The following is a 72,089-nucleotide window of genomic DNA, read 5'->3' on the forward strand; positions in this document are numbered from 1 at the left end:
TTCCTTCTACTCCCCCTGTAGAAGGAACTATAAGGGAGAATGTTTTAAACAGACACCAGAAATATGCAAGGTTTGAGAGACTCTTGTATCTCTTATCCCTTGTGGAAAACATTAAGAAAACATTATGGAAAACATTTTCCAATCTTAAAAGACATGGTGGTCAAAAACACAACACTTTGGGCTCATTACGAGTTGGGCGGAATTTTGTCTTGGGAGGATAGCTCATGGGCTACGTGCTCGCCTTGGAAACAAGACAGCACGGAGCACCACAGGTTTGATCCCCAGATCCACGCTTACAAACCTCTGGGTATTAAGCACATTATAAATAACATATCGTATCATACCACCTAACAGAATTGCCGTTACCACCACTTGGTCTGGCAGAATTAACGCCGGATTACAAGTAGCGGTGGCAGAGTTAATCCACATTTTTTGAGAGTTCATTGGACTCTAAGGGGAATTTTTGGCGGAATTTCCAATTTTTAGCAGAAAGTTGGAGGATTTACCTAAAGCATAATGCTGGAGGTAAATCCCACACTCCAGGGCCATACTCCTAGTATGACAGAGTGGGAAAAGTGCCAGTAATCCATTACCACCAATTTTTTCCTGCACCGTCATACTCATAATGGGCAGCTTTGATGTTAATGACAGCTCCAATGGGTCATAACCAGTGAAGACTTGCAACCTCTTCCAGGCAGTGGTCCAGTAGACTCCCAATACATCACCTGCTGCTCACAAGACACATCTGGCTTAAACAGCGTGTTTATCAATGATCACTGTTAGACAGTACACCATATGCCGAGCGGCTGCAATGTACTTACTGTGGCTACTGTTTCATGTCACATAGCATTCGGTGCACATGTCAGCAGCACAAGCAAGCATACAAAATGTTCTAGTGAAAGGAGTAACCTTGATCTAAAGGGCTTAAGAAAATGCATGCCTGAAAAAATGGAGATTGGTGATGAAGACAGGTGGATTCAATATGTTTTTTATTAGGGCAATAACACCAAAGCCAATTTTAAAAATACATACTACCACAGTCTAAACTTAATTCCAGACTTCATGCTTCAAAGAAGATGGCTTCCCCCTATTGAAGATCAGTGAGGCACCAAGCATCAAGGGCTTTGATCCAAGTGTCCCCTCTGTGTCCAGTGCCATTCCTTCCCTATTAACAGGCATTAAGGCAACCTTGCTTTACCAATGCTGCAAAGACAGAGAGGCAACAGGGAACGAAGCAGGGAGTTGGTGTTAGGGAGAATTCTCCAGAATGGCTAATTTCCCTTACCTACTGAGTCTCTCAGCGGCTTTGCTGGATTTCTAGGATTTATTTTGTTCACCTGGTAAGGGTGTGAGCCTTTTTTTCCCACTCTTATATGTGTTTTGCTATGTGTGTTTAACATTTGTGTGTGCATAGACTGTGGAGCCTCACCTACTCCATAGGCATCATCTTTTTACTGTGTGTTACACAACACCTTCAGTGCAGTGACACAGGGTTGTCTTTTTTCAGACTTCCCACTTTAAACTCCATTTGCTGGGGCTGACTACTGTCTCCCAGAACATGTAAAGTTGCCATTGACTTTATTAGTCTTTTTAAATTCACAGAGCCATTACAAACTATCTTACATAGAGTTCTGGAAAGGGTTAACAGTTATCCCTTTTTGTCTGTTTCTCATGGAACATTATTTTGTTCCCTTTTCATTAAGATTTGGCTGGTGGCAGTGATATCTACCCTATTTTTCCTACCGCGGTTGTAATATCCTTGGTATTGTTTTAGGCTATCTTAGTAGCCTCAAACTTAAACCCGCTGGACCATATTTACTCTTTTACGGTTCTGGCTGGGTGTATTCACCATTTCTTTTTGTGAAAGTCTTTCTCGTGTTTTACTCTGCGCGCCAAACCAGGTTTGATTCCTTTGTTCGCTGACCTTTGGCGGGCTTCTGCACAGAAGCCCTGCTTAGGCACCTGAATGTCTGAGGAGGACAGAATGTGAGGGAGGGGTTTGACACTCCCTGCACAGTGTCTCTTTGGAGACCCATGTCGCACTCTGGTATGATTGGCTGTGGTGACTGTCCCGCTGGAACAGCCACCCTGCTGTGTGATTGACAGCCAGGCTGGGTGAATGGGTGAAAACTGCATAAAAAGCAGGTCTCTGGGACTGAGAAGGCAGAGTCGCCACTGAATCGAGAGAACCGAAGAGAAACTGACAGAAGAGGACCTCTACCATGACTGAACCTCCCGGTGAAGCCCTGCTGTGGGTCGGTATCTTCAAACTTCGACGACAGGGAAGATCTGGAAGGAATCTTCTCCCTTTGAGCTGGTGGGATCAACCAGTTTGCCAAACTGCAAGCCAGGCCTCCCTCCTCTGGTTGAATTTGCTGTGCACAGCTACAGGGAACCGGAAAGCCAAGAGAATCGTACCCTGCTTGGGTTTTAAGGAGCGCACCTTTTATTTTGTTGCTTTGCTCTGCTGCTGGTTTCTTCCCTGGGCAGTACAGGACCCTCCAGTCTTCCTACTTCATGTCAGTCCGACAGTCACTTCAGGAACTGTGAGCCTGCAGGACCTGCCAGGAACGTTCGCCTCAGCTACAGCATTCTTCCACCATTTAAGGTACTGTTCACATCCGGTCGCTCGTTCCGTCCGACCGCGGTAAAAGTGTTTGAAATCTTTTGCCAATCCGAGGGCTTGTCCTTCTCTATTCTTAAAAGTAACTTTTCGTCCGACCAACTTCGTTCTGAACTCTTGGCAAAGACTTAACCGCAAACTACTCTGAACTGTGTGATCCTCTGAAAAGACTTTGGTCCATTGACTTTGGCCCTGGCCTCTTGATTTGATTTTCTCACTGTAGTTACTCTTTCTAGATTGCCCTGTTTACTTACTTTTTGGTGCTGCTCAATTTCTGTCTAACTTTGTCTTTTCCTCCCTTTTAAATTACTGGAGTGCCATTTTGCTCACACTTCATTTTGAGCTTAACTTGTCCAGAATCTATCGGGTGCGGTGTAGTGTATTAAGATAGTGATTTTTCTAATGCTTAATAATAGTGAAATGTTTTATAACTGATGTGTAAATAAATGCATATTCTTTTACTCAGAAACCTTGAGTCAGTGTTTGTTTGAACCATAGTAATTGTTGTCCTTTGTGTAACTATTGGTACTGTTCACTTTACTCTTGAGATAAGTCTGGCTGCTCAGCCATCGCTACCATTTTACTGTGTAGTACACGCTTGTACCAAAGGTGAATTTGTACTGTCACTTGTAGTCTTAATTGTGTGTGGTGTTCACAAAGGGTACTGCATATGAATCCGCCTAACAGTTGGGAAGCAGGCTTTCCCTCCTGTAAAGAAGCTTATGTTTTGAGGAATGCATTGATTACAGCATATCTCATCACCTATGCACTGCTGAAAACGATATATACATGGCAACAATGAGATTAAAATGAAATGTTTTAATCACAGAAAACCAATTTACCTGGAACTTTGCTAAAAAGAGGACTTGATGGTAGATGAAAATCTTTCACGATGTCCGAGGTGTAAGATGGAGCAGCCCCCAAGTGGTCTTAATTCATGCAGCTGTCGCTTTCTTGGAAACTCACCCAGGCAAAGGCGCCGACCTTGCCAGCACTACAAGGGCAGTCTTGTTGACAATTATGCTGACCTGGCAGATACAATTTAATCCACTTTCTTCACACTTCCATTTGCATTTTTGTTTAAAATACATGCCCAGGATCCCTTCAAACTGTTAACACATTGAATAAGCGAGGTGAAGTTGGTCAGAATGCCCGATTCATTTGCATTTCACTTTTAGAAATGGGTTCTTTAGCCGTGAGATGCTGATCGCAAAAACTAAAGTGCAGAGGTTGATTAGTATGACTGTAAAACTGAGCCAGAGGACGACCAAAACATGTTTCTTGAAAACTTTGTCTCTTTTAAAATTGAGGCCCCACTTTGCATAGCGCCAACACTACTGTGACCGAGGCATCATGGGAGACAAGGCTTTCTCCATTTTGTTTGTTGTGTTCTTTGTTATGTAGCCTGTAAATGTCTCCCCTACAAAACTCACAAAGTGTTTATTTCCTCCACTTGGACTCAGGTTGTCTACTAGTGCTGGTTCCAGACTAATAAGTGTATTTTCTTCTTTATATATATATGGTTGTATAATGCTTTTTTCAACGTAGTGGTGGGTATTGCTGGTCTATGTTAGGCAGAATCACCTGCAGTACCCTTTGGGAACACTACAGGCAATTAGGACTACAAATGTAAGCACAATTTCACCTTTGGTACAAGCCTGTACTACACAGAAAAGTGGTAGCGATGGCTGAGCAGCCAGACTTATCTCAAGAGTTTAAGTGAGCAGTGGAACAAGTTGCACAAAGGACCAACCAATACAGTGACTCAAGTAAACACTTACTCCAAGATTTCTCAGTAAAAGAATATACATTTATTTACTCAATCTTTTATAAAACATTACACTAGCACAAGCAGCTCAATATCACACACTAATACACCACAAAAATCCAACCGGTAAGTAACTAAACAAGTTTAGCTCAAAAATGAAGTGAGAAAAAAATTGCACTTTAGATACTTAGAAAGGGAGGGAAAAGACAATGTTATAAGAATAGACAGCCCAAATACAATCATAGGCAGGCCAAAGGGTTCAAGTTAAATACAACCAGCAATTCTTCTCAATAGGCCTGGGCCAAAGTCAATGGTTCAGAGTCTTTTGTATAGGATAGCACAGTTCTGGTATGTAACGGTTAAGTCTTTGTCACAGATTTTAAAGGATTTGGCTAGGCGAAAAGTTTGACAAATGTTTAGGGAAGGACAAGCCTTCGTAGTTGAGGAAAGTTTCACACACTTTCTCGATGGCCGAAAAGATTTCCAGACCGCGTTTGCACAGTACCTTTTAAATGAAGAAAGCTGTCGCTGAGGCAGTAGTTCCTGGCAGTTCGAGCAGATCTCGCTGTTCCTGAGCTTCAGTTGTGGGGACAAGAAGGAGGATGTCAGGAGGTTCCTGCACTGCCCAGGGAAGAGGCCAAAAGCTGTAGCAAGATGTCGGTTTAAGGTGTGAGTGCCTTAAAGTCCTCCTGGTTTCCTTCCCTTTGGCTATCTGGTTTTCAATAAGTAACAGAAGGGAAAGCTCTAGTAATGTGGAAGGAAGTAGAGCTCAAACAAAGTGGAAAACAAAGGGGGGCTCCAACCACATAACAATTAGTTGACACTACTATTCAATTCAAGTGTCTACTGTGCTGTATCAGTTACCGTATATTAGTGCTTCAAAAAGTAAGCTAGGTACCCCATAGTAGGGTCGTTTTACTCTGGATTTTGGTCCTTGCACATAACTTGCAACGTCAGTTATATGTTCAAAACAAAGCTGCTTTTATTTAGCAGATCTAGTCCTCTGACTGGGTTTACAACTATCATATTCATCTTTCAACAAATGGACAGAGTATAGATAGTGTAATGCTTGTAACAGTACTTAATCACAGTGCAACGTTTAAATCAATGGTGAGTTAGTACTGTTTGTGAGGTAAATATTACATCATATTAAACCATTATATAAAACCGAAGGCAAAGTAAACAGTGTTGACATATAGAAATGCAGAAGTGCGCGGGCCTCACACATTGGTTCCATACATATTCCCTTCTATTAATTCAACGCGGGGATGTGCTCATACATTTTGTTTTTAGAACAGGGTAGAGGCTAGTCTAATGGTTCTAGGCTAGATAGAGAGCTGGGGCTAGTTGAAGTGGCCAGCTCTGGGGTGGGTTAGCTATTCCAACAGAGGACCAAACCATTGGTCTACGCTAGGCGGAGGTGCCCCCAATGGAGTTCAGGTGGATACATTAGCAAGTCTTATGCCTGAACCACAGGCGTTTCGGCTCCTTGGTGAAAAGCCTTCATTTGGGCATCTGGGTTTGTCTCTCTGGAGGAAAACAAAGTAGGGAGGGAGAGAAAAGAGGGAATGTGAGGCTCAGGCTCTGTCTCTAGACATTGTCATGTGCATTATAAAAAGCCCAGCTGCTGCATAGCGTGAGGGCCAATGCAGGGTAAAGGGTACTCTTTAAAATTCATAACAAATCCATGCTAAATCTTGTTTGTGTAGCTGGAATTTGGCAGGGACTGACCTGTTGGTGATCCTAAGGTTAAGGGCTGTGATTACAGGTGCCCTTCGGTCGTTGTAATGGTGTTCGGGGGCATGGTAATGCCGGTTCCCGGAAAGTTAGTTGTTTCCATCCTCTTGCACGGGACGCCCTAGGTTGGATGGTGGAGCTGGGTGTTAGAGGAGATGTTGGTTAAAATCATGTTGTTCTGAACTAGAGAGCCCAGTTAAAATAGGGCTATGGTGACTACATACCTTAAAGGCTCTGGGGGTGGCACTGCTCTATATTTGGAGGGTAGGTAGATGAGTGCAGGCGCACCTTCAGACTTTAAAGGCCATGTTTTCTGGTATTTTCCAGGGTGTAGGTCTTGCTGGCTGTGTCAGAACAGAAAAGGGGAGGGGGGGAAATTCGGATTTGTTTAGTGCAGAGCCAGGTATATGTGTTCGTCCTGGAATTGCAGCCATATTCAGTGTTTTGCCAGTGCATAGTGCCTGCTTACCTCTATGCAGGTGATTCAAAAAGAGGAGGTGGTCGCAGTTACACATGGAGCGGTGGTGCTTCAGCTCCGATGCTCGCACTCTTCATTCCGGAGTATGCTGTGTAGATGAGCGTACGGCGCATGTGTCAGGGAGCAGTGTTACAATCCCCGCGCATGCGTGTGCTCTCCGCTCAAAGCAGGTTACCATAGTAACCTACTGATGCCGCGACGGCGTATTCCAATGTAGGTGCAGGGATGGATGAAGTGCCTGAGAGTAGCAGAGGGCTCCGGTGCCTGGGATCAACACTGCTCTTGTATAGCCTGGTATTATAAAGGCATAAGGTAGTGGATCCCAAATCCATGGGGTGTGCCCTGAGCTGCTGCAATGTCCAGCTGTGATGGATTGGGAGGTCCATAGGTGGCTGTGCTGCACACCTGTGTATGGGGGCTGAGTTCTGCGTTGCCCTTAGCACATGTTTGAATTAAAAGGGGGGGCTGTTTATTTGAGACCCAAATAGGTGTAGCTGTCAGGTGGGAGCTGGGGGTGGATGGGAGGCACGTAATGGGTGCCAAGACTGGAGGACACTCCACAGTAACCATCTGGGGGGCGCTTTGGTTGCAGGTTTCCTGTCAGGGATTCACAAGGAAAACTAGGGCATAAGGACGTTGCAGTGTGGAGGGGGCTCATAGAGGAAATGGTGTAGACTCCTAGTGATGTCACCTGCTGTGGATAGGTACTGTCATAGGAGTTGGTGGTTAGCAGACTGGCTGGGACTCGTGGAGTGGCAATAGATGGTGCCCTAGCAAGATGGGAGGTGGCCCTATGCCTATGTGAGGCATACTGCCAGGCCAGGTGTTTTGAGATCTGTCCCATTCTATCACAGGGTGTGTACAATGTACTAGGCGAGGGCATCACCTAGGGCACTCCTATGCCTACGGTCAATGTGGGGGTACCGTTTCAGGAGCATAACTAGAATTAGTGGCTATATGATGTATAGTTACTCCCAGGGCACAGTGTCCTCATTTAATCCATGAGTGATGGTTTGGAGCTTAAAGATCCACCATGCTTCTTTTAGGTTCAAAGCATTTCTAGTGTTGGTGTTATTGTCCACTTTATCAATGACCCACCAGGTGAAGTCATCAGGTCCATGGTGAAATTCCAAGAAGTGAGACACCATAGGTGCATTGATGTTCACTAATCCTTTTGTAGACTGGTCTCTGTGTTTGGCCGATATACCTGAGTCCGCAAGGGAATTGTATTAAATAGATAGCATTGCATGTTTTGCAGTTAGAAAAATGCTTCAGGGCCCATTCTTTGTTTCCAATTTTGAAGGATTTGGTTTTCTTTGTAAGTTTGTATGCGATGTATGTCCCACATGGATGATGGCCAGAGATGTCCCTCAGGTTTCACTGGGTCGATTGTGTTGTTTTCTTTACGCGTGCATGAGTTGGGTGTTCCTTTAGATTTTTGGCTCGTTTGAGTGCCATCCTCGGGGTAGGTTCATCCGGAAGACTCAGTTGTATCAATGGCCAGAATGTTTGATGGTCTGTTGTATCCTGGTGGTATCAGATCCAAATGTTGTTATGCAAGTTAGGCGATCACTTTCATTGTTTCTGTTTTTTGGAATTAGCAGTGTCTCTCGTGGAGTGTAGAGTGCTCTTTTATTAGTATTCTTGATGAGTTTTTTCAGGTACCCTCTTGCTCGTAGTCCCTCCTCAAGTCTGGCTGCTTGTGATTTGTATTGGCTGATTTCCGTGCAGTTTCTCCATAGCCTAAGGAATTGGCCATAAGGGAGATTGTTCCTTAGGTTTCTATGATGGTTGCTGTTATAATGTAATAGGGTTTTTCGGTCCGTGTCTTTCCTGAACAGGGTACATGATAATTGATCATCCTGAGTTAGTATCTTGAGGTCTAGGAAGTTGATGTCGTTGGAGCTGTAACTCATGGTAAATTTGATTTCTGTTGTGAGTTGGTTAATCCAGTCATGGAACTCTTGAAGAAGTCTGCAATCACTGTGCCGTATACAAATGATATAATCTATGTAGCGATACCAGTATGTGATGTGAATCCGGAATGGATTCTGGGTGGAAAGTACGTATTTTTCTTCAAATTCTGACATGAAGAGCACGGCCATGCTGGGCGGGAAGGCAGCTCCCATGGCGGTACCACATATTTGCATGAAGAAATTATCATCAAAGGAAAAGTAGTTTTCTGTTAATGCCAATTTTAGAAGTTCAACAATAAAGTTCACTGGGACATGCTTCTGTGCCAGATGGTGGGTTAAATGATTGCGGACGCACTCCAGTGCTGCCTCTTGTGGTATGTTAATATAGAGTGCAGTTACATCCAGTGTCACCCGTAAATCCTTGGATTTGTCAAATGCCAGATTCTCAAAAAGCCTGATTGAGGACATAGTGTCTTTCAGTTAGGTACCTGTAGCTTGGCTCAGTGCTTTGAGGAAGAAGTCTATAAATTTGCACAGTGGTTACAGTTGGAGCCACATCCGGATACGATTGGTCGACCCGGGGGGCATGGTGGCATTTTTATGAATTTTGGGGAGGGCATAAAAGACTGGGATCCTGCCCTCTGAGGCTTTAAGACATGTCTCTTCCTTCTCAGTAATCCAACCCTGCTCTAGGGCATATCTCATAGTTTCTTGAATCTGGTTCTTGATTTCAGTAGTCAGGTCTTTCTTTAGCTTTCTGTAGTTTGTTGTGTCGTTGAGTAGAGTGCCTACCATCTGTTTGTATTGTAGGGTGCTCTGGATCAAGATCACTCCTCCTTTATCAGCATTCTTAATGCCAATGTTGGTGTTGTTCTCCAGGTTTTTAAGGGTTTTGCGTTCATCATTGGATATGTTGTGGCGTAAGGTTTTAGTGCCATTCTGTAGTTTTCTGACCTCCTGGTGTATACATTTTTCAAAAGTAACCGCTGTGGAGGGTATGTTGTTGTCATTGGGACTAAAAGAGGACTTGGGGTGAAGGCCTGTGTCTTCTGTTTGCTGCTCGTAATCTGAATCTTGAAAGTGTATTTTAAGGCGTATCAGTCTAAAAAAGCCTTGTTATTCTTTGTTCAGTTTAAACCAATCTGTAGGGTTGGTGGGGAGATATGAGAGTCCTTTGGACAGGATGGCAAGTTCTGTTGCTGAGAGGTTGGTATCAGATAAATTGAATACCGGTATTTCTTGGTGCTGTCTGGCTGGATCTACCGGTGGTTGCATCGTCTCCCTCTGGTTTTCAACAGCACTCTGAAGAAAATTCAACCAGAATAGGACGGTGTCCAGGTTGCTTGCGAGTTGGTTGTTCCCACCAAACTCAAGGGAAGAAGTTAACCTTGAAGGGCTTCTCTGTCGTCGGAGTTTCAGACAATTTGGACCTGCAGCAGGGCTTCACCAGTCGTCCAGGAGTTGCAGCAGTCCTCTTCCTTGCTCTCCTCTTCGGTTCTTTCGTTCCAGTGGTCGACTCTGCTTTCCAAGTCCCAGAGACCTGCTTTTAAACAGTTTTCCCCCTATTCATTCAGCCTGGCTGTCACTCACACAGCAGGGTGGCTGTCCTTGCCAGACAGCCAGTCGGCCAATCACACCAGAGTGCATTCAGGTCTCCTAGGAGACTAAGCACAGGGAGTTTCGGGCACCTCCCTCACACCTGTGCACTCCAGACTGGAGTCCGTTTTTACAGATAGGTCTGGGGTGCCATATTGAAAAACATGGCTACCCTTGATTTTGAGCTACCGTTGTTAGCGGTCGCGAAAAATTCACAGTAGTTGATCTAAACCACTGCCACCAGCCATTTAAAATAGGAAAAAGTAACATTTTACTGGTACATGAGTGTTTTGACTCAGGGGAAGCTAAGCAACCCCTGCAGCACTCTATAGTAAGATAGGGTGTGCTGGGTCAGTAAATTTAAAGAGACTAGTAAAGTCAATTTAACTTTACTTGTCCTGAGAGACAGTTGTCATTCTCAGGGAAGGGAGTTAGACCTTTGGGGAGTCTGAAAGACACCCCTGTAACACTGCACTGAAGGTGTTGTGTGACACACAGAAAAAGATGATGCCACTGGAGTTCGTTAAAAACTCCATAACCAAAGAAGACAAAAGTAAAGCACACACAAAATACATGGAAGAGTGGGAAAAGGAGACTCACACTATTCCCAGGTAAAAAATCATATCCTATAAATCCAGCAAAGTTGCTTGGGGTCTCAAAAGGTAAGGGAAATTAGCACATTTGGAGAATTCTCCCTAACAGTATCCCTACTCTCAACAAAAGAATACTGCCTGTTGAATCTACTGACAAGCAGACCACCATGGGAGTAGCACATTAGCTGTGCCAGCCAGGCTACTGTAGTTCATGTGTATATGGCTGGGGCACTGCGGGGCAGTTCTTATGGGTGTGCGATGGTGGCACACTGCAAGCATTCATTTGTAAAAGGTCAACAGTGAGGTGCTCGTGCTGCCTCGACTGTTGCATGAGAACTCGCAAAATGCATCCTGAAGTGAAGTACATGGCTTGAAGAAGATGGTCTCTCGCAAGAATTTGTCTGGTTGCGGGGAATGGTGCTCTTAATGTCAGAAGCATCGTGGCTCCACTGCAATTCTTTGCAAAGACAGTATGAGGCTTCTGCAAGCTATGAGAAGGAGGAACAACCAGCAGGCCTTACTCCTTTCTCTCTTCCCACATTCATGCCTCCTCTTCATCCACAACCTGCATAGATAACAAAGGAGGAGCATCATTTTGAAAGAATCATTGCTCCAGCAGTTGCAGCAGTTGCAGCACCTTTGAGAGTACATGTTCTTGCAGAGGTGCAGCCGACAGCTCAGCCTCCCTTGTTGCCTACTATCAGGTATAGGTGAGACCTTTGAAGATGTAGACCATGCAGAAGTCTCTTTTGATTCATCTTACGTTCAAGGCCTCAAAGTTACTTGGGCCACAGAGGGAGAACCAGTCAGCACAAGACTGGAACATCATCAATCAGAGTCATTCATCAGCACACCGGTCCTGGTTGGGTTCCAGCTTTTTATGGAACCCAACCTCCCCAACCCACATGTACAACCTGACAGATTATCAAAGACTGCTATGCCATCGAGTTTTCAACATCTCCATCACCAGAGTAGCACAAGCTTGCCCCATTGATCAAACACAAGCAATGCAGCAGGGTATTGCAAATCTGGAGGAACAAATTGGCGATCACACTTGTTCCCCTTCGGGAGGCTATAGGGTCGAAACACTTGTCTTTTCTTGTAAATTCAAGATGGTGATGTTTCAGGAATTCTTCTTCTAAAACAGCTAGGGCGTTGGTTGAGAGCACTTCGCTTAAGGATTTCCTATCCAAAACTGCTCATCCCATTGCGGCTGTTTCACAGCATTTGGTGAAGAGCCATTTTGACACATTTTTTGCAGCATTTTGTAGGATGGGCGGGTAAGGGATCATACATATATTTAGGATTTCTAGGTTAGTGGGGGGTTGGCAAGTGGAGTGCGTGGGGGGGGCGATGATATGGGGGCTTTCCCCCATAACAAAATGTAGCAAAAAATGCAGCAAACTGGATAGTGTCATGAGGTGTCCTTGATCCATGCCTATCTTCACATCCCAATACAGATGGCAGCCTAAGCTTACCTGTGTTCTAATAGCAGGGGGTGCATTATTAGTTCACATATCTACCCTTCTGGGGGGTGGCTTATCCTGCAGTCTTCACAAAAGTTCTGGCTCCCTCTGTAGCTTCACTAGATGAAAAAGATGTTGATGTTTTTCCATATTTAGACAACTGGATAATTTCTGTGTCATCTTAGGGCCACCGAGAATATGAAGACGTGATGCAGGATGCTCTGGGAGTATGGAATTCTCCACAATTGTACGAAGTGTAATTTTACTTCTGTGACAAATCAACTTCCAGGGCACCAGTGGACCAGGAATGAATATTGGTTTCTAAAAAAAATCAACCCCACACCTCTAGTACACCAGAATGCATCTGAATAGATTGGAAACACAAACACATTTTTTTTTACACTTGTGTGTATCTACTTTAGTAGATTTTACAAGAAAGTTGGGCTTCCTGGGCTTCTTCAATCCATCGTTCCTTTATGACCTATCTGTTCTCTGCATCAGTTTGTGAGTGATTTTTTGCATTCTTACAGAGCTGTTTGATGAATCTTTGCCGCCGCTATTGTCCAAGAAGTTTTGGAGCCGCTCATTAATCGGGGCCACCATGCCTTCTCTTCTGTTGTGTTGTATTCAGCTGTAACTGGACGGAGATATGCCCTCCTGATTTCTGTGATGTTAGTGCAATTCGTTAGAAGATGGCGCACAGTTTCAATTTTGTCACTTTCCTTGCAGAGTCTGCATATATTCGTGTCGGATTGACCTCTGATGTGGAGAATTTCGTTCGTGTGAAGAAGATTTAGCCGAGCTCTTAGGAAAATTTGACGGAGTGGTCTGTTTGGGAATCTCCTGAGGTATTGTAGAGGTTCATTCAGTTTCATTTGCTGGATTGGTAAGTGCATCAGAAGTTTGTTTCCATTAGCTTTTTCTCAAGTGCGGATCCAATCTAGCTCTGCTAATTTTCTTTTGATTTTGCAGGGGTTCCCTATGAGTTCCTTCTTGGAGCAGGCAATTTGGTCAAGCTGTTGGTTGATTTGTGTTGCTCATTTTGTTAGCATGCTGCATCTTTCCATTTTTCTTTCAGTGTCGATCATGTTTTATAGCGGGGACCCATCGGGCAGTCTCGTTTTTCTGAAAAGGGAAATGCTATTGGAATTCACTATGGCTTTGACAGAGGTCAGGCCCAGGTCTCTTCTAATTATGACCATTGAGGTGGATTGGGGCAGATTTAACATAGATCTCCAGAAGAAGCTTTCCAGTTTTTGCCAGAGCAAGTCCGGGATTGTGGGCATCGCTTCAACCCTGTATGTTAGACCTGGGACAACTTTTGCCTTGTAAAATTGGGTCTGGGGTACTAGAGATCATGTTTTTGCTCAGAGATTCCTTTGCATGATTGCTTCTGTTGCTTAGCTATCCATGATCACACCAAGGTATTTAAACTAGGATACTATTTTGATTTGTGCCTTTTTAAGATTCCATTTGCAGGTTGTTCTTCTTTTCTTTTTCTTTTCCAGAATCAAGACCTTTGTCTTGTACTTGTTTATCTCCAAGTTTGATTTGTTGATGTAATCTGAGAGGTGGTTTAGCTGTCTTTGGAGGCCAATCTGCACCTGGTCTATCAATGTTATGTCGTCTGCATACATTAGATGTGGCACAAGTGAACATCTTATTTTTTGGGGAAAAGCCCTGATGTTGGAGCCCGCGTCTTTGTAGTTCCCCATGAAGGAGATGAACAGAGTTGGAGCAAGTGGGCAGCCTTGCCTGACTCCTCTGCAAGTTTGCATTTCTGCTGAGAGTAATCCTTTTCTGTTTAGTTTTACTCTCATTGTTGTCGCCGTGTGGAGGGCTCTGACCGGAGCAAGGATGTTTGTTGGGCAATCCCACGAGTGGAGCTTAGACCATAGCTGATCTCTGTCGACCAGGTCGAAAGCTGGCGTTAGTTTTATAAACGCCAAGAACATTCTGGAGGAGCTTTCTAGGGTTTTGTATTTAATAATGCTTACCAGCATTATGTTAACTGTTGTGGCTGCATTTTTCTTGAAGCCCGCTTGAAGGGGGTCAGCACAGGGTGCTGTAACTGCCCAGTTTTGGAGTCTTTTTAAGAGAAGCATTCCAAAAATCTTGCCAATAGTGTCCAGAAGGGCGATTGGGCAGTAGTTACATGGGTCCGATCTGTCTCCTTTTTTGTAGATGGGTACTACTGTTGATGTGGTCCATGATCTAGGAATTGATCTTGTGCTTGAGCATCTGTTGAAGACTAAGCTGATGAACGGTGCCCACTTGTCCGGAAAGTTTTTGAGGTTGACGTTAGTGATTCCGTCGGGGGCAGGGTCTTGCGAAGCTTTGAGTTTGCTAATGATTGTGGTTATGTCCTCTATGTTGGAGACGTTTGCCCAGGTGGTGTCGAGATCCTCCGGGTATGGCATTACGGGATCCTTTGGTGCTTGAAATAGTGTCTCAAAGTATTGTTTCCATCGTTCTTCACTAACCCCGTTTGACGGGGCGGTTTCACTCTGGTCAGCTTGTGATTTCATAAGGGCCCAGAATTCCCTGGTGTTTCTGCCTGCCCCTTTTCTTAGGATCTCTTCTGAGTCGTTTTGATAGAGACATGCACAGTGATGTTTTATCCATGTTTTATATTTTCTTGTTTCGGTCTTTAATTCGAGTTGTAGTGAAGGAGATTGGAGGTTTTTCGCTTTTAAGTTGTCTGAAGGCAGCGTATTTGAGAACCACCTGTTTGTTTTACTGGTGGGCACCCCTATTAAGTTGTTCCGTATCCGACCGTGGTTAACTTCGAAGGGACTCAGGAGGGGCTGATAGTCGGATTCCACTGTTGGGCAGTCTATGTCATTGGATTTAGTTAGATAGCATCTGGTGAGTTGTTCGATTCTCGCAGCAGTAATTCTCAAACGGGTGCCCTGGGCAGTGCACTCAATGTTTTCCTTCATTAGTACTTTGGAGACTGAAGTGGAATTCCATGTGGCTTGTAAGAGGTTATGATCACTCGCCGATGTTCGGATTACTTCGAACATTCTTAAAAGTTTCAGCATGGTGTTTGTGACAAAGATGTGGTCTATCGTTCCGTTTAGGTTGGCTCTCTCCCATGTTGGGGGCGTGCTCTGGTCTGGGAGGGCCAGGTCGATGTTGTAAAGACTGTGCGAGGTCATCAGTTCGTTCCATAATATGCCTCTTTTCTCAGATGCTGTTTTTTTGTCTCATCTGCAGGTCTGCGGTGCATTTGACTTGCATTTTGCGTTGAGGTCACCACAGATGATGATGTGGGTGATCTCGTTGTCTGCGTAGATGGAATCTATGACTTTTTCGATCAGTCTCAGGAATGTTTGCTTTCTAATCGTCTGTGGGTTCCAATAGGTGTTAATTATGGCCAGTTGGGTGGTCAGTTTTTTGGTTGAGGCCAGTTCACAGTGCACCCAATTGGTTCTTACTGCAAGGTTGTGAATTGAAGCCAATAGTGTTTCCTGAATTTCGATGTCGCTGCCCACGTGTGCTGTCAGAAGCAGGCCAGAAGAGGGACGACCCAGCCTGTTCTTGGTGGCTGGTGCTAAGGTGATGTTGAAACCGTCGAGGTGCGGTTTTTCAGTCAGCCATAATTCCTGTAAGGCAAGTAGATCGAACTGGCCAAGGTCGATGCCTCCTCTGGTCATCAGATGTCTGTAGCCGCAGGTGTCCCAGGAGGCAATTTTGAGAATCGTTGAGACTAGACTGAAGGGTTGTGCTGTAGTTGCACTCGACGGCCCATCTTTGTGGGCCACTGATTGATATTTTTTTGTGGTGGTGGTTATAGCCTTTGGCAGCCATGCCGACAGCTGCTTCAACGGTGTCGGGGTGACTGTTTGCGTCGCGGGGATGTTGATCGTCTCTTGCGCGCACGTGGCCGCTCCTTCTTGTTGGTTTCACTGTATTGCTGAGTCTTGAGGGAGACCTTCCTGATAGCTTCTGCTGTGGTTCCAGGTTGTTTAGTGCCTCTTGGGCTGTTCTTGGAAGCTGAAACTAGATGCTTGTGTGTTGCGGTCTGTGAAGTATTCTTGCTTTCTTTATCGGTTTGTTTGTCGACATTGGGTTTGTGTAGTCCCTTGTCTTTAAACAGACTTTCTGTTCTTGATACGTAGTGTTGTTTGTTTCCTACCGTTGTCTTTTCGCCAAGTAAATTTGTGTTGTGTTCACTGCTAACTGGCACTGTTGTTAGCCTAAGGTCGTTTTGGAGGAGCTCTGCCTGGCCTTCTTTTAATGGGAAGCCTAATTTTCTCGCTCTTATGTGCAGGTAGCATTTGGCTGTACCTTCCCTGTGGTACGGTTCCACTAGTAGTAGATCGTCCGATGAGAGGTGTTGAAACGCCTTACTGCGATGGAGTATTTTTAGTACTGTCTCTCTGTTCAGTTTGCGTCCCCCTTATTTTTGCCACTTTGCTCCAGTTTTAGGGTTATAGTCAGAGAATTTTTTCTCCTGTTTCGGCTCGTCGCAGGTTTTAGGTGGCCTCTTAGCTCATAGTGGTCTAATCGATCTTTGACAGAGTCATCTTGATGACTGTTCTTGCTGTGATGTTGGCAGTGCGACTCGTGCTGCCTTGGGGCTGAAGGTAGCCGTGCACGGGGCTAGTTTCTTTGGGGATGATTTCCTAAGTTCCCCTCATGTCTTCTATGGAAATGCTTTGGCGATGAGTTATGATGAGATTTATGGCTCCTGTCATTGTACAGCTTAGAGTTGTTTGTCTGTGATATGTTGGGGTTCTCGAGCATTTGGATCGATGAGGTGAGGATCTGGAGCGCGTGGTGGAGGTCTTGCAAGGCGAGTGAATCAAGGGGGGTTTGTTTTTTCCTTTTCTCCAGAGTCCTCCATGATATGTTGTGAAATGTTCATCATTTGCTTGTCGTTCAGGAATTCTTCTATGGTGGTTGGGGAGCCGTCTCGCTGGCAATCGTTTGCCAAGCCGCCTGGTGCCACTGACTTTAACTTAAGAGGTATTACCCCCAAGATTCTGCTGATTTGGATTGGTTCACGTGTGGTGCTTCTCTTATCGTTTAATGGCTCTTGAAGTTTTAAGAGCGTTTGCTTTTCTTTAGTTGTTTTCATTGTTTCCTTATTTGAGGAGGTTACTTGTACGTTCCTGTTAGCCCGCAGCTGTTTTTGGGATGAGTCTTCAATAATGCAGAGGGTCTCATCCGACCGCACTTGGTTTGATTTGAAGACAAACGGACCGGCCTGGGGAACCGAGATACGACGGCCACTTGCTTGTTTGTCATTGAATATGCTAAAGATTTCTTGCGTTTGTGATGCTGATTGTTTTGCGAAATTGTAGGTGACCTTTCCAGTAGCTGCTGGTGATGTCTGAGTTACTACATGGTTCGCCGCTATGGAGTTTTATGGATGAGTTGCATGCCTCGGGTGTTCTTGTGAGGTTATGTAGTTTTTTTGTAGTTCAGCGGTGTTACTGATCGACGTCATTGTTTTGTCCATGGCAGCCATGTATCCTTCAAGATAAATCAGTTTTGTGTGCATCATTGCAGATACGGTGGTGTGGTCTTTCAGAGTTTTGTTGATTGACTCATACAGTTTTCCAAAAGGTGCTAGAGCAATTGTGACTGCAGACATGATGGTGAGCATGTCCGGTTGTTTGGATGGAGTTTCCTTTTGTGTGGTGTTTGGTGAATCACTTCTTTGTCTACTACTTGTGGGGGAGTTTGGAAGAAAGTCTTGAGTCCTTCGACGAGGTGGAATTATATTTGTTGAGTGATCACTCTGGTTTAGGTTTGGGCAGTGTTTTGGAGCCCGTAGCCCGCTTTGCAGGTGTTTGCTGCTTTCCCAGAATTCGCTGTCGTCAAGCAGCCCTCTTAGTGTGTCATTTGGCATTTGGCTCTTTTCTTTTGGAGGAGATGAGCCCGCGGATGTAGGGAGTAGTGGGGCGCTGGTGTTTTTGTGCTGAAGGGAAGAGTGCTGTTGATGGGCAATTGGAAATGCTGGTGAGCTTGGGGGTATTTTATGCGGAGGGGCTGTCAGGCTTCATGGACTGATTGCGGGAGTGCTGGAAGTAGAGATGATGTCTTTTTTTTTGTGACGGCACTCACCAATTTCTCCGCTTTCCTCCGAAGACTGGAGGGTGGCGGTTAGTTCTGCATCCCCGTGGCTCCCTATGTCGAGGTATGTCGCTGGTGTACATTCCCGGGTATCGCCCGTTTTGCGGGTTTTGGGAGGGGGTGGGGGGGTCTTGGATTGCTTCAAGTATCTCGGCATCCGATAGTTCTAACAGGGCGTATTTCCTCTTGCTCTGTTTTTTAAAGAAGTCTTTCAGAGAGTTACTTTGGGAGGGTTTTATGTGCACTTTTTTTACAGTTGTTTGCTTTCTCACTGTTTTATGGCTTTGTTTTTCTTCCTTTTTTCTTTGTTTTTCTGTTTCTTCCCTCTCATGGGAATGCCCAGGGTCCATGTTGTCACTGGTGGGTGATTGAGATAGAGTTTTCTCATCCTGGGGCGCGTGTGGTTTCTCCTGACTTTTTTTCTTTATGTTTTTGGTATTTTTCCTGCGAAGCTTTGATTTGGCATTCAATGTGTCTTTGTTCTTAGTCGCAAAGGTATTGTTTTTAGTTCTGAGGGGGGGTAAGTATTTTCCTTGTTGTATTCTAGGTAGATCAATTTGTCGTCTTGAGTAATTTTATTTGGAAGAGTGATGCGCATGGAGCATAGAAATTGACATTTCCGGACAAGTCGGGGAGGCCGCTCGAACTTCCAGAGCGACGGGCGAGAACTCCTGCGGCAGAGAGTTACTTCCAGTGGGCAGTGGACTCATCAAGATGCCTTCCCCTTTCGAGGTGACGAAATCCGGGAGAGTTGAAGGTAGGTCCTTTTCCCTTAGCCTGCTAGCGTTCTCAGGCACCTCCTCCTCCCCCCCCCGAGCAGAACCTGGCACCATCGGCCCTTCGGCTGGTGGTGGAGGAGACGCACACACGGCAGGGACATAGGTATGGAGGAGACCAGGACGCAGGGGCGAAGAGCTTGGCTGCACTGGGTCTGTCCTGTTAGCGGCCGGGAGATTGGTAGAGGTGTCCAGTCTGGGTCTCTCCTGGCGGAGTTTTCTGGCTGTTTCGAACAATTTAGAGTCACGGGAACTAGAGGTTGTTGTATGCGATACTGAGGACGCATGTAAGGGCGGGAACCCGGCTGCCTGTCTGCGTGATTTCTCAGTCATTGTTGTTGGCGAGGACAGCAACCGGGGCGATCCGAAATGGTCCCATGCCTTATAGGCATGCCTCGAGCGCTACGCAGTGTTCTTTTTTCTCCCAAGCCTTGAGACATGATGTTAGAGCTCACGCTGGGCATTAGAACTGGTTTTTCCGAGTCTGCCATCAATCTGACAATCCTGACAGGGACTGCATAGACTGCGACTCCCTCAGCGACTGGCTCTGCTGCCGCTCCACAGCTGCTAGTGTCTTTTTAAGGTCCTCCCACACAGGTGAGATAGAGGCTGAAGAAAGACTGCTGGCTGGTAGAGTGGAGCACGTTGATAGAGAGTAGACTGCAGAGACTGCGAATCCCTCAGCGACTGGCTCCACGGCCGCTCCACGGCTGCTGGTGTCTTTTTAAGATCCTCCCACACAGGTGAGATAGAGGCTGAAAAAAGACTGCTGGCCGGTAGAGTGGAGCATGTTGAGAAAGAGTAGACTGCAGAGACTGCGACTCCCTCAGTGACTGGCTCATTTTGATAACGTGGACAGGAACGGCAGGCTTATCTCTGAAAGGTTGTGGATCGATGGTTAGTTGCAACACAGTGAAAATATAATTATTACCCAATGATAAAAGGCACTGTCCAGTCAAGTTTGCAGACAAAAATTGACTTTATTATTACCACAACAGACAGTTCTAGCACATTACGAAATACAACCCACCCTGTAAAAGAATGCAGAGGACAGACAGTTTCAAAGAAGGAAAAGCGATGCACTCTGGATACTGACAGGTAGTTGGTATAGTTATTAATCATAATAGTTCAAAGATACTTGGTTTCAACAGAAAGGGATCACCGGGCTGTAAAATGTCACTAGAGGCCTTTGAAGGACCAGAGGGACAGAAATACAATTTAGCTTGTGTTGTAGGAGTTCTTGGTGCTCGACAGGGTTGAGTCGGTTTCAATGCGTTTTGCAGCTTCTTCGAAAGCGTTCAAGTTGGGAGACAGCTGCGGGAATCAGGCAGCAAGCAGTTCAGCGAACGAGGCTGGATGGATTGCTGCAGGCTGGCCTACACAGCAGGTCAGGGTCAGGAATCGTCTCAGTGCTGGTTGGCGGTTCTGAAGCACTGGTCGAGGCGTCTCGGACAGCTTAGCGACTGCAGCGTAACAACAGTCATCGGTGAAGTCGGTTGCAGCTCGAGGAGCTATCCTGGCTCAAAAATGTCCTTTAATTTGACATTGCTAGATGCTTGTTGTTGCACTTCTCCCATCTTCTACACTGGGCTGTGTCCTTCTTTAAGGCGGATGACCCAAAGCTGAGGAGTGTGTAGCAGCTAGCTGCCTTGTCCTTGATTTTGTTCAAAGACTCTCTGGCACTTCCGACCTAGGAAGCTTGCTGCAGAGACTAGCAGGGCACTCTGTGTTCTGGCTTGGTACCATTTCTGGATTCTGGAACTGCTGTAGGATCCTCTGGATTTGGTATCTGCCTCTGTTCGCTGGGAGATGTTTAGGGGAGAGATCTTGCTTCCCTCTTGGAGTTCCTGTCCTTCCTTCACTGGCGGAAGATGTAAGGCAGACTGTGCCTTCATCCAGGGTCCAATGATCAGTTCTTCTTGCTACTCCTTGTGAAATCTTCAGATGATCTGCCCAAAAGAGGGGCTCAACGCTATTTTAAATCCAAAAGGGCCACAGGGATTGCTCTAGGCTATGCCTACATAATGAAACATTCCTGGGTCTGCACCAGCACTCTCCTGTATGCATGAGGTCATAACCAGAGTGCTTTACAACAGAAAAGGTAAAGGGGGAAATTATGTAATTCTAAGTCCCACCCATCTTCCTGTCTATTGTGGATCAAAGGGTCTCTCTGGTCAATAGAGCTCTTTGTGGTTCCTGATTAAAGTGGAAGGTCTCCCTTGAAGCTGTGGTGGTACCAGACTTCCTGACACCGTCAATCCACATACTCGTACCTTCTGAATTGGGTCCCTCTGTGGGGATCACTACTGTAACACTCAGTCCCAGATATGCCATTTCTCTGTCAATCAATACTGAAGGCAGGAGCTGGCATCAGGTTGACACAGTGCATATAAAAGGGTGTTGGGGGTTTTGTGTCTCCTTTGTTAGCCTCTGCAGCCAGGCCCCATATGGGCCTATGGGAATTAAACCTTAATTAGTATGCAAATCTGCTACCAGCCACAGGGCTACACAAAAGGACAGGGCAGATCCATGAAGCCTTTGATAGTTAATTAGGCTGGCCATGGCACGGGGAAGGTTTTGCCCTCCTCCTTCTGAGATGACATGTGTAATCCTGGCCATCATATCGCAACTAAATATGACAGGTGGGACTGCGGCTGTAGGTTGTGTCCACCCAGAGTACACAGTCTATGTATATGTCGTGAAGTGCGCATAGGAAAATGTGTGCGGATTAGTCCCAAACATTTTCCGGAATTTGATCTACCATCATTCAATTTCATTTAAAATTTCAAAAAATCCAAGGTAAGTGCACACCCACCGTGCAGACGGTCGAATTCCTCACAACTTCAACCCTGAATCTTACCTTTATAGGGACTCAATTTGATTCTTCATTTATCCAGGTGATTTTCCTGCAGGACAGAGTGGTCAGTCTCCAGGGCACGTTACAAGATTCAGGGTCAAGGATTTTCATTCTACACGGGAATTATTGGGGTTACAGTGGGAGATGTCAGCAACCATACTGGTGATTTTGCTGGCAGATCTACATTTGAATCCTCTAGTCTACTACCTTCTCAGACATTGGCCACCTTCATCCCTGTCACACCAATGTGATTGCCTTGTCTAGACTATACATTTCAGAACACACCTTTTTCTCAATCTAATCATTGACAGACACGCTCGTCATCTGTATGGCCTAGACAGATGACGAATTATTCGAAACTCACTGGTGACTTAGGTGACATAATCAAACTGCATAGAAACCTCCCTAACTGGGCCATCCATCCTGCCCTCTGCCACTTTTTTCCCCAAGTTAGCCCCAGCCAGGTCACCATGATCTTTTATTGACCTCAAATTTTCTGCCCACCTACCAACTCTTGGCCCACTACCGGGAATATGAAAACCACTCTTGAAGCCATCACAAAATATTTCGTCATCCTTCTGCTTGGGAAGTGATCCAGTCACTCCTCAATCCCTCCACCTTAAATGGAGTGCATGCATTTATGAAATCATCCCTTTCCTGTGAATCCTCGACCTGGCCTGCTATGCCTCCTTGTCCATTGCCCTGTGCCACCGGTTGCTACCCTCCATATTTTGCGCACTCATGTTTATAACGTCAGGCTACCTTCATGCGTGTCCCTCAATTAAATGACTATGCCAGTATTGCCCACTGCAGCCCACAAGAAAGCTACCCAATTCAGCCAATTTCTGGATGGGTCATTCTTGAAAGGGCCCATATGAGACTGGCGAGCCGCTCCCCAAATGCATGACTGCTATAATCCGCGCTGGCGACATCCATTGCCAGAGCAATTCAGAATCTAGTTCGACCCATGCCACAGACTTGTCATCCCCTAATCCAGAGCGGGGCTTCTCATTGTATCTCAACCGTGCAAAGTCTACAAAATGTTCCTGTGATGTCTTTTAATTACATACTTGTATTTGAACAAAGCAACACTACACACCGGAAACCTTTCACAATACTACTAACATAAAACAAAAGAACAGACCTCCAATTCTCTGTCTTCGTTGATACTTTGTCTGTCTGGCCAATCCCCTCTCCTTCACTTTGGAACTCTCCTTGCACCCCAACTCCCTGCGCAGTAGTTTAAAAAATGTGCATACACTCCCCATCCAAATCATTTCTTTAGTGACCTTCAAATGCCCCCAAATAATTTCTCAATTCCCATTAAGGCAATGTTATGTCTCATGAAGGCCCCTAATCCCCTCCTCTGCTCTTCTCCCCTTGTGGAGTCACATCTGTCCCAGCTGCATCCTTTTGCTGGTCTAGCCCACTTTCGGCGACCGGCACTTTCACCAAATGCATTTTTGCTGATTTTCTTTTGCACTTTATTTGCTGCAAAATGCATATGGTAAGTGGGGAAAAGGTATATATAGGGGTGGGAGTGGGAATAGTAAGGGGAGGGTCTGGGGGGGTCACCCCCTGCATTTTGACAACACAAAGTTCAAAACTCAATTTAAAAATATGTGGCGAAAGTGCGGGTCGGAGAAGAATGTGCCACAAACGTTCATAGAACCCCTTTCCTAGTCTCTGGTCTCCTTCGTCTGCTTCAAACCTGACTCTTCCATCACACCTGCACCCACCCCCAGCTATGGAACATCCCCCTCCAATTATTTTCTAATCCGTGTCCTCCCCTCCACAAACCTGAACCCTTTCATCATCTTTGTAGTTATTCCCCTCTGCTACCTCAGCATCTCATTGCACTTTCTTGCCCTTTACTTACTGAACCATCCCATGCAACCCACCAAGTTCTTGTTTGTCCCAATCTTTCTTCATGTTCTTCCTGCTCCTTTCCCTCACACCTTTTGCATGCCATGACCCTTCTTCCCAGTTAGCCCCTCTATCCTCACTTTCTTCCCAACACTTCCTGTATGCCCTTTTACCTGCTTTACCCTTTTAGTTGCTCTCCAGATTCTCCTCTGTCCCGGCATTGCCAATGTTTCCCCACAAGGCACACTATGGGCCTGATTGACGGAAGTGTTGTATAATGGCACCATCCCAATCGAAAACTCTCTGTGAATCAGGCCCTGTGAGTCATGCTACTGATCTGTTCTGACTCAGTCCCTTCCCATAGGACCTCACATCTTCCCCTTATCCGTCATCCCAGGCATACCCCCATGCATTCTTTCTTTTTTTACTGGGGAGATCGCTCTGAGGACCAATTTCACCCAGATCCTGCACGATCCTACTTCATACTCCCATTTCTTATCTCCATTCTTTGCACCCACATTCAGTCCCAATCTTTTTTGTCTCTGAAGCTGGACACCTCACCTTCTTCTTTGGAAAACTCCTGCAAAAAAATCAGAAGCACCCATAATCCACACCCCCTCTTCTCTGACATGTTCATATCCCCCTGGTGATCCTCTTTCCCAATCAGAGAAAACGTTTCAACTTCCCCTTCTGCAACTGTCCCATCTACTCCCGTACCACAGAGGCTCCTCCAATCATCTGCCTTGCAACACCAAGGAAGGGATCTCTGCTTCCTTCCGGTATCCTCTTCCCCTGGGGGCTGTTATCATGCTTGCTGGCCCCAGATTCCACCAGGTATATATACACTAGGCCATCACTCGCACCAGCAACCAAGAGTCCCTGAGCCCCAGCCCTCTTCCTGGCCCCCCAGCGTCTCCGTCTATTTCTCTATGTCTTGCAAAAATGCCTCAATGGTCCCCCTCATGCAAACCCCAGTCCCCACAAGTTTCCGCACCACTGGGGGCCTTGGTACCTGGGGACATTTGGTTTACCCACATGCTAGAACAGATGCCTGCGCTCCTGCAGAAGCAGCCCTCCTCTCAGTCCTGCCTCCCCACCCACCAGCAGCCTTTTCATCAACATCACTGAGGAAGCGGTTCCATGCACTTCCATCGCTATCCCATCCACATTGGGGATGCGACTGATCGCTCATGTGCGGATCCCTTTGTGTTTCTGAACACTGGCTATCTGGGCCAATCCTTATTGCCGGTGCCCTCCAAATCATTGCGTTCACCCCATTGCTGCCTCTCCCAATGCCCCCCTAGGCAGAAGACATCATTCCCTGCCGATGTGGCATCCGCTTGTAAATCCGTAAACAAGGGATAGGGATGAGCAATTGACATAATTGGACGGTGCCAATACATGTGACTTTGTTTAACCCTTAAGCCGCTGAGGACCTGGCTAGGGAGGGGGTTACATGCCCTCCTAACACCTGTAAGGGAAAAATAAATAAGGACACAGGCACTGAGGGTAGTTTAGTTTTTTATTAGGTATCTGTATGTGTTTTTTCTTACTTGTTCCCTTGCAATGGACTCCAGCATTAAGCCTCCCTCGTGGGACACCTAGAACATTAAGGAATATAGAACAATGGACAGAGCTAGAGGACAGAGAAAAAACGGTTAACAAAAAAATGGTTGGCGGAGAGAAGGCAAAACTACATGGCTTTCAGCTCTCTGTTGGGCACGGCTTCGAGCTGCCCACAGGCTTTGACAAATCCTTAAGCCAAAGCATGTGTGTCAGGAGAAGCCCAGTAAGGAGCAGAAATCCCGGGCAGGGGGAGCGGGCAGCCAGGGTGAAGTGATGGCCTAATGCGCGTTGAGCCACCCTATGGCCATTCAGGGTGAACCCTGAGCAATCCACCATACGCCTCCCTGTCCAGGAAAGTCAATGCCCAGGCAAGGAGTTGAGGAATGTTATATCCTGAGTCCAGGCTGCACGAGTAGGATGTCCTGTGAGGTGATCCGCCCACCCCAAGGTCCAAGGGGCAAGTGTGGAAGGTTCAAGATATTTACTATCATGCATGGGACTGCCTGTATGAAAAAATGGGCCCGCAGGGATTAGCCCACCCCGGGACCAGTCAAGGCAGGTTGCAGTTCCTGTTGCCACAGACCGAGTGAAGAGAACATTCTCATATCTTGGGCCCACTGCAAACACCACTGCCACACAGATGCGCGTTCAGAGAATGGGGCAAGCACAGTTCGATGAGCGGTCTAACCCCGCTCCCCAACATTTAGCAGATGATGACGTGTCTGGTGTGGGGCACCACGACCCGAACTACAGCAGTGAATAGGCAGCACCCTACCAAGGGCACCGGCTGCCACAGTGAAGAAAGCAATGCCTGACCGACAGTGGTGATGGTGGCATCCACCTGGGGCATAAAAAACTGCAATGAGAACACAATTCGTTGGGCCCATGCTCCTGTTAATGAGTGTGCTATGCCCCACAGCAGGAACAGGGCACAGCAATGAAGAATTAACCTCCCACGTGTTGGTGTTGCTGGTGACACCCCAGAGGGAGCATGTGCTACCACATTGAAAGCAAAGTCTCATGTCAGTGGCGGAAAGCATGCGGGAGATGTGTGGGCGGAGAGCTCTAATAAAGGAAGGAATAGGATGCTGCAAAGTGGACTAGGAAATCCCTTCACACAAGACTTACCTGAGATGTTGCCATGGTTGTAAATTAGCACACGTGTTTTCATACACTTGCATGTAAATATATATATATATAATTGTATATTTAATGTTGCATTTTAGGTTACATGGTTTGGGAGGATGGGGAGAAAGGGGGGCCTGATACATGAGCAATAGAGGTGGACAGAGTAGTGATCCCGGTGGTAGGAAGTACAGAGATAGCCTGCTAAGGCCACCTTTTTAGGGCTGTCCTGCAAAGGGGCCAACTTCTAATCCTATAGGCAAGGCATTTGGGTGGCATTAAGAAGGGCTGAAGAAGGGGACTGATTGGCCTGCTCGCCACCGGGGGTCTTCTTTTGACCTCTGTCAGGGAAGGCCAGGTAGGCTGGGCAAGTCCCCGCATGACGGTTGAACAGTTCAAGATTCTATCGAAGCATCAAGCCTCACAAGTTTAAAGTTGTGCACCGTAACATTATTGTGTAAATGTTGTCAAAATATACATAGATCCCTTCTGAGATCCAAAAAATCCTCCCTGCAGTGTGGTACCATCTGCAATAACCACGATACCATCAATGAGTGGGGAAGATTTGTGGAACTCGGGACGTAGCACATATCCTGTTGGCAGTAACATCATTCATGTATCACAGGTTGACTGACTAACTTTTCTCCTGCAGCTGAACTGGGGGAGGACTAATAGTCACTCAGTGATCCCTCCCTGGCCCGGTGGGCAAGGATCCACACCATCAGGTCAGGGCAATAACAGCTGGACTATATTTGCAACCGATCAAATTTGAGTAGGGGCCAAGACAACCACGCAGCTGCATAGTAAGGTACAATACTCCCTCTGATCGTGCCATGCATCTGAGCAACCAGGCACTGGCAGGTATTTGACTACTGCTTGTTTTCATGGCAGCATGGGTAGTGTCAGGTCCTTGAGACATGGTGCACGAGCTGAAATGAGGCGCGCGGTGAAGAAAAGAGAGAGCCACACGGTTACATGTCTGACATCAACTGTTTTATTGCTGTGCCCAGCCTCATTAGCTCAGGTCACATGACCCCTGGTGCACATAGGACGCTACATATCCCCCAAAATAACTTTGTTCTACCCCATCTCTTCTATCCATCGTCTGGGTCGCCGGACGGCGCAGCTAGGTCTGCGGTCAAGCTGAGGAAGGGGTTCAGTCTGTCCTTCCTCTATGCCAATCTGCTCCTCCCCTTCTGACCCCTCTTTATCCCCAGTATATCCTGATTTCTGTCTGGGGCAGGCTTCACTCTCGCTCCATTCCTCGTCTGGTACAGGCCGGCCATTGTGTGTTTTCTTGAAGAACAAGCTATTCCTGGTCACTCTCTGCGGTAATCATGGATCCATTCATACCGATGATATTTAGGGGACGTGTGTCAAAAGAGGGGATGTCCTTGTGAGATTGTGTCTGTCGCACAAGGACATGGTCTCCTACTTTCAGATTGGCTTCTCGGGCTCGGCAGCTGTGGTCAGCGTAGTATTTCATCTGCTCTTTTGCCCTGGTATCCCTTCTCCTTACCTCCTGTCCTGACGGATCTTGCTCCATGTGCTGAACTTCATTGGGAACTCGGGAGCAGATGGGACGGCCAAACATTAACTCAGCCGGGCTGGTTCCAATGTTGTCTTAAGGTGTATTCTGGTAGTCTTGTAGGATGTGGAATAGAGATTGTTCTATGGGCTTGTGGGTGATTTTAGCAATCCTGATAGCTCTCTTCACATTTGCCATGAATTGTTCCACAGATCCGTTTGCCTGGGGCCCCAGTGGGGTTACTTTCCTGTGGTGGAAACCCATATATTTGGCGAAGTTCCGAAAGTCATTGCTGGTAAATGGAGGACCATTGTCAAATTTCGCCACCCTCGGGACTCCGTATGCGGACAACATCCGGTCTATTGCGGATACCACAGATGTGGCTGCTGTGGAAGGCAGAATCTTGATCTTGAATGTTTGTCAAGTGCCACCAGTATGTATTCCCCCGATCTCAGTGGCCGAAGAAATCAATTGTGACCTCCTGCCAAACACTGTCCGGGATTGGCATCATGTGTAGTGGCTCCGGGAACGATAGTGGTTGTAAACTGAGACATATGTGACAGGCTTTCAGTGTTCTCGCAATACATTTGTCCATGCCAGGAAACCACACTCTCCTGCGGAGCATTCCTTTGGTTGACACTATGCCCCTGTGGCTTTCGTGGGCGATGTCTATCAATCTCTGGTGCAGAGAAGACGGCAGTACTATGCGGTCCCCTTTAAGTATCAAGGACAAGGGTGATAGGGATAGCTCTTTGTTGGATCGTGCTAGTGTTTTGAAGAGATGTGCATCTATCGCCTAGTTGTTCAGAACCGCTGCTTCAGCAGAATTTCATCATCTACTTTGGATGCAGGTGGTCGCGAGGGCCAGGGGTGTGTCGTCCTCGGTGCATCTCATTAGTTCAGCTATGGGGATGGCCTGAGGTGCTGCATAATGGATAACATAGTTGATATAAACGTTGGCCGGTTCGGGCAGTGGGTGGCAGGACAGGAAGTCTGCTGGGTTCTTATCTTTTCCAGGCTTGTATATGATGTCGAAGTGGTACTCCTGTATCTTGAGTCCCCTTCAAGTGATCTGGTGGGGCCTCTGTGCAGTCGGTTGCCCATAGGTGGTAACAAGAGCCTGATGGTCGGTAATGATGGAGATGTAACGCTCACCTGGCTCCCGCGGAGGCGCTGGTCTAGTCTGGGTTGCTGTGGCCTCTTCAAGCGTGATGCGCAGAATTCAGACCACCGATTGAACAGGACCCCCAAATCTTGCTTGTCTGACCCGTAGGAATATCCTTCTGCAGATAAGAAAGGGGATTAACTGTCTGCTGAATAGTGTGCTTGCTCCCACCCTTTCCCCCTTCGTTCTCCTCTGACTTCCTCCAAAACCCCCCGGTTGAAGCTCACCTTATGGTTTGGAAGGATGAACTCTCCATCCTGCTTCTGGTGCAGGGGCGCGCGTTCGTCCAGTTACTTCACTGGTTTTCAGAATGGCGCTGGCAAATCCACTTGACTTTTCTGAGCGATACACCGTAAGTATGAAGATGCAAAAGTTCAAGTGTGAGCCTCCTTTTATGTTGTTTCTCCTAACCTGTGATCTGTCCTTTATTTCAGGTGCAGAACCAAGGCTATGCGTTGAGGGGTTAAATTTCCAGTGGTAAAATCAGGTGAGTTAGTGATGAGGGCGACCCCTCTAAATGTCTTTATAATTCCCCAGTAATGTCTTTTGTCCTTTCCCCATAGGGGCCGGGGTGCGGTACCTGCCAAAGATGCGGCGCCGACCCGAGATGTGGAATGGTTCACCAAGAAAAGCAGGTAAGTAATATGGCTGAAAATTCGGCTTTCCTCTTGTGTTCCCTTGCTCACCTTTTGTCTCTTCTTCTCTCCCCTAGGTGCAGAGATGTGGCGACTGGTGCTGAGAGCCGCGATGGAGCCGGGCGGCGTCTCGGGAACAGGTGAGTGAAGCGCGGTGCTGCAGCGAGCAACGCGTGCTTTTAAATGAAAGTCTTCCTTCAGGAATGCTGGCGTGAAGATTCCGGATGCAGGTAAGAAGGTTGAATAAGTTCTTGGTTTTCACCTTTCTCTTCTCTTCTTTCCTTACAGGTGTTCCAGGTTCGAGTCGGGCGTGGCTGGAGTCCAGGTGCAGGAGCTGACACGGTGAGCGTTCAGCTGCTGGGATGCAGAACAACGTGAAGCACGTGTGGCTGTCTGGGCGTGGCTTAAATAGCCTTGGAAGAAGTTCCAGGTGAGTATTCTTCCACAGCCCCACCCAAGTAACAAAATAGTTACTTCAGAAAAATAGTCCCTCCTAAGCCTCATTTGGCTTGGTTCTTCATGCAGCATGGTCTGCATCAGGTGAGTGTGCAGCATGGTCTGCTTCAGGTAAGTGCACCAAACACTTCCCCTTATGAGCCTGGCGCCTATGGCGCCAGGCCTGATGTCCAACATGGGCCTGGCGCCAACGGCGCCAGGACAGAGTCCAAAGAGCCCCTATAAAGGGCCGCTGGGCTTTTACCCGGGGGCGTGCTGCCTGCTCCCGGGGGTGCTGCGCCTGGCCTGGTGCTCCGGAAGTAGGCATCATGACAGGAGAACAGTTTCCGATATAAGAATAGGTGGAAATGTTCACAGGCCCAGACAACCGCAAGCATCTCTTTTTCTGTCTGTGAGTATCATTGTCCCGCCTCCGTGCAGCTTTTGCTGGCATATGAGACGATCTTCCTTTTTGCACGTTCGCTGCGGAGTGTTGGACCAATATGGCGCCCAGTCCTACAACATGCAGACTGCTGTGGTAATGTGGATTAGAATGTTTGGGTGCAAAACTATTACAGGTGTGCTATTGACCACCTTTTTTCTCAGACTTCGAGGTAGGCAGTGTCCACCCTTCTACAAAGCCCACCCAAAAAGGCTAAGAAAGTATGATCCAGGAGTTGTGTTTGGAATGGGGTGAATCACGGTGTGTCTTTATTTAGCAACAGTTCAATAATATAGAGCTTTCACTTATTAGATTTGTAGTTGAATCATTCATAGGTAATTTATTCTTGTGGAAATCAGCCGACACGTGGTTCGACCTGTGGCCGTTCTCAAGACTGACAGCAAAGTTATGATAACAATAGAAAAATTAAAGAAAAATGAATTGGATTGTCCAAATTGTATAGTTGAAGTTGTTTAACTCATACAAGCAATCAAGGTCTCATCATCGACTCTCTTAATCATACTAGCTACAGTGACAAAACGAATACACTGCCGAACGACAGTATATTTGTTAGAAATTCAACAGAACTCAACATCTTATTATACACAGGCGTAACTAATCAATTTTGAGTCTTTGGGGCTATGTTCAGGGATCTCATTTCAAGTAGGACAGTTCAATGAGGCACAACCCTTGTGCTTAATCAAGGTAAGAGACCAACAAGTAATATAAGGAACTTGGTGGGAGACAAACCTTTGTTAGCAGTGGGCGCTGGCTGAGTTCGATGGTCCAATTGTGAAAAGGGTCAAATATTAAATTGTCCAGTCCTTGAGTCAAGCGAGTTGTGATTTTATTGGTGTCAAAACAACATAGATAATATCTATAGTTCTTCTTGTGCCAATTTGGTGTTACAAAAAACAGCCATTTTCTGATTTTAACTTCGTCCTGATGATTCTTAAGTATATTGTACATGATTTTGTAGTTTTTTTCCTTCGTCGCTGTTGGTGATTTGCTTGATTCTATTTCAGATTTCAGTTGGTCAATTTCAATGACCAGTCTCTTGTGAGCTCTGTCCGCATGTTCTATTAGTAGTTCCATCATGATTTTAGAGCCCATGATAAGGTTCTCTTCCCATTTAGCTGCTAGGTCAGCGTCTTCTGGGTTGGTAGAGTCTGGAAAAATGATAATCCGTAGTCCTCTTGGTATTTTCTCTTGTTCAAGGTAAGTCTGGAGAGTGAATCTCTCCCGGAATTTGTTTATTTCCTTGGCACAAAGTTGTTCTAATTTGGTGAATTGTTGCCTTAAGTTTTCAGGCGCTCTTGGTGTCAGGGGCAAGGCATCACTACCATTTTACTGTGTAGTACAGGCTTGTACCAGAGGTGAATTTGTATTGTCACATGTAGTGTTAACTGTGTGTGGTGTTCCCAAAGGGTACTGCTTATAATTCTGCCTAACACGAACTTAAGTGTCGACTTGCTGAATACGCATTTTTCCTTATTTAGAGTGAGGTTTGCATTACTGAGAGACGAGCATACTCATATGAGGGTGTCATTGTGGGCTTTTTGTGACTGGCCAAAGACAAGGATGTTGTCACTCTTATTGTGACAGAGCAGAATGTGGCAGATCACATTGCGTATTTAATCTTGGAATATCTCTGCAGCCGAGGATATTTCGAAGTTTAGGCGTTCATAGTGGAAAATTCCCAAGTGCATAGTAAACTTTGTAATGTAGCGCGACACTTTGCTGAGTTCCACTTGATGGTACCCCTTGTTCAGATTTAGGCGTGAGAATATATTTTTTTAATATTTGTTTTTTCTATTAAATCATTTGGTTGAAATTAATCAACCTTTAATTCACAGTCAAAAACACAATTTCACTACAATGCATACATAAACATTTAGGATCTTAAAAGCAAGGAATCGTATTTTAAGACATTTTAGAAATGTTAAAAAACAAGTAAAAACAGATTAATATCCTGTACAATCTCAACAACACGTTTGATCTAAATTGAGTGCGCTAATAAAATCTGAAATTGCTATCACTGAGGATCTAGTGCGTCCTGCAAGTTCCAGAGACCAGATAAAATCATCTCCATCAACAAAACAGTGTCTTAATGTAAATGTCTCAGTATCGTTTGCACAGAATCTACACCTTGCTTTATCCAGGGAAATCAAACTGAAGCGGACCATAAGACTTCTAGTGTTTACAACATTCCACCGAAAAAGGCAGGAAGAACAACTGAGTACCTCTTTCTGGATAAATACTAAAGAATGGTGCTAATGTACCCAGTTCTTTATGTTCCCCATGCAGATGTTGTAGGGAACTATACACACGTATGTATTCTATCGTTTTAATCCAGTCCCAATGAAACAATTAAGATGTAGTCTTCATAGGGTTATCGCAGAGTTCCTCGGTTGTGCTTCCTATATCCTCCAAGATGCTCCCACACAGAGTGTAGATTTATTTCAAATGAACCACGCGCTGTTCTAAATAGATCTTATTCAGGTCCAGATAAAGGGAGTTCCCCGGAGGGCATAAAAAATTCCTTTCCAGCGTGAGGATCCTCCAGTATGCTCTAGTCTTAAGGGAAATGATCCCCAGCTCAAACCTAATTATCGACAATGGGATGCACTCTGGAGCTTTTAGTACACTTCTCCAGATTTTCCCCTATAAAATCGGGAGAAGCTCCACAATTCTCGTTTGGTACACCTCCACTCCATATAATAGTTTCAGGACAACCTTTACGTCATAGTACCGAACTGCTAGTTTGAGAGAGAATTTCTAAAATTTAGCGTCCACTCTGGATAGTTGGTTAGACAAAGCGGAGGCTTTAGATTTATACCAGCCAGTAAGACTAGAAATATTTGGGCCTGCATTCACCCTGAATCCCGGGTAAGTAAGGGATTTAACCTTCTGAATCTCTGTTTGCTCAATGTACCACCTCTGTCTGAAATTGCTTCCTAGGTTTTGTCAACTGAAATTCTTTAATGACAAATCTTTTATGCACTAGACAAATGCATCCATAAGTCTCTGTAGACCAATTGCTGTCACGTCGAACAAAAGAAAAGTATCTGCATATGCAAACCATTTAATTCTTAGTCCTGAAATTTTAGGGGACACCAAGACTATGGATGCCAGATTTTCACATGCCTCTGCCAAGTACATATTAAAGAGCAGGGGTGCTAACATGCACCTTATCTTACACCCCTGCCCACAGGGATACTTTCAGAAAGTGAGCCAGAGTGGTTCAAACTTACTCTTAATGTAGTTTCCTAGAACAAAGCTATTATCATTCTCAGTAGACCCTTCGGAATGCCCCATGATGCAAGTTTGCGCCATAGGCGCTCCGTATCGACTGCATCAAAAGCGGCCGAGAGGTCAAGGGAGGCCACGAATACACTCTCATATTGCCCCATTCCATGCCACCGATTGAAGACAATTCATTATGGTTCCATTGAGGGATGTGCCCATATTACACCTAAAACCAGTCTGCCACTTCTTGAGTATCCCCGACTCCGCCTGCCATGATTCAAGATGTAAAATAGATGTGAACACCTTACTATCCGCATCTCCTCTTTTGAAGATAGGTATTATATGGGCTGTAGACCAGGAATAAGGGAACACCCCTCTCTTTACGATGTTCTCAAAAAGAATTGAAAGAACTGCAGACAATAGGGAGGGATCCCCTCGGAATAAAAGATTTGAGAGACCATTCGGCTCTGGGGCACAAGAAGATCTTATTTTATACAGACACTCCCCAACTTTATCTTTAGTAAAGTCATTGAGTTGTAGCTCTTCATCATTATTATCCAAATCAAGGACTTCCTGTACATCCGCTGTGACTCCTGCGAATACTCTAGAAAAATGGGAAACCCACGTTACCTCGTCGACTCCATTCAACTGAAGATCTGGCTGAATGTTGTCGACCGCATTTATGATTTTGCTAAATGCTCCACTATTTTTACCTTTACCTTTGAGGCAGAAAAGCGTTGCCTCTGAGTCTTCCTGCAAACGCTTATTTTTATTCTGTACGAGCCAGTTTTTGTACATTTGTCGGGCCCTACACATCCCTTCCCTTGTTTTCCTCATCAATTTCTTACAGGCAGATATTTCTTCGCTGTAAACATGGGCGTGTGTCATGATCTCTGCTTCCAAAAGATCAGGACTTGCCAGACTCCCTTGGAAGCAGACCCATAACCCCGGTTCCGAGTGCCAGCCAGTCCCAATTGGGACCTTTTGGACCCTGTCCTGGCGCCAGTGGCACCAGGCTCATAAAGATGCCCAGTCCCAGCGCTGGAAGCGCCGTGCTCATAATGCTTGGGTGGACTTACCTGCAGCAGACCATGCTGCTTACTTACCTGCCAGTTGAACCCCTGATCCTCTTCTGTTTGGGACTACTTTTCCTGTTGGGTGGGGCAGGAGCCACTCCCTAGGTTCAGAACACTGGAACTCTTCTGGAAAGCAGGAACTCTTTTCTTATCTAGGCGTGGCTGTGGAAAGAGACACCTAAGCACTACAGGAGGCTATTTAAACCACACCCGATGGATGAATCTTGCTTTGCGTTATTCTGCATTCTCTGCAGCAGAAAGCTCATCGTGTCTTCTGCTTCTGATCCTGGGCCTAAGGGAACAAAGGCTTACCATCCTGGAATCCAGTCTTCAGCAGCACCTGTAAAGACAAAGAAAGAACAGGTTAGCACTACGGTCTTCAGTGGCAGCGCATCTCTTACCTGGTCCATCGGCTGTCACCAACGCCTCGCACTGCATTCCGGCATCTGAAAGACAAAAGCGTACCAGCTCTTCGCACGCTCCGGAGGCCTTCGGCGCTGCATCCGCATCTGAAAGACAAAAGAAGGTGCGTTTAAAGACATTGGGCAACTTTATTACTCACGCGCCATTACTCCTTCCCACGCCGAATCCAGTGGGTATTCCAGCACCCTTCAGCTTCTCTAAAGCTCCGAACTTGTACCTGCAAGATAAAAGGGACAGTTAGTGCGCATCGTGAAGCAGGCTACAAGCGCTTACTTACGTGCTTCCAGGCGCTTCTATTCCTCACGCGGGTTCGATCCTCAACTATCATCAGCCCGCCATCCGCCATCGCCGGAACCCTGCAAAACAAGAGATATCATTACAAAAGACTTTTAAGACATTTGAAGTGCCCAGAACTTACCGTTCGTGCAGTTAACGACGGACAGAAGTCCTCTGAGGTCAAGAGGCCTGCACCCTTATCCAGTGAAGAAACTGGTTACGGCACCCTGCCCCGAGGCAGATGGAGAGCTCGGCGTTCACTTACCTAAGGTGAGGGTGTTAACCTTTGGGGTTCTACAGGAGAAGAGAAAGGGAAGAGGAGAGAGGCACCCAATAACCCCAGTTCATTAATCCCGTATTTTCTATCTGCAGACATCTTACTCTTCAAGTCAGACATACAGTGCACAGAGGTCCAGCCCAAAGAGCCAACCGTGTGTTACACATCACCTTTGAAGATACGGCATTAACCCAGTCAAGACCGGCGCCTCTGCGGGAATCAGGTGAGCGATACAGAACGCAAAGCCTATCTCAAAACTCCCACCCAGGCGCTATGGAAACCTCGGATACCGACCAGCTAGCCCAGTTACTTGGGGAACTAAGAGCAGAAGTGCATGCAGCCCGTCAGGAAACGAATGCTCTAAGAAGGGAACTGATTATTTCCAAGGAGCGAACAGACGATCTCGCTAGACAATTGCTACAGTCACAAGCCGGACAAACTCTGTTACCCGCATCAGGGGCAAATCTTCCTTCAACATCCTCTACGAACCCAGTGCAGATCAACCTACCTGGGAATGTACCTCTGGCTCCGCCCGAACGATTTTCTGGTGACCCAAAGAGGTTTGCAGTATTTATTAATCAGTGCCGGTTGCACTTCTTATGCCGGCCAGCAGCCTTTCCAACTGATCAAGCTAAGGTAGCTTTCATGCTTTCGTACCTTAGTGGCAATGCGGCAGACTGGTCGATCCCTCTAGTTAATCAAGATGATCCGGTTCTCCATGATTTTCAAGCTTTTCAGCTCAGTATGGAAAAACTGTTTGCAAGACATTCACAGGGGCAGGCCTTGGACAATGAGCTCCTTTCATTGCGACAGGGTAATCAAGACCTTTTGGCTTATATTGGGTCTTTCAACTGACTGATAGTGGAAACTCAATGGCCTGAGGACAAAAGGATTACGCTGTTTTATAGAGGTCTACGTGGAGAGCTCAAAGATGTGTTAGCCCAAGTAGTGAATCCCCCGCAAGACTGTTTGGACTATATTGACTTAGTCGTTCAAATTGACCACAGACTGCAGAACAGGAAGGCTGATCGTTCCAAGTTTGATGCTCGAGTTTTTACCAAACCACCAACTCCTACCAAAGGAGTAGACTCCGGGGAACCCATGCAAATAGGGGGCCTGAAAGGACCACTAACACAAAAGGAGCGGGAAAGGAGAAAACAGCTGCAATTATGCCTCTATTGCGGAAACTCGGGGCACTTTCTTCGAGACTGTCCGGTGAAACCAGCCAAGAAGGCAGTAGGAGCTGCAGTTACCAGGGTCACAAACTCTGAGCAGGGAAACGACCTCGTCCGACAAGAATAGAGGTCCTCTTGCCGAGCGTTAAAACCAATTCCGTGACCTCGCATTTCGTGATACCTATGGTACTTATTAGCCCTGAACATCCTGATCGATTACATGCGATTGAAGCTTACGTCGACAGCGGTGCCATCGGCAATTATGTGGATCATGAAATGGTTTTGAGGATGAATCTGACTCTTTGTCCAAAGGCTGTAAAGGACGTCATTACTACGATGGATGGTACGGAGATAGCCTCCGGACCAGTAACGCATACCACCCAAGAAGTGACGCTAGTAAGTCAAGATGGACACCATGAGAAGATCGTGTTCGATGTGATCAAGGCCCCTCAGTTCCAGATTATTCTAGGAATTCTTTGGTTAGAGAAGCACAATCCTCAGATCGATTGGCGAGCAAGAACGGTACAGTTTCCAGAATGTGTCTCTACTTGTCACCCTCGACCTGGTGTTGCACTGGCAGCAATTTCCTCGGAGGCTCCCCAGTTACCTCCTGAATACCTAGAATTCCAAGATGTTTTCCGGAAGGATCAGGCTAACTCTCTACCTCCTCATAGGTCTTATGACTGCCAGATAGACCTGATACCTGGATCTACTCCTCCGTGTAGTAGAATTTATGCCCTCACTGAGCCTGAGAATCTTCACCTCCGACAATACCTGGATCAATACCTAGCGAATGGGTTTATTCGTCCTTCCAAGTCCCCTGCTTCCTCAGCTTTGTTCTTCGTTCCCTAAAAAGAAGGGGACCTTAGAACTTGTATAGATTATCGCGCCCTGAACCAGATCACCGTTAAGAATAGATATCCGTTACCTTTGATCCCTGAACTCCTGGACCAAGTCAGAAAAGCATGCATATATACAAAGCTGGATCTTAGAGGAGCCTACCACTTGGTACGAGTAAAAGAGGGCGATGAATGGAAGTCGGCCTTCCGCACCAAGTATGGGCTATTTGAATATCAGGTCATGCCCTTCGGACTTTGCAATGCCCCGGCCGCCTTTCAATATTTTATGAACGATGTCCTCAAAGAGCTCATAGATGTGTGTGTTGTTGTTTACATTGACGACATCCTCGTTTATTCTTCATCAGAAACTGAACATCGGAAACACGTGAAAATGGTCCTCGAGAGATTGCGTCAACACAAAATTTTCGCTAAGTTGGAAAAATGTGTTTTCAACGTGACTGAAGTTGAATTCTTGGGATTCATATTATCACCTAGCGGAGTGCGTATGGATTCAAAGAAGGTCGATGCAATTCTCAAATGGCCATCGCCATCCTCCGTAAAAGGTGTTCAAAGCATGTTAGGCTTCGCTAACTTTTACCGCAGGTTTATCTCCGAATTCTCTCGAATAGTCCAGCCCATCACCGCCTTGTTAAAGAAAAACAAACGTTTTGAATGGTCTACCGAGGCGGAACAAGCTTTCCAGAATTTGAAGACTAGATTTATCTCTGCACCGATCTTAAAACATCCTCGCCCAGAACTCCCCTACATCGTTGAAACTGATGCTTCGAGCCTTGCCATGGGGGCAGTTCTATCACAAAAGGACCCAGTAACCAATCAGTTGCATCCCGTGGCATTTTGGTCCCGCAAATTCTCGCCTCCTGAAATCAATTACACTATTACTGATAAGGAACTTCTAGCTATCAAGTCCGCCTTTAAGGCTTGGCGGCATTATCTTCTGGGGGCCCGACACACCGATACTGTGATTACAGATCACCGAAACCTGCAATATTTGAAAACCGCAAAAGCTCAATCCTCTAGGCAACTCCGTTGGGCACTATTCTTTGCCGAGTTTGACTTCATAATTACCTATCGACCTGGTACAAAAAACGGTAAAGCTGATGCCCTTTCTCGGATGGGAGTGGAAGAGCATTTGATCAATCCTAAACCTGTACCTATCATTCCCGAACAAAGAATTCTAGGCGTAATCGCCACACAATCCATAGAGGAAGTTAAGGATAAAGCCAGGCTACTGGTAACTCCAGCAGACATACAGAATTGGCATCTGCAGGGAAAGGACTTTACGGTGAAGGACAACCTATTATATTTCCAAGAACGGTTATACCTGCCCAGCACAGATTTACAGAAAAAGGTAATCTCTTGTTATCACGATTCTTTAATGGAAGGACATCCCGGTATGACCAAGACCTCGGAAAAGATCAAGCGCTACTTCTGGTGGCCGTCTTGGAAAAAAGATATCAGAGACTTTATAATGTCCTGTGGAGTATGCGTCCAAAACAAGAGTCAAAAGGAAAAACCAGCCGTCCTCTTACGCCCTATTGACATCCCGCCTCGCCCTTGGCATACGCTTTCTATGGACTTCATCACCGATCTACCTCCATGCTCCGGATACAATACAATCCTAGTAATCGTGGACCTATTCTCCAAGATGGCGCATTTCATTCCACTCAAAGGCTTACCAACAGCAGTAACTCTGGCCCGAGAATTTCTCGAAAACATCGTCCGACTGCACGGTTTTCCTTCAGTTCTAATTTCGGATCTAGGTAGTCAATTTATTTCTCATTTTTGGCAAAGTTGCTGTCGGTCGGCTCAAATTGATGTGAGACTTTCGACCAGCCACCACCCTCAAACCGACGGACAAACCGAGAGGACCAATCAAACTCTGGAACAGTATTTGCGCTGCATGCTACAACAAACTGAAAAAACTTGGAAAGATATCCTTTGGATAGCCGAATATGCCTACAATAACTCTGTCCACTCGGGAACTGGGAAGACCCCGTTTTTTCTTTTATACGGTAGTCACCCTCGAACCTCGGAGTTGGATCCACTCCAAGATCTTGGTACACCAGCAGTAGACCACCTGCATTCTACAATCACCCAAGCCTTTAAGGAAGCCGTTTCTCACCTTCAAAGGGCTAAAGAACAATACAAGAAGGGAGCAGACCAACATCGGAGGGAAGCCCCCCAATATCAAGTAGGAGATCAAGTCTGGTTATCCACCAAATATCTACCTCTAAAAGGACCACGCACATTCAACCCAAGATACCTTGGTCCCTATTCCATCACTACCATAGTAAATCCAGAAGCGGTCAAGTTGGACTTGCCCCCTCACATGAAGATACATCCGGTCTTCCACGTCTCTCTATTAAAACCCGTGCAACCTCAAACCCGACTAACTACATCTCCAAAACCTATTCTAGTTGATGGAGAACTCGAGTTTGAAGTCAAAAGCATCCTGGATTCCAAGATCTCCAAATCTAAACTATTTTACCTGATTGACTGGAAAGGCTACGGTCCCCAAGAAAGATCCTGGGAACCTGCAGAATATGTCCACGCGCCTCGTCTAATCAAAAGATTTCATCGAACATTTCCTAACAAGCCCAAACCCCTGGAGAAGCCCGGTTTGGGAGGGGCCTTGAGGGGGGGTGCTGTCATGATCTTTGCTTCCAGTCCCAATTGGGACCTTTTGGACCCTGTCCTGGCGCCAGTGGCACCAGGCTCATAAAGATGCCCAGTCCCAGCGCTGGAAGCGCCGGGCTCATAATGCTTGGGTGGACTTACCTGCAGCAGACGATGCTGCTTACTTACCTGCCAGTTGAACCCCTGATCCTCTTCTGTTTGGGACTACTTTTCCTGTTGGGTGGGGCAGGAGCCACTCCCTAGGTTCAGAACACTGGAACTCTTCTGGAAAGCAGGAACTCTTTTCTTATCTAGGCGTGGCTGTGGAAGGAGACACCTAAGCACTACAGGAGGCTATTTAAACCACACCCGATGGATGAATCTTGCTTTGCGTTATTCTGCATTCTCTGCAGCAGAACGCTCATCGTGTCTTCTGCTTCTGATCCTGGGCCTAAGGGAACAAAGGCTTACCATCCTGGAATCCAGTCTTCAGCAGCACCTGCAAAGACAAAGAAAGAACAGGTTAGCACTACGGTCTTCAGTGGCAGCGCATATCTTACCTGGTCCATCGGCTGTCACCAACGCCTCGCGCTGCATTCCGGCATCTGAAAGACAAAGGCTTACCTACTCTTCGCATGCTCCGGAGGTCTTCGCACTGCATTCCGGCATCTGAAAGACAAAAGCGTACCAGCTCTTCGCACGCTCCGGAGGCCTTCGGCGCTGCATCCCGCATCTGAAAGACAAAAGAAGGTGCGCTTAAAGACATTGGGCAACTTTATTACTCACGCGCCATTACTCCTTCCCACGCCGAATCCAGTGGGTATTCCAGCACCCTTCAGCTTCTCTAAAGCTCCGAACTTGTACCTGCAAGATAAAAGGGACAGTTAGTGCGCATCATGAAGCAGGCTACAAGCGCTTACTTACGTGCTTCCAGGCGCTTCTATTCCTCACGCGGGTTTGATCCTCAACTATCATAAGCCCGCCATCCGCCATCGCCGGAACCCTGCAAAACAAGAGATATCATTACAAAAGACTTTTAAGACATTTGAAGTGCCCAGAACTTACCGTTCGTGCAGTTAACGACGGACAGAAGTCCTCTGAGGTCAAGAGGCCTGCACCCTTATCCAGTGAAGAAACTGGTTACGGCACCCTGCCCCGAGGCAGATGGAGAGCTCGGCGTTCACTTACCTAAGGTGAGGGTGTTAACCTTTGGGGTTCTACAGGAGAAGAGAAAGGGAAGAGGAGAGAGGCACCCAATAACCCCAGTTCATTAATCCGTATTTTCTATCTGCAGACATCTTACTCTTCGAGTCAGACATACAGTGCACAGAGGTCCAGCCCAAAGAGCCAACCGTGTGTTACACATCACCTTTGAAGATACGGCATTCACCCAGTCAAGACCGGCGCCTCTGCGGGAATCAGGTGAGCGTTACAGCGTGATGGCTTTGTCTTGCTCCCTGGTTACCACTCTTCAAGTATTTACCCTCAGTTAACACTATGGAAACAAATTTCCCAAAATTGGCCGGAGTAAAGGCTCGATATCTCCACTGATCAGAGTTCAAATTAAGATAATCGGAATGTGAGCGATTGAACCTCATCACAGAACCCCCATTCCAGGAGATCCTTTTCCTACTATTGTTGACAACCAGGTCCTTACTACCTACTAACCTGGACCTGGTGTCTCCATCAGACAACTCAATCTAGAAAACTGCCTCCACCATAGCCTGGTCGCTGTGAGTGGTAAAGCGAGTATCAAACCGTATACATTTAGGGGCCATCCAATCATTGGTAAACATGTAGTCCAGTACTGATGAAGTAAGACCATTGGTCCATGTAGGGGTGATATTCGGTCCGCGACCATTTAGTAAGCATAACCTAGGCACACCAAACATGCAGCCCAAAGCCTCCCATAGTTATTTCTTTCCCATTCTTTTTATTGCCCCTTACAGGCTCTGTTATATAAGTCCCACTCTCCATATTAAGACAGTAGGAATTGAGATCACCTAACAAGATAACATGTCTCCTCAAAAGGATTGGAGAGTTACACCATTCCAAGACAAATTCATCTAAACATTGTAGGAAATCACCTAATTCCAACAACCCATCATGCCAGTAGATATGAATTATCAGCAGCTCCCAACAACCTTCTGTAGTAGTAATGTCAATAATAGTAGCTAGAACACCTTGAGAATTATCAGTGGTTCTTAAAAGTTTAAGTGCAGGGGAAATCTTTATTAATGTAAGGAGTCCACCAGAAGGACGGCCCTTTGGGCCCTTGTTAGCTGATTGACCTGTAACCAAACAGCCCTCTAGTAAAGGAAGCTGAATCAGCCATGTTTTTTGCAGGGCAATAACAAGAAAGGAGCACAGCCAGTTCATAACCTTCAACAAGGCAAAAAGGCACACGTGCCATCTGGTATTCCGACTGAATAAACTCAATAACTTCCTTTTGTGTGGGTCTATTTTGGAATTATCTCCACTATTTCAGTTACCGTTAAGCCCAACCAGGAACAATCGTTAGATACCTCACAATGAGTCATCTTCTGTTGAAGGTGCTTAATCAGGACTCCGGTAGTTGGATCCCTCGGGAAGCAATGGTTGTTGAGAGGAATCTGTACCCCCTCAATTGTTTTGGATACATCCAATCCCTGCACTCTGATACCATCACTTTCCTTCAAAATAATATCAGCTACTAAGGTATAATTAAAGACAACCTCTGAACGTGACAGATTTTGCCAGTCAGGAAAGTACACCCTCTGTATATCAGAGGAAGATATACCTGCTAAATTCAAGATCCGGGAGAGTAAATGAATAGTTGAATGTCTGAGTATCACTGTATTATTCTCTAGTAACACACTATGGGGACATCACGTGATCGCGGGAGTGCGGTCTCGGGAGATCTCGGCCCAACGTGATCTTGCAGACCCGTGCTCCGTGAGCGGGGACTTTTGGCACCAGTGTGAGGCTGGTGGAGCGCCAGACAAGTCGGTCTGGGCAGCGCTGCTCCATATGAGGAGCCAATGTGACTGAAGGCCCACGTCAATACCAGCTCACTTACAGGGCGTAAATAAAATGCCATAGGAGGCCTCCTGGGGGCCCTGGAAGTACACAACGTGCAGTACAATTGCACACCCCGCTTCCAGTGTGGTTAACTGGAAAGCCCAGCCAAGACTGTGAGTACCTGCCCCGTCCCACTCCTGGACTATTGCAATCCCGCGTTCTGTTGTCAAATAAAAGCAGTTGCAACTACTTTGGCGTCCTGTCGTCCTTAGAGGCCACAACACACACTTTCAAATACCAAAGTGCTATTTGTTTTATTCTCATCAGGGACTCGCCCCCTTTTCATGGAGCCGTCAGCCAAGGACCCCATTGTTGATTTTTCTTTACCTATTATCAGGCCCTTTGGTCTATGGTCCCACAATGGTTTGCCACTCAATGAACTTCCCACTGCCGTATCGAGCAGAACTTGAGTTTTTTGTGCCAATCGAGTCCTAACATTATCTTGAAAGCTGTTAATTGGTTTATTATTACTCCAGACACTACTCGGGCCCCATTGTTGGAACCGCACACACCCATTCCTAATCCCATTTTATTAGTCTCATTACCAGTTGTTTTCAGGCTGCTCAAGATTTTATGAACGGGTGGGATTGACAACCCAATGACAATTGTAGAGGCGCACACATACGCTTTTCCTCATCCAATTTGGGGGTAACCTTAACTTGTTCCTCCCCCCAACACACTTTCCCCCTGGAGCACACCACTGGTTGAGCATGTCCACGCAAAGCGTGGACTGGGTGTTACTTAAGGTTTGCTCCAAATCAAAGTTTTCAGTGTCACCATTTTTGTTCCCCTTCTCGCTTGCACTTATAACTAATCTTTTGATTAGATTTACCATGTTCAATTCTGTCAATTGAAGCTGGCGAGTTACTGCAAGAAGGGGATGCAAACTTTGACTCTAGGACCTCTACACAGGGTTCTCTCATTTTAACTGAACTAGCTAAGGGGGCATTTTTCAATAATACATTCCTAACCACCGGTTGATTTAAAAAGGAGCACATCAAGGTCTTAGCCCCCCCCCCCACCCGAGTAGATTTAATGGGTGAAACATTCTTGGGCTTCTTTTTAGCAGAATCTCCTTGGGCTTCCTGTAGTTTCCTTTCTTCAGATATACAGGTAACTATCAATGACAGCCCTGATGAATCCTTCTTACCGCTAGGAGTATCGCTACGTGAATCTAAAGCCACCTTGCCCATTAGAATCCTACTTCTAATATCCAGGCCCTGTTTGCCACCCTGCAGCTTTCCAAAACAGGGTGTTCCATTCCACTATTGTTACCCCCCTTGCCGCCCCTCTCAATCAAACTTGCTATCCCTGGTTCAAGTCGGGACAGCTTAGCTACCTGACTCTGCATCGACTTCAGGATCTCAATCTTTTCCACAACTGACTGTAAGACAATGGAATTTTTCCTGATATCTTCTTTTATTCCTTCATATAAGGAGACCAAAGTGCACAAAACTTGATTGATTTCCAAAAGAGCCTGGGACGTTGGCGCCTGCCACCGGACGTCATTAGCAGAATTGGATAGAGAGGGACGTCTCAATAGTTAATGGGGGGTGGAGAAACAAAGAAAGATGTGTCAAAATCAATCCCCCCCTTATCCCTGTTTTCCACCAATTGAATATTACTCAGAGATTCTCAAGAGGATATGTCATATACAGAAAATGTTTCCTCCACAATGGATGACCGACTAGGCACCTCTACGGGACCAATTACTACCCCCTCAGATGGCGCCACTGGTATTTCGTCACTCACCACTCTTTCATGTAAACTCTTTTTTGGGAGAAAAAAAAGACGTTATCAAAGACCCCTTTTTTCCCCCTTCGTTTGATAACTTAGGAGGGGGACAACAAACCGGGGGAACGCTATGATTCTCTATTCCCGAAGCGCAAAGCTGAGTGGGCATTCATCCTGGATGGACTCCAGATTGTTTGCACCTGGGACCCCCTCCGGGGACAAAAGGAGGGGCTAAGACATGGCCAATAACATCTCAGCATCTGAGATATACTGAGGTTTGTCTGTTGTATAGCTTTTTCCTCCACTCCTTAATTCTAGCATAATGGGAATTGTCGAGGGATATGACTGAATATCTTTTAAACCAAAATCGTAATCCCCAGGTCACTGACCCACTCAATCCATTCCCGCTTTTCACACTCAGCCACTCCCAACCACGAGTAGACAAGTTCCGAATGGAGTGGGTTTGCAATCGAATAGATCAAGCAGCAAAATATATATAATTGTTAAAAAAAAAGAAAAAAGAAAATAATAATAATTGGTAAAGCCGTCAAAAGGCCCCTCTTCTCGAGGTAGGTGGAGGAAGCACAACCGCAATTCTCCTCCATACTTGCTATGAGTACATGGGCTCTTATTTTCTTAAGGTCATTTCATATACATTTACCTGGGTTCCTAAACAACTATCAAACGGTAGCACACAAAGCTGAACAAACACCTACTTCTTTAAAACTCCTTATCCAAGAATATTAAGACACAGGTGATGCGATTCCGATCAGTTAAAATACGTTACATGCTAAAACACTGACACAAAATGATGGTTAAAAACGAACACATTAAACAAACATGATCAAATATTTCATTAGCAAATAAATAGTGCATCCAACGTTAGCACCTTAGAGTAACACTCTTGAGATTAGTGTTTAAGTTAGTGAGTTAGCGTTTTAAGCTTCCACAACTTGAAGGAGCTGGCAATTCTCGAGGATGTACTCGCACTGGTGCCTTTCAATTCCACTGTTCAGCAAACGCACAGTTTCAAAGACTTGGCACTTAGATGTTAACTGTAGATTTACACGAGCTGATTGTCAAAGCACAATGACAGTGTCTCCCACAGTCACGCCTACCAATCAGCAGTAACTACTTGGTGAAGGGAACGTGCAGTTCTTTCCAAGAGCACGGTTTTTCCCGGCCCGAAATCACTTAAGCAGCTAGCAGTGGCTTAAATATTTGGCAAAAACCAAGCAATAGTGCTTGAGCTCAAAGGCTTAACAAGTGCACAGTCACTCCAGCGTAAACTAGTGTCCGTTTGCCGTGTATGGATTAGCGAGCAATTACTGCAGCAAAGCTCAAAGACGAGAAATCGCCAACTGTCAGTCTGGGAATATGCTTGAGGTATTCCTTTAAAGTAGAAGCAATCAGCCTGCTGTCGCGAATTCCCACTCTTAGGACTTGATTAGTAACACCAGCACAAGAATTGCTCTCGCCCAAGAGTTCCTTTTGCAGTCAGCTGCTTTGGCTTTATTTTTAGACAAATAAAAGTGAAAGCATCTGCACCTCGTGATGGTTCTGGCCACAGGCGCACTGTACAAAAAAGTAAATGTTTGCTCCGTTTAGTAGATGCATCATATCTGTGATGCATGGTGATTGGTGGTGTTCCCTCAGTATAGCTTGGTTTGGTGCTTGCGTGTCCGCGCACAGTCTGATATATCCATCTGGTTTTTGGTACTGGCACAACTGAGGGTACCCATGGGGTTGGGCCGGAAAATGGTTCTATGATGTCCACCTCAATGAGGGCAAGTAGTTCCTTCTCCTCTTGGTGCTGAATGTTGAACAGAATTCCTCAGTAATGTTGTGCAATGGGCTTTATCGATGTCTCTATGTATAACTGGATTTTGCATCCTTTTAATTTTCCAATGCCCTTGAAGAGATTTGGGAAGCTTGCTTCTAACTTGGCAGCAGGAGTGACATATGAAGGCCTGACATTTCCGGTTTCGGCTCCGCCTGAACAGGGTCCACGTCGGTTCGTGAACTAACACAGGTCTCTCTTCTGTCATCCGATGACACAGAAGCCCGACACCAGTGGACAGAATGGACAAATGGATTGGTTATATCCAAGCCAGATCTCACTTCACTTTGTGGACCTGGTATAGTGTTTTTCAACTCTTGCTTACCATCATTTGGACGATTTAATTGGTCTAAATATCCAATTTGCTTGCGATCTTCTTCCGGTGTGGCCGAATTGGTATTTCCTGGACTCACTAACAGGATTGCGGAATCAGCCCCCTAAAGGGTTGAGATCAGGGTATTTTTTTCTTAAACATGTTTAAATGTATATGTGATAGTTTTTAAACTGAATCTAAATTTGAATACGTTCAGAAAGACACAGATGAATGACCAAGAACCTATGAAGTTTACGGCAATGCTATGTCCTGACGAAGATGGATACCACCTGCATTTTATTGTTAGATGTGTTATTTCCATTGAAACTACTAATTTCGAACGGTGCCATGTTTTCTACATTATTTGTTTCTTTTCCACATGACACTTTAGTAGTCAGATTTTAGTGTGTGTGCTCTACTGTTTTCCTTTGAATTAATATGAATTTTTTTCTAGTTTATTGTCTGCTTCTAAATTGACTATTGGAATTATTAATATCAATACTATTTCAGGTGTTTCCTTGATCATTAATATTGTTCAGGTTATGCCATTGATATACAATTTGTTTGCTATATATTTAGTTTGGTCAGGGCAACTGGGGGTTTCCTCATTTGAGTGATCCCCTTCACTCGCTTGAGGCACCCCTTACGGCATGCCCGGATTAACTTTTAGGATTAATGTGATTCATCCTTTTGCGATTTCCTGTAGCAGCCAATATTTGAAACTAGCACTTTAACACAGTATGCACTCTTTTATAGTTGTGTGATATATATTTGTGTATGTTGTATCAGCACTTGAGATGATTTAATATTCTTTTTAAAAGATTTAAAATTGAAATAAATAAATATAGTATTTTAAACTATTGCTTGTTTCATGTATGGTAATCTGAACTGCAGCTAAGGGGACTTTCTCCCTTTCTTCACGGTTGGACGTTGTCCTTTGAGTGAACCTTTTCTTTCCTTTTCCGCCGGCTTGACCCCTGTTTAGTATTGTTTGTTGCTTCCCTTCAGCCAGCGAAGTAGGGGAAACCCATCCATTGTTCTGTTGCCATTACCTGGTATAACATGTGGATGAGTCGAAACTGTGTCGCAGATTTAAAGCTGAGAATGCATCCACATGAGATGTCTGTGGCGAACACGGGAATGAGCACGCAATCATTTTTGTCTTTGTGCCGACAAGCAGTCGTGAAGGCTCTCAGGTATGCGAGTGGGTGTTTCGCGCCATAGGCTTACTTATCTACTTGAGCTTTCTTCAGTCTCGGGGCATGTGTGAGTTTGCGGTATTCACATTATGGCATTGCGTTGAACGATGCACCTGAATCGACAAGGAACTTGAATTTGTTCCTTTGTATGGTTATGGGCAGCGTGGGGCTATGTCCTGAAGCCACCGGGTTTCCTAGGGCATATAGGTACCCTCTCTTCCGTCGTTCAGTGCTCGACTGGAATTCAGATTCGCTTGAGGATGGTGTATTTGAGCGTAAATGCTGGATCTACCTCCTCTCTTTCCAACGAGCATCTGGGGAGGGGCACTGTTTCGTTCTGGTGTGATGTCTTTCCTTGTTGTGCCTCCTCTTGGTGTATCTTGGCCTCTCTTCACTGGACGGTCGAGGGGGTGTCCCACATTGGTAAGCTTTCTGTTCCGCCTGGCTGGTACTAGATGCCTTAGGGTTGCAGCACATCAGCCTGAAGTGATCCTCCCCACCGTAGGCGGAGCATATTTGGCTGATGGCTGGGCAGGAGCCATCATGCGCAAGGTCGTAGCTGCACCTGAAGCATTGCTGCTTCTCAGACCTGGTGTCATGTGGGGGTGTTCGGTTGGGCTAAGAGCTTGTTGACCACTTCTTCTTTGACCGCAACTGCCGACGAGATTTGAGTTTTGCTTAAGATGGAAATGTGGAGGTCAAGGGCTGACGTTGTTCTTGCTAGAATAAGCATTTCAGCTAGTGTGTGCAGTGATTGCAGCAATTTTTCTTCAGGGTCATCAAATCACATCCTGCGATGACTTGTGATTTGATTTCTTCCTTATTGGTGTAGAAGTGAAATTCACAGTGCTTTACCTTCGATCTGAAGCACGTAACAGACCTGTCCACACTCTCAGCTGGGAGCTGCATGGTGGTGTTAAACACATGTCTCTCATAGTCCACGTTTTTGTGTATTGAAAAATTTTAACTTAGTAAGCTTTTGAGGTCCGTGTAGGTGTATTTGACATCTTCTGGCAATTAGATAATGATATCCCTTACTTCTGGGCCTGCCGTGATGGTGAGCAAACCAATGATCCGTTTGTCATCTTGTGGGCCGAGGGCGCAGAGGTACGCATCAAACTCTTTCATCCACCTGACCCATCTTGGGCCTATGCTAGGGGTATCAATTGTGTTAAAAGGGAGCAGTGATGGCAGTGGGACTGCATCTGTCCCTTGTGTGGCCAGCGCAGCAGGGTTCTGGTCCTGCGCTGGGGCCCTCATGCTGTTGCTGATGACTGAGGTGCAATTCCTCAGTGGGCGTCACTTTGAGGTTTGCGTCGCTCTCCCCATAGGGCTGTGATCTGATGTATCCACATTCTCCAGACACGTGTGTTATGGGGTTACCGTGCGCTTAATGATGTCAGCACTTGCATAAGGGTTAGCGGGTGCCATAATAACTGGGATTCCTACCTCGAGTTATTAGCTGTGGAAGTCTATAGTGGATAAGTGGGCTGGAGCAGGCTCAGCTGGTGTCTCCTGTCCCTCCCGGGGCTATGGGGTAGCTGCTTGCTGAAGGCCCGCCTCTCCTGGCTGCTTCTGTGTGTCAGGCATGAGCGAGGGATTTAGCTCCGGTATGCAGCCTGTGTTCGCTTAGTGGCGTTCCAGTGAAGAGCTATGTGGGGAGGCAGTGTGGGCTCACCTCGCACTGTCAGGTGCTTGTGATCTAGGGCGCACGCAGACACTAGGTGCACAGTAAAGAATAGAAACAGCCACACGGTTACGTGTCTGACATCAACTGTTTTATCGCTGCGCTGTGCGCATCCTCATTAACTCGGGTCACATAACCCCTGGAGTGTGTAGTACGCTAAAGGTAGTATAAAACAAACTTCTAAAAGGAGAAACCTCTGATCTGCCCACACCCTTTAAAAACAATTGGTGAGATAGCATTAGGTCCTCACTTCACAACGACCGTGTGCACTGAGATGTCATTCAAGACATACGTTGTTCGGCTCACTTTCTCAGTTTAAACACGCAAGTTGCCATGGTTACATTGGAGCAAGCCATATTTCATAAAATCCAGCAAGTCAATGTACATTTAGGTAGATACAAACATTCTGAAATGAGATTACAAGTTTGAACATTTTTGAAAAAGACAGAACTGACCTGTGATGACCCAGACACGAGCCATCTGGCCATCACATTACTGATTCAGGTGTTTTAAACATTCCCTGATATTCCCACTGGAAAAACCTTGTCACTAGCTGTCACAATGAAAAATCCCACGTGCAGCTGGGAGCTGCATTCTCCAGACAAAGTACAGATGCCTTGCAGCCATCAGCACCTGGGGCTTCTCTTTCCGCTAGGCTGTCACCGTGCAGCTGCTTTTCACCACCGGGACGGATGTCTCTTGCAGGGAACGGTGTCTCAAAGGGGACAATATCCTGCAGGACGATGGTTACTTTAATCTACTCTGTACATGTGTACCGGAAGTACATCATCGTGTTCATTACAGCAATCTGTGCTTCCGGTAAATGTATACTTATGTCAAGGAGGTTCCAAATGAAGTCGACACTTTTTGAAACGTGTAAATGATGCGCCCGCTAAAGAAATGTGGTCTCACACACGGCTGCGTTATACGCATTACCCTCTCCTCGTGTTCTTGTTATAATTTCAAAAATAGTAAACTTGTGAACCTTACAGCTTCTTCTACTATTGCTGTATATTGAAAACTCCAAACATTTTTTATAGAACAATACATGTAAATGTAATATTTGTTGTTTATCCAACACATATACATTTCTTATAATATATTTATTATAAAAAAAACACAATACATTCATTCATACAAATTGTGTGCAAAAAAGGGCGTTAGTAAAAGCGTGTATTTATACAGTACAAATGATTTTGGTGCTTGCTATCACAAGTCTGATTAGGGAGCATGATATTTCAAACCTTAACTTCGAATTATTTTGTTGACTTGAGGTGTGATTATTCATATCAATATCATCGAATTTTTCAAACCACTCTCATTTTATAGTTATTTTCTATAACACCATATCTTTCAACTTCCCTCAAGATCAGTTATTCCATCATATCTACGGGCCTGATTCACAGAGCACTTCCCATGGCATTTTGCCATTATAAAACGCTTCTGTGAATCAGACCCTCCATGTTTTTTAATAGAATTTCAAAACATTTATTGGATAAAAGACAATGTCGACACTCATACATTTCGGCCGTTCATGACAAAATCTGTTTATCCTTCATGGTTTTGTAGATAGATAAATAGGCCTTCTTCTGGACAAATGTTGATTCTATAAACATAATGAACAAATCATTTGGCCCCTTGGCTCCTTCATTGGGTTTCTTGTTCTCTCATAAGGGGAGTATGGCTTAATCTTTGTCGCTGAAAATTATACCATGCAGAAGGGGTGTGACCTAGCCTAGCAGTTTGGGCTGGACTGCCCCTTTGGTGGGGGGACCAACCCTGATTTGCGTATGGTCTTTCCTCTTTTGTAACGGCTTTGCTGGTGAAGAACAATGGTCTGCAGGTTTTCCCAGAGCAATGCCAGAGGTTATGCCCAGATGTGGATCTGAGCTAGTCCTCACTGATGACACCCAGTTAGGCCGAAACATGTCTGGGATGCTTGTGGTCTTGTGCAGAAGGGATGTGACCTGGCTGTTTGAGCTGGACTGCCCCTTTGGGGGTGGGACCAAGTCTGGTTTGCATACAGTCTTTCCCCTTTTGTAATGGCTTGGCAGGCAAAGCACGATGGTCTGAAGGATTGCACAGAGCAATCCCAGAGGTTAGCCATCACCTCTTTTGTTTTTCTTTTCCCTTTGATTCTGAGACCAGATTTGTACAATCATGCATTCTCTGTACTATTTTAAGGGGGCTCAGTTTTTGTTAATTGGTCAAAGAACTTGCCTTGTAAATGCTGCGTCTTTTTTTAATGCATTTTAGCAATGTGTTTTCACACATTTTATTGAATGTGCAATCGCATCCTTGCCTTATGCTAAAATGTTTGTGAATGGGTACATGAGGCTTCTGAATTTTGTCATAAACATTTTCAATTTTGAATAAATACTGAGCTCCTGTAACGTCTTTAGGACAAAGCATCAGAACTATTTCAGAACTATTTCAGCAAAACGCATTTTCCAGAGTTTTCCTTTTCAATCCTTTCTTATTCCACAACCACTGTAAATGCATTTTGGTTAAAGAACTGTTTAGATGTGAGAGAAGTGAAGAGTACACAAGATTAACTTTTTTGGAGAGATTAAATAGACATCATTCATTATTATTTGCTCAGCTGTAACTTCGTGTGCAGGATACAAGAATCTAAACATGGGTCTGTGATTCCTTACGCTTTCTTAATAATTTTTCTCGAAATGCAACCATTCGATTCCGCTGGTTAGATTTGCCAAATCATCATCAGAATTTTGTGAATCTCAGAAAAGATATTAAACTCAAGTCTTATTAAATCCACATTGCATCATTTTTGCAAGTAGACCTGCTAATTTCTTCACCACTAAAATCAAAATCAGAAAAGTCCATAAACTCACTTTAAAGTCAGATCTTAGTTGTAGTTGATTTGACCATCGCCACCCTACAGTAATTGTCCTTGTTCGTAGTATATTTCAAAAAGTATTTTTGCTGCAAAATGTCTTTCATTGACCACTTCCACTCTTACAATCACTTAAGGAACAGCCAATATGCTTCTTAATCTGCTATATATTATTTTACCTATGGGTGCTTCTCTTCCAAGTCATGCCCCCTCTAGAGTAGATGTCTTTCCTACTCGTACCATTGAATTTCCGTGGTCATATTTATATTTATTATAGATACATTCACCCCTTTGCTGGATTGTTAAAGCCAACGTGGCTCCTGTTATTATCATTAGGAGTTTGACAAGCAATGCAATGCCTTAGATGTCATAGTGGAAAGTACACCGTGAGGAAAACAGAGATACAAGATAGCAGGAGCTAACAACAGGAGTGGCGAAGGGTGGGTGGCAATTTGGCAACAAGAGCTCAATAAGCAGTTCTGGGATAAAATAGGGGGAGCAGATTGTCCAGTCTCAGGTTGGGTGGTGAGTGTGTGTGGAACTAGGTAGTAGTGAGGAGCTATTTTTTGAAGAGTAGGGTCTGGAGCCCCGTCCAGAAATGTAAAAGCTAAGGGACGAGTCTCATGTTGATGGGCAGAAGGTCCAAAGTTCTGGGGGCATAGACAGAGAAGGCCTATCTTCTGGTTCTTTCCTTCCTGCACTGGTGGATTTCAAGCCTGCACATGTTTTTAGTTTTGGTGGATTATAGCCCTGCAGAGCTGCAGGGCTTGTCGGCGAGGTAGCCTGAGAACCCAAGGGCAATGGCCTTATAGATCATGCAACATGATTGATGTGATACATGATTGCGGCCAATGCAGTTCGATGAGGGTCATGGTGATGTGGTTGAATTTGCCACGTCCTTTGATGCATCATTCTGCAGTATATAGGACACATCTCAGGGGTGCCCGGGTGGGCAACTGAAGGAATTCCAAAAGGGCACTGTAGCCATCCAGATAGGAGAGGGCCAAAGCTTGGACAGCAGATTTGAAGAAGTTTGCTGGGGTGAAGGGCTTGATGTCATGCAGGAGGAAAATTTGGTACTAAGTTGTTTTGGTCTTCCTTGCTATGTACGCCTTCAAGGAGAGGTGTCTGTCAATGTCAAACCCAAGTGACTTGGTGCAGGTGGGGTGTGAAGCCCTCAAGGTTCATAGTGGAGAGCCAGGTCGGGATGTCAGGGAGTTCGGTGTTGTTCATTAGAAGTAGGAATTCGGTCTCTGTGAGCTTGAGCTTCATGTAAGCATTGGACATCCAGGACAATGTGAGACAGGCCCTGAGCCGTTGATGTCTTTGATATAAGATACCGTGAGGTAGAGCAGCATGTCATCTGCGTATTGGTGTCCTCTTTGATCCTGTATATATATATATATATATATATATATATATATATATATTCAGTGAAAAAACTTTGTTAAAGGGATGTTATGGTTCCAAGTAAAACCGAAAAACCCTTGAAATTCGCCAGTTATTGTAAGCTAAGCAACCATAACTCGCGTCCCCACCGTGCACTGCTAAGACTAATACCCACAACATCAAAGATGACATCAAATGTGTATGTACTTTTCATGAAATATGTGTACAAGGGATTCTTATTATAATGTTGCGAAAAATGTGTCAAGGATCATTGCAATAAATATCATACCCTAATTAGTGCATTGAACGATGCTTTGATATAAATAGCATTCTATTATGAGGTTCTATCTAGTATACTAAGCTACTCATGCAGAAACATAGCATTGTGTGCAGCGTACAAGATGAAGGTAAAATATTCATAATGTTAATATGTTGAATAATGAAATGATAATTGTTTTCTTAATAGATTTTTGTGTACTGTGAAATATGTACTAAGTAGCTAATAAAACCCATGTATTACATAATTGCATTACTATAGACAAAACACAAAGAGACAAGAACACATACCGATATGGGTATATACAGGGAAATTGAAGTTAGCAAAAAAGCACAAGTAGTAGCAGAAACAATTCATAACCTAACTGATTATTTTCATGCAAATAAATGATTGCTCTGTTTCAAAGCTGCTATTTACCCTATGTATATGTATCACTTTATGTGATTGGACCCTAAGGAAAGTAGTGTGAGTACAATGTATACAAATATGACCATATACAGGGAAAGTACAGCCATAAAAAAACAACAGAACTATCAGAAAGTGCTGATAAGTCTATTGATTATCTTTATGTACAAAAAGGATTGCTGTCTTTCAAGCTTGTGGCTTCCCCTATATATATGTTTCATATGATGTGACTGGACTCTAAGGGAATTACTATAAGAACCTATTTGAAGGATACGTCTACAAATAAAATAACATTTTTAGTTTCTGACTGTTACTGAAGAAAACCATGTGTCCTAGATATGTCAGCAAAAGAAAAAAGAGTGAGCCAGACATGTGATGTCATCAGTGATGCCATCAATGACATTTGTGATGTCATCTTTGATGTCGTGGGTGTTAGTCTTAGCAGTGCACGGTGGTGGCGCGAGTTATGGTTGCTTAGCTTACCATAACTGGCGAATTTCAAGGATTTTTCGGTTTCACTTGGAACCATAACGTCCCTTTAACAACATTTTTTCACTGAATTTCATTGGTTTTTAGTAGCACAACTTAACCATAACGTCCTTTTAACAAAGTTTTTTCACTGAATTTCATAGGTTTTTAGTAGCGCAACTTAACCATAACGTCCTTTTAACAAAGTTTTTTCACTGAATTTCATAGGTTTTTAGTAGCGCAGCTTAACCATAACGTCCCTTTAACAAACTTTTTTCAATGAATTTCATAGGTTTTTATAAGTGCAACTTAAACCATAACATCCCTTTAACAAAGTTTTTTCATTGAATTTCATAGGTTTTTATTAGTGCAACGTCACCATAACATCCTGAAGACCACTAGCATCTTAGGTCCTCAAAGTGGGAACCCCGGATGGTATAAAAAAAAGATTTTTCTTCCCAAACCGGGACGCCTGTGGCGTCCCGGTGTAGGAAGGAAAATCTTTTACCAAGATGGCCACCATGGAAAGGGAAGGCGGGGTGTACAAAGAGAACACAACAGGGCATGAGCGGGCGGTGGGGGGGAACAGGGCACACACGGGGCATGAGCGGGGGATGGGGGGAACAGCGGAGACACGGGGCATGAGTGGGGGGTGGGGGAACAGGGAAAACACGGGGCATGAGCAGGGGGTGGGGGGCAACACGAGGGAGACACGGGTCATGAGCAGGGGGTGGGGGGAACACGAGGGAAACACAGGGCATGAGCGGGGGTGGGGGGAACAGGAGGGAGACACGGGGCATGAGCGGGGGTGGGGGGTAACATGACGGAAATACGGGGCATGAGCGAGGGGTGGGGGGGAACAGGGCAGACACGGGGCATGAGCGGGGGGTGGGGGGTACAGGAGGGAGACACAGGGCATGAGCAGGGGGTGGGGGGTAACACGAGGGAGACACGGGGCATGAGCGGGGGGTGGGGGGCAACACAAGAGAGACACAGGGCATGAGCGGGGGGTGGGGGCAACACGAAGGAGACATGGGGCATGAGCGGGGGGTGGGAGGAACAGGGGAGATGCGGGGGGTGGGGGGAACAGGGCAGACACGGGGCATGAGCGGGGTGTGGTGGGTACAGGAGGGAGACACGGGGCATGAGCGGGGGGTGGGGGCAACACGAGGGAGACACAGGGCATGAGCGGGGGTGGGGGGAACAGGGCAGACACGGGGCATGAGCGGGGGGTGGGGAGTAACACAAGGGAGACACGGGGCATGAGCGGGGGGTGGGGGGAACAGGGCAGATACAGGGCAAGAGCGGGGGGTGGGGGGCAAGAGGAGGGAGACACGGGGCATGACCGGGGAAGTGGGGGGAACAGGGGAGACACGGGGCATGAGCAGGGGGTGGGGGGAATAGGAGGGAGGCACGGGGCATGAGCGGGGGTAGGGAGGAACAGGGGAGACACGGGGCATGAGCGGGGGGTGGGGGCAACAGGAGGGAAACACGGGGCATGAGCGGGGGGTTGGGGGTAACACGAGGGAGACACAGGGCATGAGCGGGGGGGTGGGAGGTACAGGAGGGAGACACGGGGCATGAGCGGGGGTGGGGGTAACACGAGGGAGACACGGGGCATGAGCGGGGGGTGGAGGGGAACAGGGCAGACACGGGGCATGAGCGGGGGGTTGGGGGATAAAGGAGGGAGACACGGGACATAAGCGGGGGGTGGGTGGTACAGGAGGGAGACACGGGGCATGAGCGGGGGGTGGGGGTACAGGAGGGAGACACGGGGCATGAGCGGGGGGTGGGGGTAACACAAGGGAGACACGGGGCAAGAGCGGGGTGTGGGGGGCAACACGAGGGAGACACGGGGCATGAGTGGGGGGTGGAGGGCAACACGGGGGAGACACGGGTCATGAGCACAGGGTGGGGGGCACCACGAGGGTGACACAGGTCAAGAGCGGGGGGTGGGGGGAACACAAGGGAAACACAGGGCATGAGCAGGGGGTGGGGGAACAGGAGGGAGACACGGGGCATGAGTGGGGGTGGGGGTAACACGAGGGAGACACGGGGCATGAGCTGGGGGTGGGGGGGAACAGGGCAGACACGGGGCATGAGCGGGGGGTTAGGGGATACAGGAGGGAGACACGGGACATAAGCGGGGAGTGGGTGGTACAGGAGGGAGACACGGGGCATGAGCGGGGGGTGGGGGTACAGGAGGGAGACACGGGGCATGAGCGGGGGGTGGGGGTAACACAAGGGAGACACGGGGCAAGAGCGGGGTGTGGGGGCAACACGAGGGAGACACGGGGCATGAGTGGGGGGTGGAGGGCAACACGGGGGAGACACGGGTCATGAGCACGGGGTGGGGGGCACCACGAGGGCGACACAGGTCAAGAGCGGGGGGTGGGGGGAACACGAGGGAAACACAGGGCATGAGCAGGGGGTGGGGGGAACAGGAGGGAGACACAGGGCATGAGCGGGGGGTAACACAAGGGAAACGCGGGGCATTAGCAGGGGATGGGGGAACAGGGGAGACACGGGGCATGAGCAGGGGATGGGGGAACAGGGAGGACACGGGGCATGAGCGAGGGGTGGGGGGTACAGGAGGGAGACATGGGGCTTGAGCAGGGGGTGGGGGGTAACACGAGGGAGACAAGGGGCATGAGCAGGAGGTGGGGGGCAACACGAGGGAGACACGGGGCATGAGCGGGAGGTGGGGGGCAACACGAGGGTGACACGGGGCATGAGCGGGGGTTGGGGGCAACACGAGGGAGACACGGGGCATGAGCGGGGGTGGGGGCAACACGAGGGAGACACAGGGCATGAGCGGGGGGTGGGGGAACAGGGCAGACACGGGGGATGAGTGGGGGGTGGGGGTAACACGAGGGAGACACGGGGCATGAGCGGGGGGTGGGGGCAACACGAAGGAGACACAGGGCATGAGCGGGGGTGGGGGGAAACATGAGGGAGACATGGGGCATGAGCGGGGGGTGGGGGCAACACGAGGTAGACACGGGGCATGAGCGGGGGGTGTGGGGAACAGGGCAGACACGGGGCATGAGTGGGGGGTGGGGGGCAACACGGGGGAGACACGGGTCATGAGCAGGGGGTGGGGGCATCACGAGGGAGACATGGGTCATAAGCGGGGGGTGGGGGAACACGAGGGAAACATGGGGCATGAGTGGGGGGTGTGGGGAACAGGAGGGAGACACGGGGCATGAGCGGGGGTTGAGGGGTAACACGAGGAAAACGCGGGGCATGAGCAGGGGGTGGGGGGCAACACGAGGGAGACACGGGGCATGAGCGGGGGGTGGGGGGAACACGAGGGAGACACGGGGCATGAGCCGGGGGTGGGGGGGTAACACGAGGGAAACACGGGGCATGAGCGGGGGATGGGGGAACAGGGGAGACACGGGGCGTGAGCGGGGGGATGGGGGAACAGAGCAGACATGGGGCATGAGCGGGGAGTGGGGGTACAGGAGGGAGACACGGGGCATGAGCGGTGGGTGGGGGGCAACACTAGGGAGACACAGGGCATGAGCGGGGGGTGGGGGGAACAGGACAGACACAGGGCATGAGCGGGGGGTGGGGGCAACAGGAGGGAGACACGGGGCATGTACAGGGGGTGGGGGAACAGGGGAGACACGGGGCATGAGCGGGGGGTGGGGGGAATAGGAGGGAGACACAGGGCATGAGCAGGGGTAGAGAGGAACAGGGGAGACACGGGGCATGAGCGGGGGGTGGGGGTCAACAGGAGAGAGACACGGGGCATGTACGGGGGTGGGGGGAACAGGGGAGACACGGGGCATGAGCTGGGGGCGGGGGGAATAGGAGGGAGACACGGGGCATGAGCAGGGGTAGAGAGGAACAGTTGGGAGACACGGGGCATGAGCAGGGGGTGGGGGGAACAGGAGGGAGACACGGGGCATGAGCTGGGGAGTGGGGGGGAACAGGGCAGACACGGGACATGAGCGGGGGTGGGCGGTACAGGAGGGAGACACGGGCCATGAGCGGGGGGTGGGGTACAGGAGGGAGACACAGGGCATGAGTGGAGGGTGGGTGGTAAAACGAGGAAGACACGGAGCATGAGCGGGGGGTGGGGGGCAACACGAGGGAGACACGGGGCATGAGTGGGGGGTGGGGGGGCAACACGAGGGAGACACGGGTCATGAGCGGGGGGTGGGGGGCACCACGAGGGAGACACGGGTCATGAGCGGGGGGTGGGGGGAACACGAGGGAAACACGGGGCATGAGCAGGGGGAGAGGGGAACAGGAGGGAGACACGGGGCATGAGCGTGGGTGGGGGTAACACGAGGGAGACACGGGGCATGAGCGGGGGATGGGGGGGAACAGGGCAGACACAGGGCATGAGCAGGGGGTACAGAAGGGAGACACGGGACATGAGCGGGGAGTGGCTGGTACAGGAGGGAGACACGGGGCATGAGGGGGGGTGGGGGTACAGGAGGGAGACACGGGGCATGAGCAGGGGGTGGGGGCCACACGACGGAGACACGGGGCATGAGTGGGGGGTGGGGGGGCAACACGGGGGAGACACGGGTCATGAGCGGGGGTGGGGGGCACCACAAGGGAGACACGGGTCATGAGCGGGGGGTGGGGGGAACACGAGGGAAACACGGGGCATGAGCAGGGGGAGGGGGGAACAGGAGGGAGACACGGGCATGAGCGGGGGGTGGGGTGTAACACGAGGGAAGCGCGGGGCATGAGCAGGGGATGGGTGAACAGGGGAGACAAGGGGCATGAGCGGGCGATGGGGGAACAGAGCAGACACGGGGCATGAGCGGGGGATGAGGGTACAGGAGGGAGACACGGGGCATGAGCATGGGGTGGGGGTAACACGAGGGAGACACGGGGCATGAGCGGGGGGTGGGGGGCAACACGAGGGAGACCACGGGGCATGAGCGGGAGGTGGGGAGCAACACGAGGGAGACACTGGGCATGAGCGGGGGTTGGGGCAACACAAGGGAAACACGGGGCATGAGCAGGGGTGGGGGCAACACGAGGGAGACACAGAGCATGAGTGGGGGTTGGGGGGAACAGAGCAGACACGGGGCATGAGCGGGGGGTGGGGGTAACACGAGGGAGACACGGGGCATGAGCGGGGGTGGGGGGCAACACGAGGGAGACACAGGGCATGAGCGGGGGTGGGGGGCAACACGAGGCATGAGCGGGGGGTGGGGCAACACGAGGGAGACTCGGGGAATGAGCGGGGGATGGGGGGAACAGGGCAGACACGGGGCATGAGTGGGGGTGGGAGGCAACAGGAGGGAGACACGGGGCATGACCGAGGGGGTGGGGGGAACAGGGGAGACGCAGGGGGTGGGGGGAACAGGAGGGAGACACGGGGCATGAGTGGGGGTGGGGGGAACAGGAGGGAGACACAGGGCATGAGCGGGGGTGGGGGGTAACAGGAGGGAGACACGGGGCATGAGTGGGGGTGGGGGGAACAGGAGGGAGACACAGGGCATGAGCGGGGGTGGGGGGTAACAGGAGGGAGACACGGGACATGAGCGGGGGGTGGGGGAAACAGGGCAGACACGGGGCATAAGCAGGGGGTGGGGGGTACAGGAGGGAGACATGGGACATGAGTGGGGGTGGGGGTTAACACGAGGGAGACACGGGGCATGAGCAGGGGGTGGGGGAACAGGAGGGAGACACAGGGCATGAGCGGAGGGTGGGGGGTAACACGAGCGAGACACGTGGCATGAGCGGGGTGGACAGGGGAGTCACGGGGCATGAGCGGGGGGTGGGGGGGAACAGGGGAGACACGGGGCATGAGCGGGGGGTGGGGGGAACAGGGCAGACACGGGGCATGAGTGGGGGCTGGGGGGCACAGGAGGGAGACACGGGGCATGAGCAGGGGGTGGGGGTAACACGAGGGAGACACGGGGCATGAGCAGGGGGTGGGGCGCAATATGAGGGAGACACGGGGCATGAGCGGCGGGTGGGGGCAACATGAGGGAGACACGGGGCATGAGCGGGGGGTGGGGGGAACAGGGCAGACACGGGGCATGAGTGAGGGGTGGGGGGGAACAGGAGGGAGACACGGGTCATGACTGGGGGGTTGGGGGGAACAGGGGAGACACGGGGCATGAGCGGGGGGTGGGGGGAAACGGGAGACACGGGGCATGAGTGGGGGGTGGGGGGATTGTGAGGGAGACACGGGGCTTGAGTGGGGGGTGGGGGGGACAGGAGGGAGACACGGGACATGAGCGGGGGTGGGGGGATCGTGAGGGAGACACGGGGGATGAGCGGGGGTGGGGGGTACAGTAGGGAGACACGGGGCATGAGCGGGAGGTGGGGGGACAGGAGGGAGACACGGGGCATGAGTGGGGGGTGAGGGGATAGTGAGGGAGACACGGGGGATGAGCGGGGGTTGGGGGGCACAGGAGGTAGACATGGGGCATGAGCGGGGGCTGGGGGGTAACACGAGGGAAACACGGGGGATGAGCGGGGGTGGGGGGATCTTGAGGGAGATGAGCGGGGGGTTGGGGGATTGTGAGGGAGATACGGGGCATGAGCGGGGGGTGGGGAGGAACAGGGGAGACACGGGCATGAGAGGGGGGTTGGGGGGTACAGGGGAGACAAGAGGCATGAGCGGGGTGTTGGGGAGAAAGGGAGGAAAACACAGACATAAGCTTAGTGTGCAGCCGGCAGATCCCGCTCCTCGGCCCTCTGCAGGCCACCGTGTGCTGATGGCGTGAGCGGGGGCTGGAGGAACAGGGGAGACACGGGGCATCAGTGGGGGTGGGGGAACGGGAGGAAGACACGGGCATGAGCAGGGGTGGGGGAACGGGAGGAAGACAGGCATGACCTTACTAGCAGGCGGCAGATCCCGCTCCTCGGGATAAACAAAGATGGCGGCGTCTTTCAAAATACGACGCACTGCACGCTGCACCGCAGCCAATGGGAAAGCACGTAACAGGTCAGTGATATTTGTGATGTCATCTTTGATGTCCTGGGTGTTAGTCTTAGCAATGCACGTAGATGGCGCGAGTTATGGTTGCTTAGCTTACTATAATGGGGGAATGTGCAGTGGTGTTTGGTTGCACTATGAAGTATACCATTTCTTTAGTGATTTTTTTTACTGATTGTACATATATATGTATGGCAGGGAAGGAAAAGAAAGGGGCTAAACAAGTGATGTTGTCATTCATGTCATCATTGACATTTGAGATGACATCTTTCATGGTCTGGGTGTTAGTGTTAGCAGTGCACAGGGGCGGTGGCAGGGTTGGGGGCTCGTGTTACCATAACTGGTGAATTTCAGGGGTTTTTCAGTTTTAATTTGAAGCATAAAGGGGAGGACGAAAGTTTTTTTTTAGTGAAGTATACAGGTTTTTGTTAGGGCAACTTAAGCATAACGTACCCTCAACATAGTTTTTTTGTAGTGAATTTAACTGGTTTTTGGGAGGGCAACTTAACCGTAATGTCCCCGTAACAAGGTTTTTTTTGTATGGAATTGATTCGGTTTTTGGAAGGTGGAACTCAAGCATGAAATTGTGGCAATGAAGTTGGTGAGCAGAATATCCACTTTAATCATGTGATTTTGAGAGATATGTAGTATAAGCCAAGTACGTGCCATACATTTAACATGTAACATTCAGAACCCCCTACCTATCGACTTTAGAAAGGGACGGACTGAGCACCTGTTTGCAGACGGGGGCAGACAGGATCAACATTACCCAAAGAGGCGGGGGGTATCTGAAAATGTACTATTGTCCTACACAAAAAGTGGGAAACAGTGAAGAAGGGCATAAAGATATTGTAAGTAGTAATAAGTAAATATGGAAACCTGAAGGTGGGAAGTGGAAATTACACATTTAATAACCATGTAGAATGAAGAGGATGGTACCAAAAATAAAAGAAAGGATGCCACCACTGTAATTACTTCACAGAAACTCGGCAGCCTGGAACGACAGTGGACGGACGCATTTGGATGAAGGGAAGTTACAGCAAAAGAGTGAGTGCAGGTCATTTTTTTAAAGTGGGTGTACTTTTTTTTGGTATGTGGTGCAGAAATAATAATTTATTTCTGTTGTTTTGACTCAGAAATGGCTAGTACTTTGGAGTGGCTGGAGGAGTATTTCCCGCACGGAAAATGTCTGAAGACAGTGACAACAATGGTACATATTGGTCTGCATATGCAGAATAGTGATCAGTATTTTATTGACATTTAACTTGAGGTGTTTTTTTTTTCAACAGACCAGAAAAAAAAGAGGATGTAGAGATTGAGGAAGAAGAGGAGGAAGAGAATGAAGTGGAGGAACTGCGCACTAGGAGCACTTTAGCGGGAGTCGTGGGTGTGGCGGTTGTTTTCCGTTTATGGGAGGTGGGGAGCAACACGAGGGAGACACGGGGCATGAGCGGGGTTAGGGGCAACACGAGGGAGACACGGGGCATGAGCGGGGGTGGGGGCAACACGAGGGAGACACAGGGCATGACCGGGGGGTGGGGGCAACAGGAGGGAAACACGGGGCATGAGCGGGGGGTTGGGTTTAACACGAGGGAGACACGGGGCATGAGGGGAGGGTGGGGGGAACAGGTGGGAGACACAGGGCATGAGCGGGAGTGGGGGGAACAGGGCAGACACGGGGCATGAGCGGGGGGTGGGGGGTACAGAAGGGGGACACAGGACATGAGCGGGGGGTGGGTGGTACAGGAGGGAGACACAGGGCATGAGCGGGGGGTGGGGGACAGGAGGGAGACACGGGGCATGAGCAGTGGGTGGGGGGTAACACGAGGGAGACACGGGGCATGAGTGGGGGTGGGGGGCAACACGGGGGAGACACGGGTCATGAGCGGGGGGTGGGGGACACAAGGGAGACACGGGGCATGAGCAGGGGGTGGGGGGCACCACGAGGGAGACACGGGTCATGAGCGGGGGTTGGGGGGAACACGAGGGAAACACGGGGCATGAGCAGGGGGAGGGGGGAACAGGAGGGAGACACAGGGCATGAGCGGGGGGTGGGGGGTAGCATGAGGGAAATGCGGGGCATGAGCGGGGGATGGGGGAACAGGGCAGACACGGGGCATGAGCGGGGGTGGGGGGTACAGGAGGGAGACACGGGGCATGAGCAGGGGGTGGGGGGCACCACGAGGGAGACACGGGTCATGAGCGGGGGGTGGGGGGAACACGAGGGAAACACAGGACAAGAGCGGGGGTTGGGGGGAACACGAGGGAGACACGAGGCATGAGCGGGGGGTGGGGGGGTAACACGAGGGAAACGCGGGGAATGACCAGGGGATGGAGGGGAACAGGGGAGACACGGGGCATGAGCGGGGGATGGGGGAACTTGGCAGACACGGGGCATGAGTGGGGGGTGGGGGTACAGGTGGGAGACACGGGGTATGAGCAGGGGGTGGGGGGCAACACGAGGGAGACACGGGGCATGAGCGGGGGGTGGGGGGAACAGGACAGACACGGGGCATGAGCGGGGGATGGGGGGCAACAGGAGGGAGACACGGGGCTTGTCCGGGGGGGTGGGGGGAACAGGGGTGACACGGGGCATGAGCGGGGGGTGGGGGGAATAGGAGGGAGACATGGGGCATGAGCGGGGGTAGGGAGGAACAGGGGAGACACGGGGCATGAGCGGGCGTGGGGGCAAGAGAAGGGAAACACTGGGCATGAGCGGGGGGTGGGGGGTAACACGAGGGAGACACGGGGCATGAGGGGGGTTGGGGGGAACAGGTGGGAGACACGGGGCATTAGCGGGGGGTGGGGGCAAAAGGAGGGAGACACGGGGCATGAGCGGGGGGTGGGGGTAACACGAGGGAGACACGGGGCATGAGCGGGGGGTGGGCGGTACAGGAGGGAGACACGGGGCATGAGTGGGGGGTGGGGGTACAGGAGGGAGACATGGGGCATGAGCGGGGGGTGGGGGGTAACACGAGGGAGACATGGGGCATGAGCGGGGGGTGGGGGGCAACACAAGGGAGACACGGGGCATGAGTGGGGGGTGGGGGGCAACACGGGGGAGACACGGGTCATGAGCGGGGGGTGGGGGGCACCATGAGGGAGACACGGGTCATGAGCGGGGGGTGGGGGGAACACGAGGGAAACACGGGGCATGAGCGGGGGGAGGGGGGAACAGGAGGGAGACACGGGGCATGAGCGGGGGATGGGGGTAACAAGAGGGAGACACGGGGCATGAGCGGGGGTGGGGGGGGAACAGGGCAGGCACGGGGCAGGAGCAGGGGGTGGTGGGGTACAGAAGGGAGACACGGGACATGAGCGGGGGTGGGCAGTACAGGAGGGAGACACGGGGCATGGGAGGGTGGGGGTACAGGAGGGAGACACGGGGCATGAGCAGGGGGTGGGGGTAACACGAGGGAGACACGGGGCATGAGCAGGGGTGGGGGGCAACACGAGGGAGACACGGGGCATGAGTTGGGGTGGGGGGCAACACGGGGTAGACACGGGTCATGAGCGGGGGATGGGGGGCATCACGAGGGAGACACGGGTCATGAGCGGGGGGTGGGGGGAACACGAGGGAAACACGGGGCATGAGCGGGGGGAGGGGGGAACAGGAGGGAGACACGGGGCATGAGCGGGGGGTGGGGTGTAACACGAGGGAAACGCGGGGCATGGGCAGGGGATCAGGGGATGGGGGAACAGGGGAGACACGGGGCATGAGCGGGGGATGGGGGAACAGGGCAGACACTGGGCATGAGTGGGGGATGAGGGTACAGGAGGGAGACACGGGGCATGAGCAGGGGGTGGGGGGTAACACGAGGGAGACACGGGGCATGAGCGGGGGGTGGGGTGGCAACAAGAGGGAGACACGGGCATGAGCGGGAGGTGGGGAGCAACACGAAGGAGACACTGGGCATGAGCGGGGGTTGGGGGCAACACGAGGGGGAGATGGGGCATGACCGGGGGTGGGGACAACACGAGGGAGACACAGGGCATGAGCGGGGGTTGGGGGGAACAGAGCAGACACGTGGCATGAGCGGGGGCTGGGGGTAACACGAGGGAGACACGGTGCATGAGCGGGGGGGAACATGAGGGAGACACAGGGCATGAGCGGGGGGCAACGCGAGGCATGAGCGGGGTGTGGGGCAACACGAGGGAGACTCGGGGCATCAGCGGGGGTGGGGGGAACAGGGCAGACACGGGGCATGAGTGGGGGGTGGGAGGCAACAGGAGGGAGACACGGGGCATGACCGTGGGGGGCGGGGGGGACAGGGGAGACACGGTGCATGAGCGGGGGCTGGGGGGAACAGGAGGGAGACACAGGGCATGAGCGGGGGTGGGGGGTAACAGGAGGGAGACACGGGGCATGAGCGGGAGGTGGGGGGTAACACGAGGGAGACACAGGGCATTAGCGGGGGGTGGGGGGAACAGGGCAGACACGGGGCATGAGCAGGGGGTGGGGGGTACAGGAGGGAGACATGGGACATGAGCGGGGGTGGGGGGTACAGGAGGGAGACACGGGGCATGAGCAGGGGGTGGGGGTACAGGAGGGAGACATGGGACATGAGCGGGGGTGGGGGGTACTGGAGGGAGACACGGGGCATGAGCAGGGGGTGGGGGTACAGGAGGGAGACACGGGCATGAGCGGGGAGTGGGGGGCAACACGAGGGAGACACGGGGCATGAGCGGGGGGTTGGGGTAACACGAGCGAGACACGGGGCATGAGCGGGGGGTGGGGGAACAGGGGAGACACGGGGCATGAGCGGGGGGTGGGGGGGAACAGGGGATACACGGGGCATGAGCAGGGGGTGGGGGAACAGGGCAGACATGGAGCATGAGTGGGGGCTGGGGGGCACAGGAGGGAGACACTGGGAAAGAGCAGGGGGTGGGGGTAACACGAGGGAGACACGGGGCATGAGTGGGGGGTGGGGCGCAATACGAGGGAGACACGGGGCATGAGCGGTGGGTGGGGGCAACATGAGGGAGACACGGGGCATGAGCGGGGGGTGGGGGGAACAGGGCAGACATGGGGCATGAGCGGGGGTGGGGGGCAACAGGTGGGAGACACGGGGCATGACTGGGGGTTGGGGGAACAGGGGAGACACGGGGCATGAGCGGGGGGTGGGGGGAAACAGGGGAGACATGGGGCATGAGTGGAGGGTGGGGGGATTGTGAGGGAGACACGGGGCATGAGCAGGGGGTGGGAGGGACTGGAGGGAGACACGGGGCATGAGCGGGGGGTGGCGGGATCGTGAGGGAGACACCGGGATGAGCGGGAGGTGGGGCAACAGGAGGGAGACACGGGCCATGAGTGGGGGGTGGGGGGATCGTGAGGGAGACACGGGGGAAGAGCGGGGTGTGGGGGGCACAGGAGGGAGACATGGGGCATGAGCAGGGGGTGGGGGGTAACACGAGGGAGACGCGGGGTTGGGGGGATCTTGAGGGAGATGAGCGGGGGTTGGGGGATTGTGAGGGAGATACGGGGCATGAGCAGGGGGTGGGGAGGAACAGGGGAGACACGGGCATGAGTGGGGGTGGGGTGAACAGGGGAGACACGGGGCATGAGTGGGGGTGTGGGGACAGGAAGGAGACACGGGGCATGAGCGGGGGATGGGGGGCACGGGAGGAAGACACAGGCATGAGCGGGGGTGGGGGGAACGGGAGGAAGACACAGGCATGACCTTACTAGCAGGCGGCAGATCCCGCTCCTCGGGATAAACAAAGATGGTGGGCGTCTTTCAAAATATGACGCACTGCACGCTGCACCGCTGCCAATGGGAAAGCACGTAACATGTCAGTGATATTTGTGATGTCATCTTTGATGTCCTAGGTGTTAGTCTTAGCAATGCACGTAGATGGCGCGAGTTATGGTTGCTTAGCTTACTATAATGGCGGAATGTGCAGTGATGTTTGGTTGCACTATGAAGTATAACATTTCTTTAGTGATTTTATTTTACTGATTGTACATATATATGTATGGCAGGGACGGAAAAGAAAGGGGCTAAACAAGTGATGTCGTCATTCATGTCATCATTGACATTTGAGATGACATCTTTCATGGTCTGGGTGTTAGTGTTAGCAGTGCACAGGGGCGGTGGCAGGGTTGGGGGCTCGGGTTACCATAACTGGCGAATTTCAGGGGTTTTTCGGTTTTAATTTGAAGCATAAAGGGGAGGATGAAAGTTTTTTTTCAGTGAAGTGTACAGGTTTTTGTTAGGGCAATTTAAGTATAACGTACCCTCAACATAGTTTTTTTGTAGTGAATTTCACTGGTTTTTGGGAGGGCAACTTAACAGTAATGTCCCCGTAACAAGGTTTTTTTTAGAGGGAATTGATTCGGTTTTTGGAAGGTGGAACTCAAGCATAAAATTGTGGCAATGAAGTTGGTGAGCAGAATATCCACTGTAATCATGTGATTTTGAGAGATATGTAGTATAAACCATGTACGTGCCATACATTTAACATGTAACATTCAGAACCCCCTACCTATCGACTTTAGAAAGGGACGGACTGAGCACCTGTTTGCAGACGGGGGCGGACAGGATCAACATTACCCAAAGAGGCGGGGGTTATCTGAAAATGTACTATTGTCTTACACAAAAAGTGGGAAACGGTGAAGAAGGGCATAAAGATATTGTAAGTAGTAATAAGTAAATATGGAAACCTGAAGGTGGGAAGTGGAAATGACACATTTAATAACCATGTAGAATGAAGAGGATGGTACCAAAAAAAAAGAAAGGATGCCACCACTCTAATTACTTCACAGAAACTCGGCAGCCTAGAACGATAGTGGACGGACGCATTTGGACGAAGGGAGGTTACAGCAAAAGAGTGAGTGCAGGTCATTTTTTTAAAGTGGGTGCGCTTTTTTTTGGTATGTGGTGCAGAAATAATAGTTTATTTCTGTTGTTTTGACTCAGAAATGGCTAGTACTTTGGAGTGGCTGGAGGAGTATTTCCCGCATGGAAAATGTCTGAAGACAGTGACAACAATGATACATATTGGTCTGCATATGCAGAATAGTGATCAGTATTTTATTGACATTTAACTTGAGGTATTTTTTTTTTCAACAGACCAGGAAAAAAAGAGGATGTAGAGATTGAGGAAGAAGAGGAGGAAGAGAATGAAGTGGAGGAACTGCGCACTAGGAGCACTTTGGCGGGAGTCGTGGGTGTGGCGGTTGTTTTCCGTTTATGGGAGGTGGGGAGCAACATGAGGGAGACACGGGGCATGAGCGGGGGTTGGGGGCAACACGAGGGAGACACGGGGCATGAGCGGGGGTTGGGGGGAACAGGGCAGACACAGGGCATGAGCAGGGGGTGGGGGTAACACGAGGGAGACACGGGGCATGAGCGGGGGGTGGGGGGCAACAGGAGGGAGACACGGGGCGTGACCGGGGGTGGGGGGAACAGGGGAGACGTGGGGCATGACCGGGGGGTGTGGGAAATAGGAGGGAGACACGGGGCATGAGCGGGGGTAGGGAGGAACAGGGGAGACACAGGGCATTAGAGGGGGGTGGGGGCAACAGGAGGGAAACACGGGGCATGAGCGGGGGGTGGGGGGTAACACGAGGGAGACACGGGGAATGAGGGGAGGGTGGGGGAACAGGCGGGAGACACAGGGCATGAGCGGGGGGTGGGGGGGAACAGGGCAGACACAGGGCATGAGCGGGGGGTGGGGAGGAACAGAGCAGACACAGGGCATGAGCGGGGGGTGGGGGGGTACAGAAGGGGGACACGGGACATGAGCGGGGGTTGGGCGGTACAGGAGGGAGACACGGGGCATGAGCGGGGGGTGGGGGACAGGAGGGAGACACGGGGCATGAGCAGGGGGTGGGGGGTAACACGAGGGAGACACGGGGCATGAGCGGGGGGTGGGGGGCACCACTAGGGAGACACGGGTCATGAGCGGGGGTTGGGAGGAACACGAGGGAAACACGGGGCATGAGCAGGGGGAGGGGGGAACAGGAGGGAGACACGGGGCATGAGCGGGGGTGGGGGTAACACGAGGGAAACGCAGGGCATGAGCGGGGGATGGGGGAACAGGGGAGACACGGGGCATGAGCTGGGGGTGGGGGGTACAGGAGGGAGACACGGGACATGAGCAGGGTGTTGGGGGGCACCACGAGGGAGACACGGGTCATGAGCGGGGGGTGGGGGGAACACAAGGGAAACACAGGGCATGAGCAGACGGTGGGGGGAACACGAGGGCGACATGGTGCATGAGCGGGGGTGGGGGGGTAACAAGAGGGAAATGCAGGGCATGAGCGGGGGATGGGGGGGAACAGGGGAGAAACGGGGCATGAGCGGGGGATGGGGGAACAGGGCAGACACGGGACATGAGCGGGGGTTGGGCGGTACAGGAGGGAGACACGGGGCATGAGCGGGGGGTGGGGGACAGGAGGGAGACACGGGGCATGAGCAGGGGGTGGGGGGTAACACGAGGGAGACACGGGGCATGAGCGGGGGGTGGGGGGCACCACTAGGGAGACACGGGTCATGAGCAGGGGTTGGGGGGAACACGAGGGAAACACGGGGCATGAGCAGGGGGAGGGGGGAACAGGAGGGAGACACGGGGCATGAGCGGGGGTGGGGGGTAACACGAGGGAAACGCAGGGCATGAGCAGGGGATGGGGGGAACAGGGGAGACACGGGGCATGAGCGGGGGATGGGGGAACAGGGCAGACACGGGGCATGAGCGGGGGGTGGGGGGTACAGGAGGGAGACACGGGACATGAGCAGGGTGTGGGGGGCACCACGAGGGAGACACGGGTCATGAGCGGGGGGTGGGGGGAACACAAGGGAAACACGGGGCATGAGCAGACGGTGGGGGGAACACGAGGGCGACATGGTGCATGAGCGGGGGTGGGGGGGTAACAAGAGGGAAATGCAGGGCATGAGCGGGGGATGGGGGGGAACAGGGGAGACACGCGGCATGAGCGGGGGATGGGGGAACAGGGCAGACACGGGGCATGAGCGGGGGTTGGGGGTACAGGAGGGAGACACAGGGCATGAGCAGGGGGTGGGGGGCAACACGAGGGAGACACGGGGCATGAGCGGGGGTGAGGGGAACAGGGCAGACACGGGGCATGAGCGGGGGGTGAGGGGCAACAGGAGGGAGACACGGGGCATGTCCGGGGGGGTGGGGGGAACAGGGGAGACATGGGGCATGAGCGGGGGGTGGGGAGGAACAGGGGAGACACGGGCATGAGCGGGGGGTGGGGGGAACAGGGGAGACACGGGGCATGAGCGGGGGGTTGGGGAGAACAGGAGGAAAACACAGACATAAGCTTAGTGTGCAGGCGGCAGATCCCGCTCCTCGGCCCTC

Source organism: Ambystoma mexicanum, chromosome 1p (genome assembly GCF_040938575.1).
Source record: "Ambystoma mexicanum isolate Mex_15411 chromosome 1p, UKY_AmexF1_1, whole genome shotgun sequence".
Taxonomy (NCBI): domain Eukaryota; kingdom Metazoa; phylum Chordata; class Amphibia; order Caudata; family Ambystomatidae; genus Ambystoma; species Ambystoma mexicanum.